Genomic DNA, 70,909 nt, shown 5'->3' with positions numbered 1-70,909 from the left:
TCGATTTTGTAATGGGAGAAGTAAGCATCGGTCTGAACAATGCAGCTCGGAAAGCTGTTTCCTAATACGCAGTCCCCATTTGTCTGCAGTGAGCTGTTTCCCCTCTGACACACGGTAATTCTCAGAGTGAGCGCCTGAGTCATTGACAGCCGCAGCAGAGAGATGCAAAATCCGAGGATTCTTCAACATTTGCTCTGGACCTGCAGATAAAAACAAGTCTTAGTGACTTCACTAGTACCAGACAAAGTCATTAGCCGGAGGGAAGAGTCTTGGCAAGAGAGCATGAGCTACCTTCTTCTAGTGACCCAGATTCAGTGAAAAAGTGCCGCGTTCCACCTTCCTCCCCTCTCCTCCCCCCCGAAAACTGCAGTTTCCAGACAAGGAGAAAACTTGCCGCATGTGCGGAGCAGAGCGAGTGTACCCTTTTTCGGGGGAGAGCCCTTGTGGAACTAATTCATCCGGGATCATTCCTGTGCAGATCAATGCGTATTGTATTGCTAATAGCAGAACAAAGATTACAGATAGGACGGACAGTTTCAGGACATCAGGACACGGGGAAGTCGCAAGCGGGAGGAATCCGATTTTAGCGCTAAAAGCCCCGTTGCCTCTGGCGACCCGCTAAAAGAGACTCGCGTTTTCAAGAAGTGCGTTGTTATCATTCTGATGGTAGCGGTGTCTCTTCATTTGTAAGACAATGACATCTAATAGGCACCGCGGAGTGGGGTGCCACAGGAGCCCCCGGGGTGCCCGATCCGCCGGGCGCGCCCCCGCCAGGCGCGCTCCCGGCGCCTCCTGGAGCTGCTGTCCCCCCGTTCCTCTCTGTGCCCCCCGTTCCTCTCTGTACCCCCCCAGCCACGGCATTTACAAACTCAGCCGCTCTGGGAGCCCGGTCCTAGAGCAGCCTGCGGGGACGGGCGCTGGCCCCACGGGGAACGGGGGGGAGCACCCCCGAGCTGGGGGCAGGCAGGAGCTCGGCACCCCCGGGGGGAGATTTAGCAAGCATCCCAGGACCGCTTTGTTTTGCGACTGTCATCCACAAAAGATCTATGCTAAAAATCAGAACAAAGCCAACGCCAAAGCGAGCTGAGCCCAGGTAACTCTCGCTGCAAATGCTGGCGGGCGTGAGAACGGGTGCGCTTTGGGGTAATCAAAATAATGTCTCAGTTTATCTCAGTTTATGCCAAATAGGTTTCTTTATCCAGCAGCTAAATCATTTCAAACGCTGCTTTTTTTTTTTTTTTTTTTAAAGACTCCATCTCTACCTGGTCTTCCGCCTCCCTCTCTCTCTTTCCATAATTTTCTTCTCTAAGGAGAGCTGTGTTCGCGTATAACTCAGGCACGTTGTTGCGAAGGAAAGGGAGAGACAGTGAGTGCCGTTACGTGAAAACTAGAACGCAAGGTAGCTCCAAATGTCTGAGGGAGAAGCATATGCCTACCCTCACGGAATATTTCTGCATTTCTGGTAGGTCGGGCTCTGCGCCTGCTTACCTCTGTGTAGTGCTCTGGAAGAAAACCCTGTAAAATCGCTTTACGCCTGCCGGTGTGTGTGGATACCCAGACAGATAGATAGATTGCACTCACGTAATCTGCCCGTGTCTATCTATCTGGGAGGATTAGTTATCTCTGTATCTTTTGAGAATTAACAAGGGCGAGAGATTATGTGTCAATGTACAGGCAAGGGCTATGAATATGAAACCCTCTGTACATCGGCGGGGCGCATTCAGGCAGCCGCTCAGCTGGAAGCTCATCCCCAGGGCTGCTGCGCCTCATCCCCGCCGAGCCTTTGGACGGTTTCCTCCGACTGCCTCCACCGGGGGACGAGGAGGGGACTGCTCGGCGATGCACACCCCTGCTTTTCGCATCCGAAGTCTCCAGAACATGACATATGTCACCGCCGTGCCTGCGCTGCGCTGCAAATTGGCAGCTCCCCCCCACACCCCGCCGCACACACCTTTTGTTCCAGGAAAAAGAAACGTTGAGGGGGAGCCGGGGAAGGAAAGGCAGGGTGCCGGGCCGGCAGGGGACACAGGGGGCCGGGGGTGCTCCAGGGCCACGGCGGGAAAGATGTGGCGAGGAAGGAGCAGGGTCCGTCGAGCCGTGCCGTGCCGGGCCCGCCAGGTGCAGGGAACGGACGGGGGCTCCCGGGGAGGCAGGGGATGTGGGAGCCGTGCGGGAAGGACAGCGGCTGGGGCAGGAGAAGAGGCTCCCAGCGAGGTCTCCCCAGCGGCGAAGGACCGCGTTTTGCGGCAGCAACTCTCCTGAGCGCAGACAATGGAGCGGGATGTTTACTGCGGGCGGGGAGACAATTAGCAATTCATCGGGAGAGATGTGTCACCCAAATGTCACGGGGAAGCTAACATGACATCTGTTTTAATGGCTCCGTGCTAATAAACTCCTCTCGGAGGGCGGCTTTGTGGGGACGTCAAAGATTATTTACAGAATGAGTCACTTTCCAAACGGGCTCAGGCGCCGTCGGTGGCGGCGGGAGCGGGGCCCGGCGGGGCCACGGCGCCCGGGCCAAGAGGGAAATGGGAAGGCCCGGCTCGGGAGGGGGCAGAGCCCCGGCACGGCTCGGCACGGCTTGGCTCGGCACGGCAGGGGGGCCCGGAGGCCCCCCACGCCTCCTGCCCGCCTCCAGGTGTCGCCCGGGGCGGCCCGGGCGCTGCTTCCCTCCGCTCACGGGCTCCCCGCCCGGCACGGCACGGCTTGGCTCGGCACGGCACGGCACGGGCCGCCCCGTCGAGGTGAAGGTCCCGGAGACCGGGAGGCCCCAGCGCCGGTGCCGGGCTTGCAGCGAGCGCCCCGGTTATGGAAGGAGAGCCGCTGCAGCAAAACCGGGAGGATCCCTTTGGAGCAGTTACCGCGGTCTGCCTCGCAAGCACACGGCGGGGGAAGACAGTTTAATTTCCCTCAAATCCACGCCGACATGTTATGTTCGGGTTGGTGGTTAGATGGCACGAAAGGGTTCTTGAAAAGAGAAGGAGAGGGAAAAGCCTCTCCAGCCCCCGGCCGCTGGTCTGTGTCCCTGCTCTGTGCGCTCTGTAATGCCACGCTGGGGGGAAAAGTGGAAAACAAGAACCCGCGTTTGCAAGTACGTGCGTGTGTATAAAGAGGAAATGCGTTTGTGTATTCCTGTGGATATATATACGTGCGTATATCCGCAGAAAGGAGAGATAATGCACCTTTTAAAGATAGGCAGAGCGAGCGAGCCAATCCAAAAAGTCTGTACGCGGGCAAAGCTGCCATTGAACGTAATAGCAGGTTATTGCAAACCTGTCTTCGGTACTTATTAATCGTCCGGATCAAATACATTAATGGATAGCGAGAATGAGAACAGGCTGAGAGCAGTCTGTCGTCCTTTCAAGGGCAACGAAAATCCGGCACTGACACCGGGGCTGAGCGCAACAGCGTGCTCCGTAACCTGGAGAGAGGGGGGAGGTGGGCTGGGAAGTGGGTGGGGAAGGAGAAAATTGCCATTGTCAGGGGAAACTAAATGTAATTTTAGGTGGCCCACGTCGGAGATGAGTAAATAAGCACTGGCTCTAGGGAGCCTCACAGTCTGCAGGGCTATTGTATTTGCGAAGCAATGGCGAGGGCAGCGGAGTGCCCGAGCCGCACGTGCAGCCTGACCCGGGGGACAGCGGCGGGGAGGCTCGGGAGGCCCGGCGGAGGCTGAGCCGCGGAGGCTGAACGAGGCCGGGCCGGGCGGCGCCACTTCCCGGCTCCTGGCGGGGCAGGGCAGGGGGCTCGAGGCCGGGAGCCCCTGGCCCGTAGGCCGGCTCCCTTCTTCCTTCCGACGGCGCAGCCCCACGCCTCGACGTGAGCACCCGCACACAGGGACCCGCCGTCACCGGGGGAGAATATGGGGGGGGGGGGGTTGTCCCACCAAATCCGCGCCCCTCGCCCGGCTTTGTGCGGCCGCCCCAGCGGACTGCCTGTCTGTGGCTTTTGCGGGGAGCGGGACAGGGGCAGCCCTCGCTGGGGAGCTCCCCCCCGCCTCTGTCCCCGAGGCCCTTTTGGTGGCAGCGGGCCCAGGCTGCCCGCCGCTGCCGGGGGGGAGGACGGCAGGGGGGAGATGCTGCTCCCGACTCCGGCTCTTTCCAGGGGCTGGGAGCCCGGTAAGCAAATCGCTGTCGCTCTCTCTTCTCCCAGATAAGGCAAGAAGTGGCTTTCTTTAATAATATGATTGAAATGTTAGGGGTATGATGCCTCCTCGTTAGTAATATTGGCTTTGCATGCAGAGCACAATCCCATCCCTCTAGACTGCTTAGCCAAAACAGAGCGTAAACTCTGTAATTAGTAACGTGTTCCATCATTAAAGAGCCCTGCTGAGAATTTCTATTTAATAATGGTCTTAAATTAGTTATGATGGTAAATACTCATCTGGAAATTCAACATCTAAAACCATCTACAATCTGGAAATGCTCCAGTGTTGCTGTAATCTCCTGTAACACAGAAATGACTATCACATTCAACCATCGCATTAGAAATCCGCTCTACCGTTTGGTCCACGCATATACAGTACGGATGTGTTAATTAGGTTAACCCATCCACTGTCTGCTTCACAAATATTTAGAAATAAACAATGAAAGCTCCTTTTTAATACGATACAGCCGGGGCGGGGGGGGCGGGGAGGAGGATCTGACTCGCAGTTGGGAAGTCTTTTGTTTTCAGATAAGATGGAACTACACCGGCTTCGGGCCTAAGAGTTGGCCAAAATGCACCCACGGACGGGCACCCACGGAGGTGCCCACGGACGTGCCCACGGAGGCGCCCACGACCCCCGTCCGCGCTCAGCACCCGCGGTTCCCCCTGCAGAGCATCGCTTTTACCGCTCGCCTTCCGGCTAGGGGAGGTCAATTCACAGGGCGCTCTTTTATCCCTTTAAGCTGCAAACAGCTCCTTCCCTTCTGCTGTGCCCGCAGCTCGGCACCGGGCTTGGCTCCGGCACCCCTCTGAAGGAGACGGCTTTAAAAGGAGTCAAACGAGGCGCAGGGGAGAGACAGAGGAAGGGTAAATAAGAAAATAAAGCTGGCTTCCCCCAGGCCGAAAGTGGAATAAAAGTTTCGCAGATGGACCGTGATTCGGGTATAAATAAGTCGTTCAGGTACACTTATCCCCACTGGGGATGTAAAGGAAAGTAATTTGTAATAACAATGGAAAATCGGTAACTGAGATACTTGGGGGTTACTGTAGGAGGGAAGCGACGGGAGGAAAGAATATTTCAGTATTTACCTAGACGTCTAAACGTTTATCCTCTCTTCCACTAACCTTTCATGTTTAATGAATGAATCTGCATTGCAGTTTTTTTGTTTTTTTTTGTTTTTGTTTTTTTTTCTCCTCCTCCATGTGCCGGCTAGTTTTAAATCTGCAAGCACCACAAAGAGGCCGTGATCCCATCTGCCTATGATTCCAAATTAAAGTTCAAACGGACAGCTTACACACTGCTGATCCTGTATCATAGCCTCTCGCGACCCTTCAATTACTATTTAATAGAATTACAGTGTAAAATCCCAATAGTCTTAAAGAATGTTTTATCACAGGCTGAAGAGAGAGAATATACGGGCACCTCCAATGTTATTGAACTACATTACTGACCTATTTAGATATTAAAGGGGAATATGCAGTGTTCTACAAGACATTACAAGAGCTACTTTAATCCGAAAACATGCACATGTCTATGTGTACGTGTGTCCCCATACATATGTGAGCGTGCATGTGTGTATGTTGTACACAAAGACTCCACCTCAGCAGCATGTGCACACAGCCACGCTGCGTGGACGTGGGAGCTCACACGTGTTCGTGCACAGCCACCCACCCACCCAAACACACGCACCCCTCTGGGCCCGTTCACAAACCAGCGTGCTGTGGTACACTGCAGCACTACTTTGTTGTTGCCAGGTATTGCTGGAGAGGTTATTCCAGTAGGAAAGCAATTTTTCCTCCACTCATTGAAAAATACTCTTTAATTGACCTTATTATTAAATGAACTTCCCCTAATGATGTTTCTATGGGGACAGAAAAGCAAATATTTGCTGTAGAGCTAAACCTCCCTCTAGTAGCTAGGAGTGGAATTAAAGTCACTCGCAGTCTGGCGTTAGATATTGTAAATCTTGACTTCCAGTGTAGTTTTCTTCTTTCTTTCGACCTGTTCAGCAAAGGACCTGCCTGCCATACGGGGAGCAGATCCTGACACTTCCTCTCGGTTACAGCAAGGCGACTCAAAGCACACTCTTCCAGATATTTACATCTAGCCTTTATTTATTCATTACTCTTATGCATCTTGCTTCTCTCACCGATCCCGAGGTGCCGAGGCGCTTTGAAGCATACTGCTCAGAAAACACCTCTTTTCCAAATAAAAAAGACCAGCGCCGAAAACAAGCCAGAACAGACTTGCTTCCCCAGACAGAAACCCTTTAGCATCATTTAATCGTAGCTCTGTCCCCACAGCCCGTGCCCTTTGTTATTGCCGTGCCAGAACAGAATACTTAGCCCGGCCATCGGTTGTATCCTCAGTGTTTTTTCTTCCCAACTCTTTCTCTCTCCCCTCCCTTTGCTTTCTCCATCTGCAATTGGATGGTTTGGTTCATTTCCCCCCTTGCTTTTTTATACTCCATCTACAAACTTGTGTGTGTCAGGGCTCTCTCTATAGGGTGGTGATGCAGCTACAGGCCACGGGGGCATTGTGGACTCGCGTGTGTGCACGCCCGTGTGAGTGTGTGTGTGTGTTCGTGTGCTCTAGGAAAAGGCCGTGTTTGTCTATCTTCTCCCTACACACGGAATCCAGGCCAGTGCGATGTGGAGCTCAATAAGAAACTGCATGAATAAACACGAATGGAAAGTTGTGCTCAGCTAACCGAAGAAATCAGAGCAATACCAGGGCACCAACGTCCACATTTTCTTTTCACTTCGGGCCGGGGCAGCAACCTCATCTGGGGATGCTAAAAATTAAGGGCAACGGGCAAGCAGATCGCAGCCCCTCTGCGAGGCAGCTGTAATGGATCGGGGGGAGCTGCCCGTGGGCTGGGGGCTGCCCTTGGGCAGCGAGAGCCGAGGGGGGGGTGCGGAGGCAGGAGCCGTCCAAGCACGTCGGGGGTCGCGGGTGGGAGCTCCAGCCCCAGGTCGCTGCCGTCGGGGGGGGGGGGGGGGGCGGCAGCAGGGCTGCGGCCATCTGCCGCCTGTCCCAGGGCCTTCGCCTCCGCATCGACCAGCCGCACTTGGGCTTCCGAGTAATTTCACCCTAATCACCGGCCGAGAATAAACTCGTGCTGTCGATAACGATCGGCCAGGCGAGGGGAAGAGGCAGGCCCTCCGGTTTCGCGGGGCTCGATAGGCCCTATCTTCCCAGGGCAGGCGGACTTAGTGGGCCAGGAGGCTTAAACGCAGCTTTTCAGAGATTTACACCTCAATCAGCCATTCAGGTTTTTAATGCAAATCCGAAAACAACATCATTTACCCGTTCCGGAGCCCAGCATATCATTAACCTCGCCCTCGGCACCCCCAGCCCGGGTGCGCCCCCCACGCGTGTCGTAGGCTCGGCGGGGAGGGGGGGCTCAAAGATCCCCCCCGTGGGCCTGCTACAACTGCCACGGCCAAACGAGTTTTGGGCTCAGAAGGTTTTTTCCTTTTTTTTTTTTTGGGGGGGGGGGGGGAGCGGTTATGGTAGGGAAGCAACTGCCCTGCTCGGGGGGAGCTGGAGCCCCGGGCCCGGAGGATCCGTAGGGAGGCTAAAGGCGACCTCTGGCCTCCCCCAGCTGCCGCGGCACGACGGGGCGATCTTTTGGGGGCCTGATCGGAGGGGAGAAAAAGCCAGCGGCAGCGGTGTAGGGCTCAGCTGGGGTGGGTTGCTGCTGCCGGCTCGACACCTTCTAGCTGCAGCCTCCAGACGCGAAAATGAAGGAAGGGAAAGCAAAAAAATAAAAAAAATCTCAAACTTTCACGCCTCTGAATCCTTTCAGGTATTACAGCCCGTCAAAAATAAAGCAGGATGAGAACGACACTCCTACCAGCGCGGAGCAGAAATATTGTGGCAAAAACCCCAGCGCAGCAGCATCGCGGATCGCCTTCCGACCGAGCCCCGGGGTGACTCTCAGGGCCGGGATCTCTTCGTCTCCAGGCCTTGGCTGCCGGAGGGAGAGAAAGAGCAGCCCGAGCTCACGCGTGCGTGGGTGCCGATCATTTGGGAGCCTTTCCACCCCTCCTGGGTGTTTTTCTCCCCTCTAAGTGCCGCGTGGGGGAGGGGAAGCCCTAAGCCCCCTTCTCCCACCCCAGCGGTACACTGGAGCGCTATTGTTCCCCCACATACAACCCCCCCGCCCCCAGCAATTCCCATCCTGGCACAACCGGGCGTTATTTTCCTCTAAACCACCTCGACCGGCCCCGCCGGTGCCGCCAGGCAGCGAACCCCGACGGGGCGGGCGGCGGCGGGTGCTGCCCCCGGGACGAGCCGGGGCACCGGGGCCCGGAGCAGGGCAGCTCAGGAGACCCCCCCCCTTACACACATACATACACAACACACACACACACACACACACACACACACACACACACACACACACACACACACACACACACACACACGAGGTTCGTGGGCTCCCCTACCGCTCCTCCCGGCCCCGGCCAGGGAGTCCCACGGGGGGCACGTCCCCGCCGTGCCCCGCTGCAAGGGCGTCGCGCACGCACGCGGCATTTCTTCGGGGGCAAAGGGGGGTGCGGGAACATATTTGCATTTCAGCTTATTCCTGAAAATTGTCCATTAGTGGCTTGCTAGAAGCTCTCACACCCTAGGGGCTTCCCCCGGCTCCCCAGGTAGCCTCTCGGGGCGGGGGGACGAGAGGGGAAGCCCAGGCGCTTCCTAAGTCTTTTCATAAACCTAGCTTGGACTTCCCAAAAAAGGAGAAGGAGGGAAGAGGGGGAGAGGACTCAGGCAACACAAAGGTAGATCGGAAGTCCGAATTAGTTTGGAAATGGTCAAGAAATTCCAGGCACGTTCCTCCCTAAATCCCTGGTAAGTTTCAAAATTGTATTTTCAAGTAAAAACAAGTTCAGAATTTACCTCTCTTTAATTCACGGCTGAATAATCTGCCCAGGGCAAAGCAAAACTTTAATGAAAAAAAAAAAAAAGGAAAAAAAAAAAAAGAAAAAGAGAAAAAGATGCTGAAATACTGTTAGTCATGCAAATAAAGGCTTCTTTCAGCACATTACAATATACTCCGGGTTCGAGGGGAGGAGCTGCAGCCCGCTTAGGGCGAGGAGTTTATGTTTTTGTTTTCATTTAAAGCTACAAAACAAATCCCGAAATGTCTTAAACGCTCTCTGGAGACACCCGGTCCCGCAGCCGGGCGGCCGGAGGAATCCTTTCAAGCTGGGAGTCCACAGCAAAAGAAAAATGAAAAAGTCCCGCGGGGAAAAACGCCGGAGCCCGCGGTGGCGGAGGGGACCCGAGGGGACACGGCGCAATTCCAGCCCCTGCGTGCCCCCAGAATCCGCTCGGGGGTCCCGGCGAGCCGGGCAGGGCAGGCTTTTCCGTGGCGGACAGAAACACCAACAGCGCTGGGTAGATAAGAAAATGGAATACTGTATTTGATTTAGAAAGTTTGTACATATAGATAAACACGCAGTTAAGGAAACAATAGTTTAAGCGTCCTACGTGGAGTTTAAGAAGAGACCCCCCAAAGCTGCTATGAAATACTCAAAATAGCTTTTGCATAAGATAACTACAGTTGCACCCTAAGCTTTTTTTTTTTCTTTTTTTTTTTTTTTTTCTATCGCTGAGGTCCCTTTTGAAAACCTAGCACGTCAGATCTTGACAGCTAAGTTTGTGCAAGGAACACCGAGTCAAGGAAAATAAAAAGGAGAGAGAGAGAAAGGGTGGGAGGGAGATAGACTGAGAGAGGGGGGAGAAAGAAAGTGTAGAGCAAATATCATATACAAGCATTTCTACACATATATTACAAACTGGGAAAATGACCGCATCATTAAGATATACATAATTCATATAAAATTTTGAAATAAAAATAAAAATCTGTTACAGTCATAACTATTCTTTTTCCACATTTATAACCAGTACCCACACAGGCAGTGACAGAAGTGTAGAAAAAAAGGTGCTTACGAATAAAATGATTGTCAGCTGAACAAAAAAACAGAAAATTGCATCTTGGCTGGACCATCACTTGGACTTAAAAAAACAAAACAAACAAACAAAAAAAAACAGAGAGAAAGGGAGAGGGAGAGAGAAAGAGAAAGAGGACCAACAAAAAGGCGATAAACATTAGTTATTTCCCTCTTCAAGGAGTTCCTTTTTAATTTTTTTTTATTTTTGCTTTTTGTACAAATTCGATAGGAGTTTGCATTTGTTTGTCTGTTTTCTGGTTTTTTTTCCTTTACTATAGAGAATATTTTTTCCCAGATACAAATTTAATCATCATCATCATGCAAGTGGGTGAAATGCGTCCATGGAAAAGCGCAAAGGAGAAATCGTGCTTGTCCTAAAAAGAATACAATTGTCACTTTTGCTTTGTTTTTTTTTTCCTTTTTTTTTCTTTTTATATATATAATAATTATTATTTCCCGCCGCCCCCCCACCCCCCTGCTGCAGCACCAGCGTTTGTGACTGTTGAAGTTTTAGCTCCATCTCTTGGTGGTGGTGTTGGCTGACGGTGGTGGTGGTGGATTCTCTGATCCCTGTCTGTTTGTTTGCTATTATGTTTGGGTCGGGTTTGGCCTTTTCTTCCCTCCTCGTTGTGTGTGTGCGTGCATGCGTGTGTGTGTCCTGATTCTAGGTTGCCTCGTTTTGTTTTGCTCGGGTCGGGGAGAGGGTGCTTGGTTGTTTGGATTTGGATTTTTTTTTTCTGATGTGTTTGTTTGTTTTCCGATATCATACATCACATTCCGAGTCGCTGGAGGTTACCGAGAGGATGGAGGTGCCCGTCTCGGCTCTTTCTGTCAAACTGGAGACGCTGGTGGTCGGGCTGGCCGCCGTGGACGGAGACTCGGCCGAGCTGTGTGTCGGGCAGCCGGGCTCTGCCAGCGACCGCATGCCGCTCTGTCCTATCGCCTGGTGCTGGAGCCTGCATCGCGCCGGGAGACAAAACAACAGCACAGCCCCTCTCAGACGCCAGCCGCGCCGAGGGGACGGCGCCCGACCCGCCACGATCCCGACCCGCCTAGGACAGCGGTGTCACGGCTCGGCGCGGCTCGGCTCGGCTCAGCTCTGCACTGCTCGGCACGGCCTGCCCCGCTGCTTCCCCGTGCTGCCTCGCCCGCGGAGCCCTCGGCGGCCACGGAGCCCGGGTGGGAGCCGAGCACCGGTCCCCGGCCCTCGGTGCCTTATCCCCGGTCCGGGCGCTAGAGATGCGCTGGTGCCCAGCTCCGTACGAGCAGCGAGGTTGGGGGTTTTAAGGGCCGGCGTGGGGCAGGGAGAGGCGATTTCACAGCCCCGCGGTCCGCAGAAGACGAGCCGCTGCCCCCGTGGCACCCACCCTGCTCCCGCCGGCGGCCCCGAGCCCTGCGGGCCTGGCAGGGACGGGGGCTGCGAGCGGGAGCCGCTGCCCCCAAAGGTGCAAAGGGCCGGGGGGTCCGCCCCGGGCCCGGCTCTGGGTGCTCGGCGAGCATCGGGCCGGGCCAGCAGTTCCCTGCGGGCAGGGGGGCCCCGGGAAGGTCCCGTCCCGGGGAGGCGACGCCACGACTGCAATGAAAAGAGGCGATTGTGGAGCGCAGCGCTTGTCTCCGCTCGAAATTTAAGTCCCTTTGCCATCTGAAAGCCGAAAGGAGCCTTAAAGCGCTGGTCCTTTCAGTCTCAACACTTCAGGGGCACCGCTGTTGAACGTTTATATATTCTTTTAAGAGGCGATAAATAATTTCCAGGTTCGTTATCGTGTTGCGAGCATTGCTCTGTGCCTGCTTATTCTGCTCGAAGCCAAAGAAGGCCGGATTCGGGGATAAGGGGAAGGGGCTAAAAGTCCAGGACTGAGCAGCCGGCCACAACCTATAATGACTAGCACTGCCAGTGTGAATCAAAATACACTTTTCACTCCACTGATTCTCGCAAGGGTATTTTCTATTTAACTGCCTGTAAAGAACAGAAACGCGTAGCCAGATTATTCTACATTTCCCAATATTTTAAGTTGTCTAATTTCAGCGTCTTTGATTTTTCTCCCATTTACAATTCCTGGTGCATTCATCTGCTGTCAACAGCGTTGAGTCAACAAAAGCATCCGTAGGCAACTTGTGTTTATTTACAGTCCTAAACTGATCTGTTTTCCATTTAATGGAAATTAAATGGCCAGGCACTTTTAGGTTGCATTTCTCCTACAGAATCTTGAATCAATAGCACCAGCGCTATAATTAGGAGGAATTTAAGAGACAGCATTTAAAAGAACAAGAAGTTTTGTTTACACGCTTCCAGTGGTAAGCAAACTTAAATTAAAATAAAAGCAGCGTGGCGAGCCGGATTAAGGGTCCAGTTTCATTTGCAAAATAACTTTTATAGGGGGAGGCAAGAAATTAAAAGCAGGGAGCCTGGCTTTTACCATGGCAAAGCAGCAGTGGTGATAATAATAATAAAAAGACACCGAGGGACGCGCAAACAAATGCCAGCGTAACCGCACGGGAAACACACGGCCAGAGAGCCAGGTCGCCAAGGGGAGCCAGCTGGGGGACGGGGATGGGAAAAGAGAGGCTTCCCGATCTCCGCAGGGCTTTTCTCCCTTTTTCTCCCTTTTTCTCTCTGCGACGAGAGGCTGCGGGGCGCGCGTGTGCGCGCAGGTCCCGCGGAGCGCGCAGAGGAATAGGAACAATTGGAGAGGAGCCGCCCGCTCTGCGGCAGCCCGCTCGCGATAGCACGGCTCGGCTCGGCCCTGCAGCGGGTGAGGGGGCCTCGCCAGACCCGTGCCGGCGGCAGGGAAGCCGAAAACCCGAGCAAAGCCTCGGCGGCTCCGGCTGCGCGCAGGGAGGCGGCCAGGGCCGGGCGCTGCCCCCGCCAGAGCCGCTCCGTCCGTTGCTCCCGCGCCCGGGGGGAGCTGCCCACGCCCGGGGGGGGGGGGGGGGCGCGCCCTGCCTGCGCCCCGGGAGCCCGTGGGGAGCCCGAGCAGGGAGCGGGGCGCGGCGGCAACTTTGGAGCCGCGCATCCCTGCGGCGGCCGGGGGAGCCCGGGCCGGCCGGTCGCGGGGGCCGGATTCTGCCGGCGGCGGTGAGGAAGAGGAGGGGAGGGAAGGGGAGGCGAAGGCGCGCTGCCCGCACCCCCCGCCCAGCCCCGGCCCGGCGCCGGGCCCGCAGCCCCACTGACCTGTTTTTAGCCGCCGCAGCTCTGTCTCTTTGCCTTCGGTTTTTGAACCAGTTGCCTACTTGCGTGGGGGTGAGCCCCGTGGCCTGAGCCAGTTCCCTTTTCTTGCTGGGGTTGGGGTAAGGGTCCTGCAGGTACCACTCCCTCAGGAGGCTGCGAGTCCTCTCCTTGAAGCAGTGCGTCTTCTGCTCGCCATCCCAAATGGTCCTGGGCAGCGGAAACTTCTTCCTCACCCTGTATTTATCAACCGGACCCAGCGGGCGACCCCTTAGCTTCTCGGCCTCCTGGTAGTGCGCTTCGAGCCACATGGCCTGCAACTTGCCGTGGGACTCCTTGGTGAATTTGTGGTTCTCCAGGATGTGGTAGAGGTCGCGGAAGTTGCCCGTGTGGAAGGCCACCACCGCCCGGGCGCGGAGGATGGACTCGTGCTTGTTGATGGCCTCGCATGCCCCCGGCGCCACCGGCAGCGACCAGAGGAACCTCCCCAGCCTCTCTATGTCTCCGGTCTCCTCCAGCGTCTCGCAGACGCTGGCCACTTGCTCCGGGGAGAAGTTGAGGGTGGGCAGCTGAAACATTGACAACTCTTCGTGGGGTGCCCGGGAGCTGCCGCCTCCGCCGCCGCCGGCCCCGGGGCTGCAGCCCGAGCCGCTGCCGCTGCCGCCGCCGCCGCCGCTGGCGAGAAGGAGGGAGCGGTGGTGCGGGTCGGCGGCGAAGTTTGGCAAGAAGAAATGGGTGGGATAAAGCTCTAGCGGGGACCTGAACACCATGGGATGACCGGGGAGAGGGGGAGATAAATCAAGGAGAAAAGAAAGAAAGGGAGGAAGAAGGGAGGAAAGGGCACACGCACCGCGCACGCATCCACACCCGCACACGCACACACAGCCACATAGAGGCACGGGGGCACACGCACACGCAGGGGCACACACACGCACACGCACACACACACGCACGCACACACACACACGCACTCACACACACCCGGCCCCGCGCCGCCGCCGAGTCAGGATTCAGTGATTCAACAGCAATCGCCCTAATGACAACAGCCTCATAATATCTCCCCTAAATCCACAGTGAGTGCAGCACTGAAACATTTTGTTTCGCTTTTCTATTGGTCTTCTGAGTGTCGTTGTGGCGTTGCCATGGCAGCCCCTGCCAATCACTGTCAGCCCTGCCAATCATTACTGAGTACGTAAGAAAGGTTTTTACCACTTCGCCCAAATGCACGGGGGGGAGGGAAGCAGGGTGGCTGGTGGAAAAGCGTGGTGTTTTTTTTTTTTTTTTTTAATCTTTGCAACTCCTAATCTCGGCACTTCCCCTTCTCCCTGGCTCTCCCCCCTCCCTCTCCACACCCCTCCTAAATAAGGGATCAAATAATGCGAAAAGCAGTGTGCACATATTTGTTGAATGGGATGAGCAATTAGAGGGTGGAATATTATTGTGATCTTAACGAGCCTCGTTAAAGCTAAAGGAGATATGGGGGGAAAGTAAATGGGCCAGGCTGGGATACACGTTCGGATAAAGGGCTCTAACTGAGACAATTTACACATGATTTGCACGTAGTTTCACTTCATTCTGCCTATCTGAGCACTAATAGTGCCGGGGAAGAAAAGAAAGATGAGATCATTAGACCCATCCTCATGCCGGTGACCCTCCCCGAAGCAGGCACATACAGTACGCTCTGGGCTTAGCCCAGCTTCCCCGACGAGCCTCCCTCTCCCTCCTCTCCTCCCTGCCCCTCTCCGCGGAAGGAGGCACCGCGGAGCCCAGCGGAGGCTCCGCCGACAGCCGCGCAGGGCGCGGCCCGCTCCCTGTTCCGGCTTCGCTCCGGCTTCGCTCCGGCTCTGCTCCGCTCCTCGCTCCCGCTCCGCCGGCGCCCCGCTCGCTGCCGCCCCCGTCCCACGGCTTCCCCCGCCCTCCCCGCTCTTCCTCGCCTTCCCTTTTCCTCTCCTTTCCCCTCCCCTCTCTCTCCACTTTGTTTTTCTTCCATTCCCCCTCTCCTCCTCCCACTCGCCTCACCTCGTTTCTCGCCCCTTCCTTCCTCCGGAGCCCGGCGACCCGGCGAGGCAGGTCCTCACCCCCAAACCAGCCGTGCTTTTACACCGCACCTCTCCTTTCCCCTGCAATTCCTGCCACACGAACTTCCAGGCATTCAGCGTGCAGGGGAAGCAGGCAAGGGAGGAGAGAGAAAGCGCTTTAGAACCCATATTTATTTTCTTTTTTTCTTTTTCTTTTTTTCTTTTTTTTTAATTGGAATTAAAAAAATAAATTCTCTGTGGTGGTTTGAGTCCATCCCTCAGTAAGAACTAGCTGGGTCGCCAGACCTTGCTACCATGCAACTATATTTATTATTAGGTATGTTGCTTTTAAGAAGATTTAATCAGCATCTTGAGCTGTAACTCTTTTGTTTAGTTTCTGTAGCTATGGAAGTGTGATTTACAGAGATTTGTACGGTCATGGACATCTTTCCAGACTTACTGTGTATATTAGACAGGACTTTGCTTGGTGTTAAAAAGTGTATATTTTGAATAGGTTCACACACAGTAGCAAACAATACCGACATTGTAAAGGCATGTACAACGAGTATTGAAACGCAGCATCCAGACTTCAACTAATCTGCCCTCAATAAAGCTGAAATAATTATCCTAAGCCGCCTTTCTAGAAGAAAAATCATTGAGGAATTCAAAACTTTTTTAAAGATCTTTTCTGCATTCCGATGGAGATCGAGGGGTGAGGCTTGGAGCCCAAACTACTTTCAGACATCAATGGAGGGAAGGAGGAGGGGGAAGAGAGATATTACATTAAAATGTGAAAACATAGCGTGACTTGCCCTATCCGAAGGATAATAATTAATACTGCTATGGGTGGTAGAAGTTCTTTAGCAGGGCTCCAAACTGGTTGTGATCCTTTCACAGCGCACTCCTCGTGAAATAATTCCAAGTGGCAGATGAATAGGTCCAGTTGGAAGAGCTGCTGGACTGGAAGAAGCTCGCTGTATTACACATTCATCTGATTTCCACTAAACTGTCATCGGTGCGCTACATGGCTTCATATTCGTAATGGGAATAGTTCCCCTCTTAATTTTTAGTGATCTGCTTAAACACTTCTGTTAACAGACTTGGGGAAAACTTTTTTTTTTTTTTTTCCTGCTTCCCTCCCTGGCTCATATTTCCAGTTACATTGCTAAAGAGGGAAAGAAACTGCTCAGCCCCAGTACAAATCGACTTGGAGGTATTAATTGGACAACAATATGTTTAGCCAAAGATTTTAATACGCACACACACACAAAATCTTTTTCTTGTAATCCTTTCCTTTTATGTAAAGGATTACAGAGAGGAGGGTGGGGGGAATTCCTGCGGGAGTTTCTTAATATTTGATTCCATTTTTCTACAAGCTGCAAATTAAAACTACCTTAAAATGCATTTCTAGACTCAAATCCAAATGGGCCTTTATTTTTTTAATCTTCCAGACGATCACAGAGTGATCGTTTTCCTGTAGGTTGCATCCCTCTATTGGGATTCCTGATGAACTTTGCAAGGCTTCAGTGTATTTAATTTCTTTTTCTTTCTTTCTTTCTTTCTTTCTTTCTTTCTTTCTTTCTTTCTTTCTTTCTTTCTTTCTTTCTTTGCTTTCTTTCTTTCTTTCTTTCTTTCTTTTCTTTCTTCTTTCTTTCTTTCTTTCTTTCTTTTCTTTCTTTCTTTCTTCTTTCTTTCTTTCTTTCTTTCTTTCTTTCTTTCTTTCTTTCTTTCTTTCTCTTTCTCTTCTTTCTTTCTTTCTTTCCTTTCTTACTTTCTTTTTTCTTTCTTTTCTTTCTTTCTTTCTTTCTTTCTTTCTTTCTTTCTTTCTTTCTTTCTTTCTTTTTCTTTCTTTCTCTCTCCTTTCTTCCTCCTTCCTCCCTTCCTCCCTTCCTCCCTTCCTTCCTTCCTCCTTCCCTCCTTCTCTCTTTCTTCCTTCTCTCTTTCTTCCTTCCTTCCTTCTTTATTTCTTCCTTCCTTCCTTCCTTCCTTCCTTCCTTCATTCCTTCCTTCCTTCCTTCCTTCCTTCCTTCCTTCCTTCCTTCCTTCTTCCTTCCTTCCTTCCTTCCTTCCTTCTTCCTTCCTTCCTTCCTTCCTTCCTTCCTTCCTTCCTTCCTTCCTTCCTTCCTTTCCTTCTCTCTCTTTCTTCCTTCCTTCTCTCTCTTTCTCTCTTTCTTTCTTCTCTCTTTCCTTCTTTCTTCCTCTCTCTCTCTCTTTCTCTCTTTCTTTCTCTCCCCAGACACACAAGGCACACAAAACCGGCATTTCGGGGGAAAAGGTTTTCTTCCAAAATACAGTTCTGGAGGGATATTCAATGCCTGTCTACTTTGTGTGCATGTGCCTGGGCGCTCGAAGCCAAGCACCCCCGAGCCCTGATGTGCCCACGGCTCGTACCGAGGTCCTAAGGAAGCCCCGCTCTCCCATAGCAGAGTCCTTCCAGCCCCAGGCTCTTGCAGGGACCAAGCCAGCATCCTAAACCGCTTGCGCTTGTACGGGCGGCTCCTCAGAGCGGGTCACCGAGGCACGGTGGACGGCGGACAGACCTCGAGAAGCGGCCCCGGCTCTTTCCCCCGCCAGGCCGGCGATTCAGCGCTCCCCTAAGCCTGTTAGGGACACACTCTCATGTCCCTGAAATGTGCAAGCAGATAATTGCCGGCGCTCTATCTTTGTGTGAGGAGGCCAGGGTGTAAATGGCTTTTAATGACTGCAGCTGCTGGCTGCAAAACTGTCAATGGGATCGCCTACTGCCGAGCCCGGACCCGGCGGGCGCCGCGCAGCACAGCCGGGCGGGCGCAGCCGCCGGCCCCCGCCGCCGAAGGCGCTCAGCGGGGCGCGCAGCGGGTGCGCGGGGCAGCGCGGAGCGGGAGCGCGCAGCGGGCGCGGCCGGCGGCAGCGGGATCACGCCGGAGAACGGGGCTCGGCGCAGGCTGCCCGCTCGGCTGGGAAAATCCTTTCCGGATCCTGTAAGTTTCCGACGGGCAGGCGGAGGTCCCGCGGGGGAGAGTCCCGGGGTGCGCTGCCCCGGGTCCCCGGCACTTCCCCAAGCCCGGGCTGGGGTCGGGGGGTCTGGGGGGGAGAAGCTGGGGTCCCCCCTCGCTACTGCTGGCAGGCTGCTCCGGGATGGGGAACCTGCCGTCCGTTTGCAGTCAGTCTTACTCTCTGTCCCGCTTGATTCATTGTTTTAGCTGCTAGAATGACATGTGGCTCTGCAGGGCAGCATCCCCCCGCCCCCCCCCCCCCCCCCCCCCCCCAAAAAAAAAATCACAACAACCCTTGCCGCTAAATAAACCAGGACGAGCCGGTGCTCTCTTCTTCTGAAGGGAGCCCTGCGAACTTGTGTGTGGTGTGTGTGGTGTGTGTATGCGTGTGGTGTGCGTGTGTGTGTGCCGGGCTGCCAACCTGGAGGACTTTTCCGGGGAGAGGAAGGGAAGCAGAGAGGGAAGCTCTTTTATTCACTGCTTGTTTTGATGGCAGCTCCCAGGAGGCTGCGATTTTCTGCTGCCTAGTTAGTGCCCCTTAATCCTGACTCGGGAGTGACTCAGTCGACGCTTGCAAGGGCTGATTATTTTTTTTATCGGGGAGGCAGGGGTTCAGCTGAGGCTGGGGCGTAGCGGTCGAGGCTCCGGCGAGCGGAAAAGGCAGCTCGGCGACCGCGGCGAGGGGGATGGCGAGGGGGTAGAGAGGGAGAGGCCGGGGCAGGTAATGGAGAACCCGCCGCGTTCGCCTTGCTTGATTTTATTATTTTTTTTTTATGACGATTTAATTGAATTGCTGTCATTCTCCCTGGCAAGGGCTGACGATTCAGTACAGCTGCCGTCTTTGCAGACATATCCCTCCGCCTTCCTTCCCTCTCTTTCTCTCTCTTCCTCTCCCTCTCTTTTTAGTCACGATTTCCCGAGATAAATGAATGCGCATTTGATGGGTGCGTTAAGATGTGGCCCATTCGGCTCTCGTAATTCAATCCTCTTGATGCAATGTGTGCCGAACCAGTTGTGCTAAGAAACATGCGGGCAAGTGCTTTTTTTAACGGTTTGGATTGGTTTAAGAAGCCGAGGGGGGTATTTTATTACTGGTCCAAAACAGTGTTCCAGCTCCCAAGCTAAACTTTAGCGACCCCTCCCCCCCCCCCCCACACACACACACACTTCATTTCGCTTGAGCACAGAGGCTGGAGGAGGAAAACGTGAGGTACCCTATTTTTTTTATTTTTGTATTTTTTCCTAAAAAGAGGGAGAAAAGGGGGCAGCTCGCCTCCTGGGCAAGGTGCCGGGCTGGGAAGCAGCAAACTTTCCCGAGGGGGCAACGGAGCCGCCGCCACCTCGGCTCCGCTGCTTCCCCGCATCCCCCGGCCGAGCTCACAGCTCCCCAAGCCCAAAGTTACCTGCTCTGCAGCTGCAGCAGCCGCAGCCGTGCTGCCGCCTGCTCCTGAATTAAACACAACTCTTAATGATGTAGCATTATCAGCAAGGGACACTTGATTGACTGATCTAGGTATGATATATGTGCCGGGCGTCTAAATTAAATATTAAGTGAAATACTTAGCTCTAATTAGAAATCGTAACCTAGCAATGAAAACTTGAAGAAACAAATTGCGGGGGGAGGAGGGGACAGCCTTTAAACGCGACAGCGAGGAAAGTAGCAGTGATGTGTACAGAAGCTGACATATTAGCAACAAGCAGCAACTTTGAAATGATTGACGTATCATTAAAGCCATCAGGTTGATTTTAATAATTCTTCTTCTACAAAAAAATAGCGCGGAGCCTCCTAGACAAGTTATTTATTTATCAGAGCAAGAAACCAGGGAGAAACATAATTAGACCGGGGGATAAAAAAAAAAAAAAAAAAAAAAAAAAGGGGGAAGGCGTGGGTAAATTTGCCGGCGGTTTTAACAAATAAAGGTCCAAAAAAGCAGCGACCATCAAGCCCAGGGCTTCTCTGGGAGATGGAGTTGTCAGGGCTAGATGCCTTCTCGCCCGAGTGTGCCTTCCCAAGGTAAACAACCACACAGTTGCCTCAACTTTCTCCTTTAGTACAAAGTTCCTGGTGCGACGGAAAATTTGAATATTTTATCAGTCTCTTGTAGTGACCCTCATTAGGTGGGCATCCTGCTAAGGCCCCGGCGTTGCAAGAAAGCTGCCCAATCAGAACATTTGCACGCCTTGTTAGCGATGGTTAATGAAGCTTCCCCGTGCACTCAAAGAAAGGCCCCCTCCATGTAGATTTACCTTATGTCAACTCGTTACTTCTAATGAATCGCATCAAAATTCTTCCCTGAATGGGGCCGAGGCGCCCGGACCGGGATCCCCTCCCCTCCCGGAGAAGCCCACCCCTGCCACCGCGGCTCAGCCGCCGTGCACGCTGGCGGAGCAGCCGGGACCGAGGTGACCGGGCGCAGGGTGGCGGCGGCGAGGGGGGCGCGGGGCCGCGGGAGGGGGCGCGGCCGGCGGCGGGGGCTCCCCGGGGGGGCGCAGCCCGGCCCCCGCTCCGCGGTTCCCGGCGAGGGCAGCGGCTGCGGAGGCTTCGCCGCTGGCAGGTAGACGTTTGCTCCTCGCCTGTAATTTCCACCCTCCCCGCCACCCCCACCTCCCTGTCCCTCCGGGCTAGCATTTTAAAATCAATTAGTATTTTCAATTCTTGAGGTGAATTATTCAAACAAATGTTTGGGAGACCCTGAGGGAGAATTTGGCCGTGACAAAAGGTTTGATTAGCTTTATTTCCCCCCAAAAGCAACAAAGGCGCAGGGCTGCGAGAACAATCCGCTACATCAGGGCATGTTCAATTAAATGAAAGTCATTAGCTTCGCCGTGAAAGCACTACCTTTAAAATCAGATGGGGCGGGCGGGGAGGGGGGGGGAGGACTCTGATAATTGTGGCAGGAGGATTTAACACCCCCCTCCCCCTAGACACACAAAGCCCTCCAAAAAGAAGAAGAAGAAGAAGGGGGGGGGGGGGGGGCGACCACGCAACACTTCACCCTTTGGAAATTTGTGCTCAGTCTAAACAATAGGAAGCCCATAATGCAGATTATAACACTCACTGACTCGAATCCATTATCTGCCCTCCACACTGTCTATATATTGATTTCCATATACTTTCTATTGCTCTCAATGACTGAGCAAAGCTCCAGTTAAGAGCCCGCGACACCCAGGAGCGCTGCTTGAACTCCATCTCACCATTACGAGCCGGAGCCGGTTGTAAACACGAAACGCTCCCACTTCCCCGCGGCAGCCGTGAACAAGCACACCACGCACAAACACCCAGCCAAGCGGCCGCTGCCCGGGCCCCCCCCAAAAATCCCCCCTCCCCGCCGCTGCCGGCCGCCGGCCGCCCCTCGGAGAGAGAAACCCTGCGGCCGGTGCCCGGCGTGCACCCGTCCCGAGCGCGCCCGAGCCTTGGAAGGGATGCGAAAGGATGGGAAGGGAGAGGAGGGGAAGGGAAAGGAGAGAATGGGAAGGGGTCTCCATCCCCCGGGGAGGGGGGGGGGCAGAGCCAGGGAGCTGGGCTCCCTGCCTGTGGCCCTCCGCCCGCAGCCCCTGTGCCCGGGTGGAGCCGGCAGCCCCGAGGTCTCGGTGAGGGCTGGAGGTCGTTGCTGCAGCTCTGAGAGCCCGCAGAGCTGAACTTTTTTTTCGAGGCAGCATCCTCTCCGGACGGTAAGTCGGATATTTGGCTTAAGATCGCGTCCTCCCCGTCTCTCTCGGTGCGCGTGTGTGTGCGTGAGGGAGAGGGCGAGAGCTCAGCTGAAAGGGATGGGAAAAGAAGAAGAAAGCAGCGCACCCAGAGCTCAAACTGAATTTGGGGAAAGGGCTGTGAGCACGGAGCAGGAGGCCGCGGCCCCCAGCCCCGGTGGCGCAGCCCAGGGCTCTGCCTCCCCGCTCCTCCTGCCCGGGCACTGCGCCGGGCTGGGGCCGCTGTCCGGGGGCTGAGCGCGGCCGGAGAAGGGCAGAAATTTGGGAGAAGCTGTGTTTGGGGGAGGCACAGCGGGAGCCCCGCTGCTCTACGGACCCTGCGTAACCCGCTCCGGTCCCGCCTAGATCGGGTAGATCCAGGAGAGCGTCTTGATGTTCACATCTCCCTCCCCCTTCATTTGCTTTAATGAAGGTTGATAATTTGTTTCGAGGCAGTGCACTGGACTGATAAGTCCTCCCCAGCTAATATGCTAAAGTTTAAATACCAGCAGGTGCAAATTCGCTCTGTTAAGGCTACAAAAATAATGCCTAAATTCAAGAGCACGAGAAGTTGGCCTTTGTATTGTGATTTAGAAAAGGCAAATTGCACTATACATGGCCAACTGTTTACAAAAAAAAAAAAAAAATCCCATCCCCCTCGAAGTACTAAATTCTTCTTAATGATGCCGAAGGTGAAGTTGTTTCATATTGGACAAAATGGGCATTATTCTTTGTCATGTAAATTACCGTTCACTTGACCTCAGGTTAGAGGATAATGCTCTTTCGTAGTTCACACTAAAACTTATTCAAATCAGAGAGCTGAAGAATCATTTCACGAAATCCGCCTAAGATAGTGAAGACGACTTAGAGATCTTCATTCAGAAAACATGAGTTAGGAACATGTACTTAAAAAAAAAAAAAAAGTATTTTCTGCGAAACCCCAAGATTAGGAGTTGTTGCTTTTTTTTTTTTTTCCTTCCTTAAAAAAGTTATGCTCCCTGGATTTCACGAGAAATGTGTATATAATTTCACATAACAAGATTAAAAGAAAGGAAAAGATATGAATCAAAAGAGCTATAGATACACAAAAGACCTTCAAGTAACAATTACTGTAATACATATTTTAAAATAGGAAAAGAAATGAAAAGATATTTAACAATTGCGTAAAACAGAAATGAAGGTTTGATAAAGAAGATGCAGCTTGCGGTGCTATTTCGTTCGATAAATATACTTTTGGCGTGGAGTGACAGGATATGTTATTTTGACACAAAATGAAAGTGTTACTGCAGATATAGAGACATAGATATACATGAAGACAGCTGTATACACTCATTTATAAATTAGTGGGTGCACGTGGAATGAAATCTGAGTGTCTGTACTTTCCCAAGCAAAGCTGAAAAATATCCCATAGGTGAGGCGCTGGGCTGAGGTAGGTTTAATATTTAAGTGCGAGAGATTATTGGAAATCAAATAAAAATTCGACACGCATTGACCCATTAGAGGATTTAGCGGTGAGGAGGGAGAGATTTTCCAGGGCTTTTGTCGCTAATGTTTCAATGCTGGGCGCTAACTTTAAGAAAAGTGTCAGTAGAATAACAAATTGAGGGCATGAAAGGCCACGGAGAGAAAGCAGGCAAGGATGCTCTTGACTTCTTAGCAGTTGCTTAGAAAGGATCTCGAGCTTAATATGGGGACTCAATCAACGCAGAGCACAAAGCTGGGGAGAGGGGGAGAAGAAAGTTGGGCTCAGCACGTGCAGTTTGGGCAAGTCGCTTGAGTGAGCACTGAAGGAGGGAGGCACTGCGCGGCGCGGAGCCCCGCCGGCTGCACCCTCTGCCTCCCGCTCCCGGCACGGGGACCGGTGGTCCCGGGGTGAGCTGGAGGGGACGGGGGGAGCGCGCTGCAGCCCCCTTGTCCCCCACCCGCCGCCGCCCCCCGGCCGCCCGCAGCGCCGGTCCCCGCCGGGGGTCCCCGCCCGAAATGGGGCCGGGGGAGCGGTGTTGGGGGGCGCGGGGGCCCCACCGAGAGGCTCAGGTCCTGTGCCCCCGGTGGGCTTCGCAGCAGGGCACGGAGCGGCCGCCCGGCCCGGGATGGGTGCCGGGAGCCTGCACAACGCGCCCCCTCGGCAGAGCGCCAGCAGCAGGGTTTTGTTGGAAGGCTCCGTTATCAAAGTCGGTCTTTTCCCGAGAAACAGCCGATTTTAAAGCCCGGCGGTAAAGATTTTTAACAGCTTAGCGAATATCACAGATAAGGAAAATCTGGAAGATGCTGCTAGGACGTCAGACCTTAATGGGCTTCTTCAGCGGCGAAGGGAACTCCATTCTGTTCCCTGCGCGCATTATACTGCAGACAGAATCCGATATATACTCTATTTAATCTTGCTCTGTGACAGAGCTGTTTAAGTGTATACCATGCCTACATGCTTTGTATCAAGACCAAAAGGATGCATTGTTGAAAGAAAACTATTCAAAATCTTTCATCTGATAGAAACGATCCAGCAACTGTGAGGCAGCTACAGCACAATGGTTCTGTCTACATAATAGGTATCTCATAAAAATACAGTGTGTCATTGCGACAAAAAAGTTAAAAGTCTTAAACGTATCCATCTTATATATTGCATGAAGTCAATAATATTCTAACCTTGCCTGCACCCCGCCATTAAATGGTACACGGCACTTTAAAATCGAGGGCATTGTGATTGAAATCCCAGGCTCTGGCAGAGAAAGAGGGGAGCAAGGTAAGTTAAGCGAGGACCATTACAGATGTAATGACCTCAGGGTAAATATTCATTAGGAAGAAGAGATTCCTCTCCTAATGCCCAGTCTATTTTCTTTGGAATGCAATATCACAGAGACTAATGTAGTATCAAGACCCAAGATTTAAAAGGAGATTATTTCCACGTGTGCTGGGTTGAGCTGGGGGGGGGGGAGGGGGGATTTTTTCCAGACACTTTCCTCAAGTGGGACGAAAACTCCAAGAATAGGTTTAAAAAAAAATAAGTCACCTTCCTCATTAAGTTCTGGCGGCTAGAGCAGCTTGTTCCTTGCTTTACCCCGAGAGGAGAAAGCAGAGAACATTTAAGCAGCACGGTTAGCAGCCCTGCCTCTCTTTCTTCCCTTGGTAGGTGCACTTAGCCGCTGGAAAGGGAGACTACCCACAACCCCGGGGACAGTTTTCCTCCCGAGCTCCGCTCCTCTTTCTGAAGAAAACTAGCTCCGACCTCCAGCCCAGCTGAGACTGGCGCTCTAAAGTAGCTGCGAACAGCGCTCCGGTTTCTTGGCGGGGTCACAGAGGAGATTTGAGCCTTTTAATTTCCAGACGCAAGGAATGACTCCCTCGGAGCCCTTGCGTTCCCCATCTCCTCCACCCCCCCCCCCCCCAATAAAATAAAATAAAATAAAATAAAATAAAATAAAATAAAATAAAATAAAATAAAATAAAATAAAATAAAATGGGAAGCTAGGTACGATTCCCTTATATACAGGGGGAGGATTTACAGGGGGTATGGGGTAGCGGGAGCGGGGCGCGTCTGGCTGGGGGGAGCATCCCCGCCGCCAGCCGCCCCTGTCCTCGTCGCGTTGTCCCCGCCGCTGCGGCCGCTGTCGCCAGCCCGGTCCCGATCCGGGCTCCGGCCCGCGGGCGGCGCAGCCTTCGCCGTGTGCGGCAGCAAACGGGCACGTCGCCCGGCGTGACCTTCAGGGAGCACATTTCAGCTGCCAAACATCGAGAAAAGTGCTCCTCTCGCTTGCAGGCGCCATGTTAACGCCGGGAGCTGCCGGGCTGGGGTGGGGGGAGGGCGGTTTCGCAGTTTGACACAGTTGGTGATTCAGACTGGACGTGCTCTCGACGGCTCCGCAAGAACAAAAGTGCTTTGGGATTCTGCCCCCCGCCGCGCTCCCCCGAGGGGACTCGCTCTGTAATATCGATGCCTGCTTGGGGACCCTACGGAGCATCCCCCCTCCCTGTGGCTGGGCGGGCTGCCCAGGGGTCCCGGCCCAAAGCCCCCAGTCCTGCCTTGCCCTGGGCCCCCGACATCCCCGGGGAAGCTCCTGCGACCGCCCGGCTGCCCGCGAAGAAAATAAATCTCCCCACCCCCAAAAAGTCCCTCCTTTTAAAATGATTTCCCAAGCAGTGGGTCAACGCTGAGCTGAATTCTCCACTTCCCCATCTCGCACCGAAACCTGCTGGTTAGTCACCGGCGCTGTTTTGCCTTTTCCTAGCGCTTTTTTTTTTTTTTTTTTTTTTCTTTGAACATGAAAAAATCCCCAAACTTTTGCAGATGGCCATAAGTCGACGAAGCCACACCGCGAGCCCGGCGGGGACAGAGAGAAGTCACAGACCCGCTCCTCCCCGGGTCTGCAGGTCCGGTGCCGTCCTAATGGTTCAAGTTCCCCTAAGGATTTCAAAACAAAGGCAGCCCAGCCCAGCTTCACCACGAACGGGTCTCCATTGTAATACTGGGCTTTTTCTCTCTCTTTTTTTTTTTTTTTCCCCTCTTTGCCCTGTTTTCCAGCCTGCAGTTACTGAAGGTCAGATGGAGAGGTCATGGCTTTGCATCCCCTATAAATAGATTTTGATATTTAGACAGCTATTGCTACTCAATATTAACTTACAGGATAATGGCGAGAGATACCGTATGCACTGAACCTGTTATTCACGAGTGAGCAGCATCTGTCGAATGCAATTCTCGTCTTTTTGCCCTGTTCGGCTATAGCGCAATCAATAGGGCGAAGGACGTCTTGAGGCTGGGGTGGGGATGGTGAGCGGGGTGACTGTGCGGGGGACTGACTGTTGCGAGTACAGTGCTGAAACCATAAAAGGACTTCAGAGAGCTGAAGTCAAGAGCCAGGTAGGTACAGACCAGCTATAAGTGAGTAGAGGACCAATTCAAGAGCGTCTGGCAGAAAGCTTGCAGAAGAACAGCTCTGATTTTTTTTCCCCCTTTTTTTTTTCCTTTTTTTTTTTTTTTCTTAGGGCTTCCATCACCTGTAAAACACGATAAATGTTGCCGAGTTGGAAGGGTCTCCCCTCCATACATTAACACCCCGACTTCCCCTAGTTCTGGCTTTAAAAATCGTGGATTCCGGGTAGATTAGAAACAGACTCGGGGTTCACCACGAACCTTCTTGTTGTTTACAGAACGTTCAAGGGAAGGAGAGGTATTGAGCTTTGGGTAGCATTTTGAGGGAGCAATAGGAATTTTTGTTTCCTTTTCAGAGCATCCCCTCTTCCGTCTGAACCCAAATCCTCTTCTGCCTTCCGCCACCTGAAAGGCAGGAGGCTTTTAGACTCCCTAGCGGTCCTGGGTGCCGGCACTTTTTGTTGTGTTTTGTTTTTTACGGTGTAATTAAAATGAAATTCACGCCCGGGACTCCCCTTGAGGTTTTAAAACAAACACACCGCACGCCGGCTGCCCGCCGGGATGTGCTGAGCCGAGCCGGTCAACCTTGTTTAAGCCGCGTTTGCCGTCGGGACCCCCGTGTGTGCCACCTCCGGGGCAGGACGGGGGGAGGATGGGGGGGCAAGAGAGGGGCGGTGGCGAAGCCCCCTTGGGTGGGGGAGAGGAGCCCGAGAGCCCCGCTTTTGGCTATCCCCCCCCGGGTGCCGCGCCTCCTGCAAAGCCAAAGCCCCGTGCCACTGGCGAGACCGCGGCTCTGGAAAGTAGTTGCAATCGGGATGGTTTGTGGAAGGAAGGGAAAAGCACACACTTTCGTCCTCCTGCCCCCATCCAGTTATCTGGGCATGGGGAGGGGCGTCGTGAAAGGGACAGATTTTTGCTTGCGTGTGAACTTTGTGGTTAAAAACGGTAGCCTGAGGAAGGGGAAGGAGGAGAGAGGCAGCGAATGGTTGAATGTAATCAATAAAGTGTCTGAAAGAGAGCTGGCGAGATTTCATTCTCCCCTTTGCTCGTTTAGCTTGCTCTTTAAGGTTTGTGTGTAACATCTGGCAGCTGTGCGTGTGCGCATCTGTTTTTGGGGGGTGTCCTTCTTTAAGAAAAGGGATTACTGCCAAGGAAGATACACAAAAGAAGCAGTTTTAAGACGTTCCGACTCCCTAAAGCCTTGCGATTTCAAACCCAGCCCGAGCGGCAATGAAAGAAACTTTCTGTCAAACTTCCCCGACGCGTCGCGGGGACAAGAGCCGGGGACCCGCGGGCTTTGTTCCGGGGGGGCACGAAGCCACACGGGGGTGTGTGGGGCTGGGTGGAGGGCTGGGGGGCACTGCGGGGAGGGGACAGCCGTCCGGCAGCCCTGGCCTGGCACTGCCCTGCTCTGGGTGCTCCCAGAGGCCACGGTGAACGCCCTTTGAGGAGCGGGAGCGCTGGTGCCAAGAGCCCGACAGAAGGGACAAACGCGGCTTGCCTGGGTGCTTTCTCGGCCGGCCGGGGGGGTGGAAGGTGCCGCGTCCCTCCCCGGCGCTTCTCCTGAGAGCTCCGGAGGGTGCCGGGGGCGCCCGGAGCAGCGCAAGCCCCCGGCTCGGCACTCCGCAGGGGCGGCGCGCGGGGCTCGGCGCAGGACCCCCCCCTGCGGCTGTCCGAGGGTTGCAGGGATAGGATTTTGTGCTCCCCCCCACGTTGGGGCTTTCTTTGACCTGATGTGGCTCGCCCTGCTTAGGGCGAGCTCTTACGGAAGTTGTCCTCGTGAGTGAAATCAGAGTTTTAGTGAGGTGCAGTCCCCATACATTTTTAACCACAGTGATTACTAAATTAATAGCAGGCCCTAAGACAGATGTCAAAACGTCTTGAAAATGTTTATCTGTGAATAAATGAGAAGGTGGTAAGACGCATTATCTGATTGTGTAATGAAATATGTATGAGGAACAGCTGTTTGCAACAGTCACCTCCCGTCGTTTCATTAGCCTAGAGCCTCCTCTTTAGCGAAGCGCTTCCCCGAAGTTGGCCATTCAGCACCGGCCAGGAGCCGCGGTGGGGAAGGGAGAGCCCGGCGATGTCCCGGCCCTACCCGGACCAGGCCAGGCCACGGGCTGTCTTCGTGGCATTTCTCACACCGGTGGTTCGCTCCCAGGAGGCGCGGATGGGGCCTGAAGATGTCTCACCGGTAACCCCAAGCTGAAGAGGATGCCCGGCGAGGAAGGATCCGAGATGCTCACCTCGGAAGCACAGCAAACAGCTATTTGTTAAGATTTCATGCCGAACAGCGACAGCCTCCTCGACTGCTTAGTGTTGACATAAACTTCCAGACGTCGAGCATATGTTGTTGTACAGCATTGTTTATGTGTGCTACCAGATGTTGCTTTGCATCCTATTGTCTGGAGTCAGTGTTTAGTTCAGGTTAAAATATCTTTACTTAAACTGCTCAGTTGGCCATTGTGTGAGCATTAGTGAAGTGTCATGGAGAGGTAATGGGAAGTCCGGGGAGGTTAGCTCTCCGAGCGTGGCCAGGAGGTCCCTGGTTCATGGTGGGGTTACAGCCACCACTGTCATCTTTTGTTTTCCCTCCTCAGAGAACCCTTGTCCTTCCTTTAAAAGGATGTGCCCAGCTCTCTTTCCCTTCGGAGCTTTCTCCGCCGGTTTCATGAAACGGCCCGATGTTTGTTTTTCTATTCCCCTAAATCGCCCGAAAGAGGAAAGGAAAACGCTTTTCTGCGTCACCGCCACCCCGGGCAGGGCGGAGCGGGGTGGCCCCACGCCCCTGTACGGGGGCTGCCGGCGCCGGGGGGAAGTCGGCCGCGACGAAAGAGTTCACACTTACAGCGGGGCAGCGGCCCTCTCCCGACAAAATGCCCGCCGTCCCTGCCCGCGGCCCGGCCGAGCCTCGCAGGCCGGGCGGGCGGAGGGGGCGGCCGGCCGCACCCCGGCGGGGCGAGTCGTCCGAGGCAGCCGCCGCCCGTGGGGGCGGCCTGCGTGGAGACTTTTCTTGCCCTTAACCCCTCAGCCCGGGCCAGCCGCGGCAGCTGACCTGCGGCCAGACTTTTGCTCCGGGAGAAGGGGGGGGGGGGGAAGCTATAGACCTTAATCGGATTTCTCCCCAAACACTTCTGGTATGTTGTTGTTATGCATCTATATGGAGATCATTATTTATAAATGAGCGAGTACGATCAGTCCCAAAGACTTTAAGAGCCCGGATTTGTGTTATTAAGTTGAAGGCGGGGTAGAGTGATTTAGCGGGAGGACGCAGGTGCTGGCCGGGGCTGGCCGCCCGCCTTGGCCAGAGGAAGGTCACCTGCCGCTCCGCTTTCCCTCTGCCCACCCTCTCGGACGATCCCCGGCCTCTGCTCAGGGCTGTGGTGCTGTGGGTCACGCAGCCGCTAACTCTTATCTTCTTTTACTGCAGTCCTGCCTCACACAATGGAGTCATATTTTCCTGTAAACTAGGTGCTCCACTAAGAGTGGAGACTATGTGAGAACATTTACAGCAGCAGAGGTTTTATAGGTCGAGATAAACCCTACCCCCTCTGCTCTGACATTTGTAAAACCACTTCAGGATACAGTTAACATCTCTCTAAATGCCCGAATTAAACAAAAAGCCGCATTGTGTATTTCAGCATCGAGAGCAGAGGTTTTGAGATGCGACGCACTGTATAATGTAGATGTATTTGTGTTATTTCTAGCATTTTTGCTTGTGCATAATCCCTTATGCCTTTTATTATAATCCTACACATTACAGTTAATCTGTAATGATACTGCTTCAGAGGGACCTGTTGCACACAGTGATGGTAATTTGTAACCTTGGTAACAGTTTTAAATAAAGATTATAACAATGATGTCAACTGTTTTTATTCGCCATACCGTAAATGGGGTCTCAATATTATTATGCCTGTAAAGGACAGAGTTTAAGAAACAGTTATGAGGTTCCATTTTACTTATTATAGTGTGAGCTATCACTTTTTAGCTTGTCCTTAGTAAACATGATCATGGTTCTAAATAGTATAAAGATTTTCAGACTGCTGAGGACTCTGTAAACTTTAATTTTCTGAATGAGGGGATATTATTATGAATTAGGGTTATCAGGATCCAAGTACCCTTACCAAGAACATTTTAGTCTTCCAGAGAAATATCTCAGAATAAGTACTACTTAGACACCCTAATGAATAATGCTAACACCGACTCTACCATTAGCCTTCTGCACAAGCTCTCCCCTCTATTAAAGCTTGCAGAAAATGTTCACAAGCTGAAAGCAAAATTAAATGTAATTGCTTTTATTTACCTATTGCTTTTATATCATTAAAATATTTTTAGTTACATTTATTAAATAGCAGCCACTTCGATTATTACCTTCCATATCTATTAATCCATTTTTGCTTATTAACTACACCAGCATTAGCTATTAAAATATGTATATATACATACATATATGTATATATTACATATACTGTATTTGCCAAGATATGTTTCAGTTCTCATTAACAAAAATATTCTTGTGGAAGATTCTCTGAAGCATATTTTTCATGCACAATTATTAATAATCACAGTTGTCAAGAATTAGATATGCACAGATTGCAAATGGAAAGGAAATATTAGATGCAAAATGAAATATACAGTAGAATTGAAGCATAACTATTTTTTCTCCTTAAATAAAAAAATTTACAGAGTGAAAAACTGAGCTATTAAGCTTACTTAAAAGATGGCTTTGTTGGTTTAATTATACTGTAGTTATTTTATAAATATGTTTCAAAGGAAGCTTGCCATATTGAATGTCAATGAAGCCTGTAAAGAAAAGACTTACAAAAGCTAATGCATACCAAATACCAAATTTTAGTCATTAGCATTCCTATTTATTACAAACTAAAGGAACCTATTAACAGACAAGAATTTCTATTTAGCTAGCATTACAGTGTTTAGCCATTAAAATAAAAAAGGACAAGAAGAAAAAAAAAAAGACCTCCCCACTTAGAACTATATGTTCTTTCTACTTGGAAAGACAAAAAAAAAAACACAAAACAAACAAACAAACAAACCAAATGACAACAACCCTCACAACAGAAAATATGATTCTTTGGTATTACTGTCTGTACACAACCAAATTTTGCACAGCTTTATTTAGGTAAAAGTTCCACTCATTCCAAAAGAAAAGATCTGTCTGAGTAAGAGTTTCAAATATTTTGTGCATACATTAACAGCTACATTTCATGGACTTTTGATTACAGTAAAATGTAGGTTGACTTTGGGCTGATACAGGTCTACAGGATCAAGCCTGGAGGCTGGAGGCCCCTATACAAAGCCTTTGGGTGCTTTCCTATTGCATTCAATAGTTTACATCAAGTCTGGGGTGTGGATAGCAGCTTTCATGCTTAGGATGAGGAAGGAAGGACTAAAGGACTACACCGTTCATTAGGTTAGGCAGACTTCTAACCAGAAGTTTCTTTTCTTTTCTAAATCAGCATATTTATTCACATGCTGCCTGTTTATTCAATAATATCCTCTCAGCATAGAATGCATACTTTCCAAATACCCTTTAATAAACTATACTTTTGAAGATGAAAGTGTATGTATGTAATACACCTTGGAGTTTCTTAAAAGCATTAACCATGTTATTGTGTAACTTATATTAAATTTCACATATAAAAGGTAAATAAGCTTTCTTGTATATTTGGCTGAACTGCACACTTTTATGTAAAAGGAGAAGCTTTTGGAGACTCTTATATTTATGACAAGGTAACAAACTGATATATCTTTTCCCCTTTGTTGCATCTGACACGGTCTATGTCTTCTCAGCTTGTGAGTATCACTCCTTGAGACTCTGTTGTGTCTATTCAAATTGACAGAGAAATTCAAAACAAGACCAGAGAAGCAGCACAACTGCTACAGAGCTTCGGTATGACAGATGCTGTCAAATGTCTGTTATGCCTCAAACATTACTTCAGTTTCAAAGAATTGGGGGGAGGGTGGCGGGAAGCAGTTTGAGAAAGTTCATGCAGTGCTGAGCGCAACCCAATGGTTTAATCTTTGTTTTCTGATTTTCATTGTTGATTTATAAAACAGGCTTTACATTTAATTTAATAAAAGGTTCAGCTTTACTAATAGGGATCACATTTGATTTTGATTTTGCAAGAATAGAGTGAAGACTCTTACAAAGACAATTCGCTGTATAAACATCCTGCCCAAGAAAGGAAAGTTCATCCTTACTCCATCTACAGGATCTGTAAGTACAAGAAATTTATTCTGTTCATAGAATTAAAGTCCTAGGCATTAGGATGTCACTGTAGGACTGGATGCTTACAGCTTTCACATGAACATTAAACTTCATGAAGTTTAATGGAAATTGTTCTACAATCATTATATCTTAATGTGTATGAAATATTTTGATTAAAGGAATCCCTGTGTGACCCCATTTACATGATCCATGTTGCAGCTTTTTACTAATGAAAACAAAACTGATCTGAAATTTGCATGAGTGTGGTCTCTGGGGATAACAGTCGCAATGAAATCAAAATGATGCAGGCTGTCTCTGTTTTTACTAAAATGAATTAGAATTTAGGAGGAAGTCTCATGGAAAATTAAATACAAAAATAGAGTTTCTGAAATTTTAAGAACTCTCACTTTTCCTTGGAGATATTTTCTGAGTCAAAGATCTTCACTTTACCTTATTATCAAGAAGAGCAGTGGTTTGAGAGGCTGCAAACAAACAAACAGATTAAAAATAAGCCTGAAGGAGTCTTTGTGTTGTCTCTCACACATTGAAGCATTCACAGGGAGAGTTTCTTCCATGTCAATATGTCTAAAACCAAAATGAAGCTGATCTATCCACAAATCAGATACTCCTGGAAAGACAGAAGACATCCCAAAGGTCTTTTGCTTACACCTAGGTAGCATGCTAGATAGATACCAATGGAAGTTTTCCAACAGATATGCTTTTGTTGTGAAAAATGTATCTGCCTAGCAAACAAACTGATCTAACTCAAAGTCCTCTTGCTAGAATGGCAAACACATTTAAAGGAGAAATGATAATAATGCAATAGACTGAATCTCAAATGAAGTTCAGACAAAAAATAAAAAATAAAAGCAGCCCTATGGAAGAAAAAGTGGTGTGATGAATCATTCCTTTGTTCAAACCGTCCCTTTAATACAAAGCAGAATACAATTGTTTGAACAAAAATGCTTAAATCGCAGTGTTCTCAGCAATGCTTTCTCTTTTTCTCTTTAAACCATCCGTAGTCTTTTGTAGCCATATACTGTATGAGACAGAGCAATTTTGAAAAGATTCATCTATCAAGTTTAACAACTTTCTGGTGTAACTTCAGAGAGGTTTATTGCTTATTCATGTGGAAGTGAGTACACCCAACTTGTTTTGCCTGGTTTTGCTACTTTTGCTGGGTTGCAAGGCTGTTCTGGTAGCTGCAAATGGCTTCTCAAGTGACATTTGCTGACATTCAGTGGTGTATATTTATCAGTATTCTTCACTTCACTTCTATACATGTAATCCATTTTATTTTGTTCTTCATAGCAGCCTCCTTTTCACTGTCCATGCCCTGAAAATGATAAATGGCAAAGTGGCGTATTTCCCTAGCTGCACTAAAATGTCACTGTGAAAAATCTTTAATGGACTAAGTGTAGCTTTCAGGTTATAACTTGTCAAGTTACGGAGAAATTCTAGAGTTTCTCCTTAATCCACAGTTCTTTGGAACCACAACACTGCAGGCAGAGACTAATTATAAGTTACACCAGTCAGAGCAGGACAAAAATAAATGAAGTAGAAACCATTTGATTAAGACTAATTTTATACTTTCTTTCTGTCTTTGTGCTTTGTTACCTGATTTCCTCTATTTAGGCTAATGTTATGTGTGCCTTATTATTTACATATTAATATGTGTATATGCTGAGTTCTATGCTATTTTAAAGACTTTGCTTATAACTGTAACACTGACTATATTTATAATATTCCTACGTCTAGGAGTGCCAAGAGAAACAGGAACCCCTTCGTGCTGGCCAAAGTAATGATATACATTAAGAAACAGTCTCTGATGGCACCTGTGATTAAAATGAACAGTAACTGAAAATTGATAGGTGAGAGGAAATACTATTAGTACCCTCTTTCAGATTAGATTCGAAAATGGGGAAAGAATGACTGACTCAGACTTTAAGGCAGACTCAGAAATACAATGTGCCTGCCCCAGACCTGGAGTCTGGCTCCAGAAGACTATCCTGCTTTCATGTTTCTATTTCTTTTTAAGTAGACCACAATCATCTTTTCCAACATAACTCTCAAAACCACAAAGTATATGTGCAAGAGAAAACAGTTTTTGAAAACAGTCACTCCAAATCTGACTGTAGATGCTCCTTTTGAGTCACTTTTCCTTATTTTCCCTTGACTTTACAATGAAGAAATAACTTAGTTCTTGGAACTAGACAGGTTTAAAAAGAAACCTACTTCCCCCTATTATCTTTAAGCATCACCCTCAGATTCTTGCCCATTTGAGAGCTAGAGAGTGCAAAAGGAATAAAATGCTAGAGCAACAAGAGCATACAGTTTGAAGTGAATGGTACATTTTATCTGAGAAAGCATTTTTTTTTTTTTTTAAGGCTGAGGAGCACAGCACCAGTTTAGTTTTTTCTATGGAGTAGGAAGTAGCTGAAATTATTTTTATTTGATTTCTCTGTTGCTTGTGTGTCAGTGTTGTTTTCTTTATCAGTGAGGAAAAAAGGTCATAAATCTTGGAGTACCATGCAGCATAAAATACTTACTTGACTTCTTACCAAGAGCCAGTGTGCAAGTGCTTAAGGTTAGAATTTGCTTTCCTCTTCTCCCATTCTCTATACCAACATCTACCCTATTAAAAATATACTGTTCCAAGGCCTATGCACTCTTATAACCATACCAGCTCCATAGGACCCATATTTCACCTTTAGGAGTTAAGTGATCAGATACTTTGCAATGAGACTTTAAATCACTATACCTACAAAATATACCCACTGAGGAAAAAAAATCTTTTTCAACTAACATTAAAATCATGTCAGTCTTAAGAAAAAGTGTGTTGCTTGTTCATCATCTGTCCCAATAAACACTATCAAGACTAAATTACTGGGTAAGCTTAGATCACCCAATATTTATCAATGGAGCAGAGTTCAGATCTCACTTCAGAGGCAAAGTTACAGGAAAAGAAACATCTTCCACTAGAATAGCTGATACCTATAACAGGAGGAAGGTTTTTGCATACAAAAGAGGACTTGTGTCTGCAAGACTTTTTCTTCCCCTGGTTAAAACAATTGGCCTAAAAGAAAATACTGCCTCTCCCTGAAATTCTTATCCTATCCTTAGACCATCAGAGCTACAACAGCAGTAGTATTATCATACTTTTTCCTGCAGGTGTGGGTAAAATAAGGCTTTCAAGATTAATTCTTGTCATCCCTTTGGGACTTGCACTGATATTTAACTGCAGTTGATGCTTTCCCAAAAGTCAGAGGAGGCTCTGTGCTTGGACCTACAGCTTTACAGGCTTTCCCATAACACTATCCCTAGAAGACAAACAAGAACCCTTCTTCAGTTCACTCTGCAGCCCTCAGAAGTTAGTTAATCCTGAGTTAAGTTTACTAAGTTTTCATAGTGAGAGCTAGATGAGCATGTTCTGCTACCACTTGAGCATCTGAGGAGCTCTAAAGATCGTTGAGACCCTCTCCTGCCTTCGAGACTCTTTCTCACCACTAACAGGAGTGTAAATTCAGCCACTGACTAGGGTCAGGACACAGCTCTGAGAGGTTATCTTCTACTGTCTTGGCCCTGCCTGCTCTGCATGTGTGAGGTCAGTCCAACCTCCATCTTACTTTTCAGAGACACTCTGAAAGGCCTCTGGGTCTGAGGAAGCAAATCAGCATCTAGCATTCATGAAGAAGTTGCCAGGGTTGCACCTTTTTTATAGCATGATGTTGCAAGGACTTCAGCTATTCTCAACCATTTATTTATTTTGATGGTTTATGGCCTTTCAAACCATCTTCTGGGTGCCCAAATGCCACAGGAGATGGTTCAGTTTTGCAAAAAGACAGGGAAAAGTGGGAATGAATTAGATTCTCAGAAGGCTTATTTATAAGAAACATTGCTGCTTATGGCTTATTTCCCATAGAGGACATGATTTATACTGGTGTTTGATACATATGAAGATACAAACCCTCTTCTTTCCTAGCATCAAAAAGGGAAGGTGTATTCCAAGATCTACAGTTTGAGTTGAATGCAGTTTGTCAGATGCTTTAGATTAAGCAATCTATCATTACTGGGACCAAACTGGATATCATACTATGCTTTTTATCATCCTTTTTATTCTTGTATGTATATACAACAGTTCACCTGAAAAAACAAAACATAGAAACAGAAACAGCACACATCTTCCTGCTGCTGTGGTCTACCTCATAATAAGATACAAGTGCTTCTTTCTAAACAATATTTCAGAAAGGGTCAGAGCTTCATCAGAAAATGAAAGATTCAGTCTGGCCTTTTCAAGAACACTCGGCTGGGGCCTAATTTTACTCTATTTCAATGACAACAAAGCTAAGACATCAACAGAGCATAGTCCAAAACGATTTCACAATTGAATGTGGGTAGTGTTCTGGGTGAACATTTAAGGGTGTTGCAGCCACTTTTCTGCCTCCTCCCTAGGTCACAGGCTAAACCATGGCCAGCCCTCTGCTCCACTCCCTACGCACATTATAGGTGCAACCACCTCTGTGTAAATCCCTTAGTGGATCTGGGCTTGAGTGTTTTTGAAAATCCCACCCACATAGGACACCCGTAGGTCAAATGAAAAATTGCATAAGCTATTAACTAAAGCTATAGCTTATAAAAGTTATCCACAAGAAAGGTACACAGGTTAGTGCTGCTCCAGGGCATCCTTAAATCACACTTCAGCAAGTTATAAAGTTATCTTTGGAGAGCAATCATACCAAGTTGTCAGCCCTATAAGATGGATTTGTGTGTCTTTGACACATCAGTTGTCATCTTTGCCACTTCATTGCAGTTATGATATTTCAGCAAGAGGTAACCACTTCTGTTCCACTGCCTGAAAATTCACATAACTTTCCTCTGTAAACATTTCTTCAGTGCTTATGCTGGGTATTTCCCCACCACAGGACAGCATCTCTGAATTCATCTATGTGTTTGCTTAACTCACAGGTCAGTGCTTGTTTGTCTCAATTTTTTCTTTTTAATCTCAATTTATGAAGCAGAAGGATTCACGGGCAAACCTTTTGTCCGCAACAGACTCCGTAGTTCATTCTTTTTACACTAGTCATACTATTTAAAAGAAACAGATTTGTTTGTTTCTTTCTTTCTTTCTGAAGAAGTAATACAGGTCATCATCCTGCACAGGAAGGTTTACTGTCTTCATAGAGAAGGAACCTAATTTAATGCTTTTGTTGGTGGTCTGTACTGTTTATATATTTTATTGAGATTTCTTCAAGGGTTTGACTCATTTCTCTGTATATTCTCCTAGAATGATGTTTTGGAGTTTTGAAAAATTATTTTCTCTGAGTGAACAGTTAGAGTGGAAACTCATGGAGTAAGCTTAAGCAAAGTTAGCTCCCCAAGAAAGACATCTTAATCTTACTGAAAGGTGAGCACAGTGGCAATGCTAATGACAGACATCAGCTTGTGCCTTGATTACACTACAGCTAACCCAGCGCAATTCCAGTGCCTGAACTCTAACCCCAGGTTCTCAGTCACGTGCATACTTTTGTTACCATTCCCTTTGGTTTACATGTCCCTTTGCCCACACCGACATACTGCAATCTCCTTCCTCACGTTTCATAGAATCACAGAATGGTCTGTGTTGAAGGGGATCTTAAAAATCATCTGATTCCAACCTCCCATGCCATGGAAGGGACACCTCCCACCAGACCAGGCTGCCCAAAGCCCCATCCAGCCTGGCCTTGAATGCTTCCAGGGATGGGGCATCCACAGCTTCTCTGGGCAGCCTGTGCCAGTGCCCCACCACCCTCATAGTAAAGAATTTCTTTCTAATACCTAATCTAAATCTACCCTCTTTTAGTTTAAAGCCATTCCCCCTCGTCTTATTGCTACACCCCCTGATGAAGAGTCCCTCCCCAGCTTTTCCATAGGCCCTCTTTAGGTATAATAAGTCCATATCCTTCTATTGCTGGGAGCCCCAGAGATGAATGCAGTACTCCAGGTGTCCCAGGTTTGGGACAGTTTGTTTTTAATAATCATCAGATCTCCAGTATTCCATCTTTAGTTCTCCTCAGGTATTTGGTCATGATTTACTCTGAACTTGTCTGTCTCCTTTAGACTATATATATTTCATGAAAGAAGATATGTCTGATCTCATAGTTAAAAGTTTGTGAGGTTCGGAGTAGAACCAAGTGAGATCAAGTAAACCCAGTCCATAAAACATCCCAACATTTCCTTGTTGCTCCAGTTCTTTCCTGTAGCAAACCCAGTGCTTTTAGAATGTTTCACAAAACAAACCAGCACCAAAAAGGAAAAAAAAAAGAGGGAGAGAGAGAGAGAGAGAGAGAGAACACACCATCTCACCTAGCATACAGGTTACTCATTTTCAAATTCCTGACCCGTTGTCTCTCCAGCTAGAGATGACTGTGTCAATTCACCCACAGACTGATAGTTATCCTAGGGCAAGCTGCACTCCGCAGCTCCTTCTACGGATGATCTACTTCCTATAAAAACATATTATTCAGAGTTGTTATTTGAATTTGCATCCCCTCGTATTGGGTAAGCATCCTCACTACTGCGCTACAGATCTACACTGAAACAAAGCTACATTTTCTAATGAAAATTCATTTTGTTGAAAAATTCCCAATCAGCTCTAATTTGAAAACTCCAGCTGAGCTCCTGCTGTGAGACACATATCGTAAGAGACAGATCTTGCTGTGAAGGGCTGGCGGGTTGGAGAGAGGAAGGCTGAGAAGAAAATCACAATAGAAAGGTGAAATGACTTCCTCAGAATCATGCAATGGGTCAGTGGCAGTTTTAGATCTTCCCAGTGCCAACCACAGCCCATGCTTACCCTTCACATCCCAAGCTTACAGAAAGGCTACGCTTTCCCCTGGCCATCTTTTCATTAACTAGATTATTCATGCATGTAGGGTAATGCATGGGTGCACAAGTTCAGCAATTTTGAACCTTACTGCTTATGAGGCATCACGTACATACACAGCACCATCAAAAACTTTGAGGTAGCAGATAACAAGGATGTAATGGCAAAATGCTAAAAAGGCAGTCTGTGGTGCACTGGAGCAATCAAGGGACAAGGCAAAATCAAGTATTGTTCAAACTAAAGTGTGTCAGATGCTCTGAGCAAGGTAAGAATTACCACTCATGTTTCACAGTCAGGAAAATCTCGTACGAACTGACATATCTGAGCCTATTATCTAATTTCTTATTTAAAATCTAGCTTTTTCCTTCAGAAGTTTCCCTATATCCCTAAGATTGTTGATTTTTATTCTAAGAGCAATATTTCTGTCTTCTAATCTTGCACTGATTAGTAAGAACAGATTAGAGACAACTTGTCATATTTTACTTCTAGTGTAACAGTGTATTTTGTATATTTTTCCCAAGAGCTTTCTGAAACTAAAATTTCTCTTTGAGGACAGTTGGTTCATGCCCCTGAGGAAAAAGATGCTTATGGCAAGGCTGAGGTTAATGATTTTAATTTACAGTTTTTGTGGGAATATCATTTTGCTTCTGCAGAAATCTCTCTCTCTATTGTTTTAAAAAGCAAAGATACTTAAATAAGACTTTACATTTTATTACCCCAAAACACATTTAATTTTGTTTGTCTAGATCATGTCAGTATGTTAATAAAATAATTGTTATTCGAAACATGCTTTGTGAACTTGAATAGCAAAGTGAAGTTTATATATTTAATCAAATCTATTCAGTAATTCCAGTGGAAGATGCAGAAGTGTTTTCCATCAATATTTCCTTTACTTTTGAAATGAATATACATTGCTCAAGTTCTTATTCTTGTGGGTCCATTTTATGCCAATATCCAAACATTTGATTTTTTTTTTGTCTGAATGTTTGTGAAGGTCAAAACAAACAAAAAAACAAACAAAAACCACAAGGTCACACAGGCATTTCTTCTTGCTAGAAGAGCTTTTGCAGATATCTGATCAAGGGGAGAAAAAGTTTTACAGCTTATCAAGACATGAGTTGTAAGATGCCTCATAAGACCAGTCATAATTTCCAGAACCATGTAGTGTTTTCTCAGGAATATTTGGATGTATTCAGAAATGGCAGCCGCTTCTGATCTTTACCCCTTATGCAACACTTGTTCCTTTCTTCTGCATTAGATTGTTTGGTTCCTTCAGAGAGTTTCATAAGGAAAAAAGGTATATGAAATATAAAATAAATTTAAAAAAAACGTAAAAAGTTTCTCCATAGTGCTATGTTTGAAAACCTGTCTGGTTTGAAAACCTGATAGGAAATTGTGATGTGAGAACTGACCCTGAACTGTGAATATGGAGGCATGGGAAGGCTGTGGGACACCGTGTTATGAACAAGAACAGCAGCCTTGGGGAGCAGTGGAGATAATGAGGGGACACTTGGAGAGACAGCACAGAGACAGGATGCGAAATGAAAGGAGCTGAGGAAGATCTGTGGGGAGGACACAGGAACAAACATGCAATTGCAAAGAGCCTGTAGGACAAAGCAGGAATTAAAAGAGCATGCAAGGCTCCTTGTTGTTTCTAACCCAGCTAATTCTCCAGATACCATTCTGGGAAGATGCTCAAGGGGAATATGTAGAGTGTAGTTCATATTCTTTCTGTATATTTGTCACTAAAATCTACACATTTTCTTTAAGTAACTTTCTCCAGTAGTTGCTGCTCAGGGATGTGGCCAGGATAGAACAATTGCAGATGGGCTTTTGGTAGGTAGTGTGGCTGCCAAAGAGAAGGTAAAGGCACTGCCCCAGATTTCAAGAGCGTTGTGTCTGTAAATTGTATCAGGAGTGACCCTGAACTCCACACCCCTTGGAAGATTTGCTGTCCCTGGGAATGTAGGTAAGAGTGGAGTCCAAAGGGGAGACTTGAAGGATGTCTCCAAGAAGAAAAGATCCAGATACGTATATTGTCATTTGTTGGCAGACATTTTTTACCAAGTTGTTGGTAAATGGAATAGTTTTATTACAGCTAATAGTAGAAAAATTGAAAAGAAAATGTAAAGTCACCCAAGAGACACAGTGTTTTGATACATTTGCTCAGATGATCTTACCTGGAAATCTCATTTGAAATAAGACATTCTCTTTTTCAGTAGTTTGGCTCCTGTTAGGTAATTATAAAAATAGGAATATGATAATTTTACTCTTAAGAAATCTGTCCTTGTAAAATGTAATCAAACAGCTGCACCATATTTTAAAAATGCTGTAGAATTGATGATGGAAGCATGATATTCCCACTATGACATATTGATCATAAAATACACACATTTAATACAGATATCACCATTCCCAGTATATTTATTTCCAACCTCTACAGTATGTTCACAGTATCTCATGTAGCTTCTCTGCTTTGAAAAGTCCATGGGCAAAGATACATGGATACATCTTTTTTTTCAGGGGAAAGTGACAACAGAACAAAGCCTGTTCTCCCTACCAAGCAGCAAAGCAGCAGTACACAGCCAGAACTGGTAGCCCTTGTGCTCTAAATCCACATCAATTCAACTAAGGCCAAACACTTATGAGTACTAAATTCACAGTAGTGTAACTGAGGGTAGGAATGGGCCTTTCTTTTTGAACACCCTGCAGTCTGAACTGAAAAAAATATAGCAGCAGGGTTTAACCTTTAAACTTTTCACTGACCTTTAAACAGTACTTTGGATTATATCTGCCCTTGTTAATCTAAAGCCACTTGCAAACATATCTGGCATTCCTTTTTTTTTTTTTTTTTTTTTTAAGTATACCTTACACACATTATAGAACAGGTTAACAATTTAAAAGTTTGGCTCATGTTCATCATGTCTTTACCACCTTTTCAGATGATGTTCATCTTTGCAAACAATATTTTATAATTAGCAGCAATACCAACATCTCTTTGTGTCAAAGTGCATTACTTAGGTGATTGCCATATGCAGATCTAAACTCTCTGAAGTACAAACCCAGACATTGATTGAAACTTCAAACTTTACACAAGTCCTGTGATAATGTAGAGCCCTATGAAAAAAGGTATTTTAGTAACAGTTTCCAGGTGAGTAGAAGGTCTTCCACCAACATCACTAGCTAATCAAACCATTATTTTTTCTTCTTCGACTTTTTTTTTTCCCCCCCACTATTCACATCACCGTTTTGCACACACTTTCTTTCACATACCTTCCACATACATATATTCAGTTTGATCTATTCTGTCTAAACTACAGGTGCAAATGACATAAAATGACCCAACAGTTTCTCTTGGACAACATTTCACTGCTCAGGTACTTGGAAGAGTTTAATTAACACTAGAAACACCTATTGTTTGGTATAAATAAAATAGTCTAAAATTGATGATTGGCATTTCCCCTTTTGGTTCACACAATAATTGCAAAGTGTCTTGCCATTCACATGGAAATTTGTCTTCTAAGCGCATCTATCCCTAATGGAAGTACGTATATTTTTAAGAACTATACCATATTTTATGTTCATCATTTGGATCAAGAATTTTCCTGCTGGAATGTTACAGCACCACAGAGACACTCATGCACCACCTCTCACATTCAAGCTACCCTCCTGGTACAAAAGTACTGGATTTAAGAATAATCACAAATTTCCAAAAAAAAATTTTACATCAAAATATCAAATTCTGGAAATTACTGACACAGCCAAACACAACAGAAGCAGTCAGGTTGAGTCAGTGTGAGAAAATTAAATGTCTGGGATTTGTTTCCCTGCATAGTTTTGGCAGGACCTGACAGTGTATAGATATTCTCATAGGCTTTTAAAGAAATAGAGGGTTCAAAAGCAGAGAACTGACATTGAAAGGTCTTGTGATGAAGCTGGTGAAAAACATCTGTATTTCAATTTGGATACTTATTTATTTAATAATTTGGAAAGTGCTATACTTTTTTATTTTTTTTAACATCTCCTCATCTCCTGCTGTTCCTTGTTGGAGAATGACTAAATCTCTCAAGTAGGGTCAGATTTGTAAAAATTGTCAGTTGTTTAAGATGATTTAAGATGATTTAAGTTGTTTAAGTTGTTTAAGATTCAGTGAATAAATGAATTACTGTACTGAAGTCCTTTGTTGCATATTCCTGTGGCACTGCTTTAGTCAAATATCAAGAGCATAAACATTTAACAATGTTACTTGAATTTCAAAATGCCTTGAAAGGATTGAGATTGAATTTGCAAATATAATCGAGAATAAAACATGTGCCTTGGATTACATGTCACTCTTTCGGATGTTTTGACATAACACATTTAGAAAATACTTTCCTGGGACTGAAATGATTAAAATAGATTTCATTTATCTATGGCTTAAAACAGTCAGTCCAGTTCTTGTTTAATTTCTTCTCTGCATCACAGTAAGCAGTAGCTGACATGCTCACTTTTATATGAGCGTGGAGGCCAGCTGCTTAAGGCTAAAGTGCTATTGTGTTACTTGTGTGAGTAATCCTATTAGCAGCATGGGAATATAGGCATAGATAAATTGTAGAATGGTCAGAAGTGAGAAAATAGCCTAACTTCCTTCTCATTTCTAAACACAATCCATGAAGCTATTTTAGGCAGACCTCTTGCATGATGGTACCAACATCTTCAAAGCCTCCATCCTCTTATGTCCTCTCACAGGTACCAAAATTACATCAGCTTTTCCAAATGTATTCAGACAAGCACACTCAAAAAATTATTGCATGCATACTAAAATCTATTTGAAAATCCTCCCTCTTTGTTTCCAAAATACTGGTGCTGAATAAACAAATATAAGGGTACACAAGAAGTTGCTTGTCTTTGTCTCCAGGACCCAAAAGTAGTTGTTAAAGAAATTCAATATAAATTAGGACCACAAAGCACTGTTCCCAAAAAGTAACCATGTTCATAATGGAAAACACACATTAAAAATTAGTATTAAATCAACATTATTAAACTTATATAAAATAATTATATTAAATTTATTACTAAATTTACTTCTTAGTATTAATTTTCAGTATTAAATGTAGTGTTAAATTTAAAAAAGGATTTGATCCAAGTAGCCAAATCCTACCACTGAGCTATATGCTCAGATTTGCTACTGATGTTTGTGAAAAGTGCAGATGTCCAAGAATGGCAGTGTTGGGTTTCCAGGCAAAATGCTGCAAGGCAAAAACACTAACTCACCCATTATCCACGAGGCAGGTAAGACTGCCTGTTAATAGCAGAAGTTTCGCTTTCTTAGAAAAGTATTGTTATTTTGCTGACCAAATAATCTGCCTGTTCATCTAGGCAAGGCAAACACCAGAAACAAGAAGATTATCACTTTCTGCAATGCACCTGTTCTTACTGCTTCATGGGAGGATTGCACAGACAGTGAGGGACAGTGACAGAACATTGATCAAGAACATGTTGTTTCATGCTCTGTGACAAACTTGATGTAATAGGGATGGGACTGAGAGAAGGAATTTGGTAGTTGCAGTTATGAAATTCGGAGCCTGCTTATATACCCTGATGATGACATTGCCGTGTTGCCACTTGGCAATGATTATGTTTTTACCCTGTTAATTAATGATTATGGATGGTTCGCTATTACACGAAGTTGCACTCTATCCACCCTATCTGAAATTAAAATGAGCACTGACATGTCAAGGAGTCAGCTAAAAGCTGTTTTGATTTCTCTCTCCTTAGTTCTGGATCTCACTGTTGATCTGTTACCATCTTAGCTTCATCAGATGAAAGAGTAAGATGGTCAAAAGCAGGAGCTCCTTCACACAGCAACCTGGGAATGGTACCAGCTGCAAAAGGTAACAGACAAGGAATTAGGTAAGGATAGAAATACATTAAGACAATATGAAAAGAAGAAAACTTAACCTTTGTTAGATTAAAACTTGGGAAAATAGATGCTATTCTCTAACTACACAGATATTCACAAATCCTAGAAATCTGTGAGGTGGGATGACATTCCCCTTTTTACCTTCTAGCTTAATTTAAATTAAAGATGTCCCTAAAACACCTATTATAGTCAAAAGAAGGCCTTCTAATGACTCCAGTGAAAGCAAGATTATACTTTCTTTAGCTAATAAGAGAACACATTTCATCACTTGGTGGAAAACTGGCTGTTAAGCTGTGCTGAAATAATTTCTGTACAAAAACATGATCACATTTTGCGTCTCAGAGTAGAGGTTCCTCACATCCTCTTGCTATCTTAACACTTTTGCAGAGCAAAGAGTAGTATTATGGACCAGATCCACCAAGAAATTCAGGTGCTCAAGTATTGATGCATTGTGCATTTGAAAGCTTTATGTGGGAAAAGAAATTAGAGCCTGAAAAACTCATAACCCAGGTAAAATCCAGTGACGCTGTTGCAGGTGAGTATGCTGGAGTGAAGAACACCATCACCAAATTTTGTCAGAAAGCAATACTTGCTAGAGTTTTTATGTTGACCCTGAACTGAGAAGCGTGGTCTGAGAACAGCATTTTGGTACCAGCTCCCCAGATAAGGCAGATTGACTGGTATCCTCTGTGTAGGTCATGGTTTGAGGGAGGCCTGAAGGAAGAGATGAAGGAAAAGAACTGCCCTGCCCTGCCCTGTCCTGGCAAGCAAGAGGTCTTCTCCACCAAGATGGGAATAGTCAAGTTGAAAACTGAGGACCTTTATCCTGCTTAAATCTCTGGTACATCTTCGTCTTTATGTCTGCTTCTACACAGATGAAGAACATAAGGTATGCTGTACAAAAGACAGATACCAATAATACTGAGGTTTGGTAACCAGTTTCTGTCTTCTCCTATGCTCTTCTGAAAAAGAATAAAGGAAAGGAAAATCAAGAATAAGACCCACAATTTAACAGTGATAGGAGACTTGGCTTCATCCACTTATAAATATTGAAAACCAGGTACATCCACTTGTAAACATTGAAATCCAAGTACATTCCAGGAAAAAGGCTTCCGGAGACACTATTCAATACATAAAAAGCTACACAAGTAAATTTCAAATGTGGAATCTTATAGCTTGGAATTTAAAACTGCAAAGTGCACAGCAATAAAGCCCTTATGGAGATACTAAAGTGTCTAATTCATTATTATTTCAGAAAAAAAAAAGATTAAAAAATAATTTCTTAACATTAAAGTGCCATCAAGCACTGAAGAAATTATTTAAACTTTCCATAGGGAAAAAAAAAAAAAAACAACAAAAAAAAACCCACCACACACTCTAAAATGCTGCAAGGGTATTGATGGCTATTAAATATTTACTTTTCTCTCTAGCTCACACTAGAAAGAGTAATTTGTATTTGGCAGAAACTGGCTGCAATTACATTAGTCAATCCAAAAGCCCAACTTGCTCATACAAAATGCAAACAAATTAGTTAAAATGGTCTAATTAGCAGACTGTAAAAATGCAAAGCAAGGCTGGCATAAAAATGTGTGCTAGACAAGTATACTTTTACAAAATAAACAGAAAGGTAAATATGAAATAGTCTAATAAATCTTAACCAAAGGACCAAAGAGCAAAATGACATTTAGGGATTGCATACTCTCAAGAAAAGTTTTTATGGATTGTTAAACATTTTCTTGCAACCCACATTCGGTCATGAAAACATGACTGCTACCATAGCTGAAGTTCTACTGGGATTTCTGTTCAGTGCTGTGGAGCTGTGTGAGGCCACGTTATATATGTATTCATTTCTTGTGGGTATGCACGTAAATATTACTCCTAGTGAAGTTAATTGGAGTGCAAAGTAGGCAAGGTAGTGCAAAGAAGACAAGGAATATAGAATGTGGCCTATGGAAGTACAAGCCATTTCTTAACATGTCGTGTATATAATTTTCTTTCCACAATTAAAATAAATATTTGGAAGTAAATGAAACATGGAAACAGTTAAGGTAAATGATAATACGCCTTTGTTTTAACATGAAGAATGAACTATGTGCATTGTTTATGAGGACTCATCTTACTGGTTAAAAAGAGTCACTACAACAACTGTACTGTTAACATCATTGATATATTAGACCAAAAAGGGCTTTAGTGTTTCTTGCTTCAAAACATTGTTGCAATTTCGTAATCTGTGGGTTTTTAACTCCCTATTTTATATACTATAGATATAATAGCCTATTATGATTTGCAGGCTATCATATAAAAGAAGCTATTGTGAGGTGTTTGTCTGAATTTGTCTCCATACTCTTCTCACCTCACCACATGTTCTTCTGTCCTTCAAAATGTCTAGCTGTCTGGAGTCATATTCTTTCTTCTTGCCACCTGACAGATGGCAGAAGGCGGGTGGCTTTGGCAAAATTAATTAGGGATGTTTTGAAGAAAAAATAACTATGAACACCCTCCAGCAAAAGTATGATGTTATTTGGCACAAAGAACCTTTGTGTGTAAGCATTGCAACAGCAGAAATATCCTGACTGTGTTGAAGAAGTCACCCAATAGGAAAAAATCATTGGCAAAAGGAGAGCAGCATGGCCACAAGGTGTGGTCATTACCACAGTTATGACTTGTAACACATAAGAGCTGACTCATTTAGTTATTTTCACTGAAATAGTTGATTGTGGCACCTTTGCTCCACCATGCTGTCCCCAGTTCTGCTGACTGCCTTACTGTGCTGAATATGTTCAGTCCACCCCTCTTACTTATGGAGAGTATTAATTTGATGGAGGAATATCTCACTCTGCAAAAAATCCCTGTTGATTTCAGTGCCATTGAAGGATATTTGTGAATGTAAGAACAAAGTCTATAGCAGATATCTGAAAAATATGGATGCTTCACTGTGAAGATTAAAGAATTAGGTCCTGTTATCTGTTGTTTGACTTGGTGCTTGACAAATTACTTTCAGAATGGTGAAAATAATAAACCACATGACAGAAATTATTATTTCTTCCACTTTCTGATCTATCACCACATATTCACACCTCAAAAAATATTGTCTTTGCTGGGAATTTTGAATGCCACACAGCTCCCTGATGATGATTGGATAAACCAAGTATTCTGCATACATGAGGAAGAAAAGGAATTACTAGTATCAAAAAAAGCTGGTTAAGAGAATCTAGGTTTAAGGTGTGATGAAAGAAGTCCCACCATGTGGGAAAGAAGTTCCACCATTGTGCCCCACCATGATTTGCTCCACAGAGGTCATTGGTTTCAGATGGGAGACAGGATGGCTGCTCCAATTCCTCTAAGATCATACCAACACACCTAAAGTACTGTGGTTGCTCTTCTTTGCAGGATTTACAGGACCAAAGAGAAAAATTCAACACAGATCTCCAAGCTGGTCATTTCAGCATTGTGTCCCATGTTTTGCTGTTGTTTCTTCTACAGGCAGCCTCAGCAAGCCTAGGTGAGTTAATCAACTTCCTTCCTGACACACAGGTTTGTTCATTCTTCTCTATAACTGTTTACAGCCCTTGTTATTCTTTTGTCTATCAGTAAACCAGCCTCATACACAAGACAAGCTGCTTTCACAGAAAACTTGATTCCAAATCTACTTGCTCCCATGGAGAGATTTCTATTGGTTTCAATGACTTTGACTCATACATCAATTGCATCTGGTTGGCTCTATTTTCAGTGAAAGAGGGATGGATAGGGTAAGGAGAAAAATAATACACATGCAGTTATTCTAGCTCCAAGTCAGCATAAAGACATGTGAGTAATGAGGAGAGAGTTGGGACAGTGCAGGAAAGATGAACAGGAGTGTTGGATGGGAAAGTTGATGGATGAAAAAGTGAACGAAACAACACAGGGAGGGAAAGTGATGGAGAGATAGAAAACAAACAAAAGCAAACAAACAAAAAGAACTACATCAAGAAAGAAAACGGTAAGGAAGACTAAATTCATATTTCATTGCCTAAACCAGTGCTTGTAGTTTCAATATGACAGTACATACCAGGTGTGATTTTATAGATAAATATGGAGTGTTCACATTTGAGAGAAGCACGAGAGAAACAAATAAGGAAGAAAGAATAAACGGTCAGTTTTCAACAGGAAAGGAGGTTACTGCTGGAGACCCACAGGAATCTGGGCTGAAATCTATATTAACACAGAATTACTCAGTGTAGAGAAACTAAAACTTACTGTGAAGAATTTTTTAAAAAAATCTTTGATACTGAGTATCTGGGTAATAAAATAGAAGTCAATAAATTCTAAGTCAATAATGTAAGTGCATGTAGGGAAAACAAGTACATCTAAATGGCGCTGAGCTCTAAATTAGCTATTTCTTCTTAGGAAACAGATCTTGGAGAGTCTCATAAAAATGTGAGCCCTGTGCTCAGCAGCAGCAAAAACAATTAAGAATTGTTAGGAAAATGCTAGTGAACAAATCAGAAACTATTCTGCTGACATGTAACCTGTGGTGTACAGTCACTTCACCTTGAAACCAATATAGATAAGACAAGAAAAATATGCTGGAAGACAGAAAGAACAGTCAGCTGCATTGAATAGCTTCCAAATGAGGACTTTTTAAATAGAATAAGAATTCTGTGTGGAAAAGAAATGACCAAGGGCTAACATGGGGGATTATTACTTCAGGAGACACAGAGAAGGTAAGTAGGAAAGATTATTAACTATTTCTCACAGCACAGGAACAAGTGGTACACAAGAAATTATCTGGGAACATGCCAACACAAACAAAAGAAAGTATTTTTTCACAGACTGAGTAGATGAACTGTGAAACTCATTTCCACAAAGTATTACAAAGGCTTAAAAATAAGTAAACTCAAAAGAGACTCAATAAATTCATGGAAGCCCTGCCATAGTTATTGAATGCAGTGTCCAGATGCAATATCTGGATGTACAATAGTACCAAGTGATGAACTATTGTATAGTTGCTCTATTTATTTTGGTCATCTTTGTAAACACCCACTACTGGCCACTGTCAGAAACTGAATATTGGGAACTTGTATTTTGTTTTGTTTTGTTTTGGTTTTTTTGGGGGGGGGAGGAGGAGAGGTGGAAGGTGTTGGTTGAGTTTGTATAGTCTTTTCAATAGCCTATTAGATACAAACAATAAAAGAAAGCACAGTGCTTGTATCTGTGCAGGAGATACAGAGTAGATTTAAGGGACCTGAATTAAGTAGGGTGCTGTTGGAGAAAAAGGTTGATTTTTTTTTTTCTTTTCTGAAGAGAAAGTGGCTGCTTCAGCTCTGATGTACCTCAGAGAACCTGTTGTACTAGGCCAGTCTCAAATCATTTCACATCCTACTAATCATAAGTCCTCTTTTCTTTGTTAGTTTCATTAGCTTTATGCTATTTAGAAAAAATCACTGATAAAATACACAGACTTATACAGGAAGGTTAAATAATCTTTCATTCCCTAACTCTAAAAAGATATTTTTGTTTTCTTTTGCTACTGTGTGGATCAAGCAACTCTAGAGCTTGTGAAGTGCATGTAATTTATTCCAGACTCATGCTGGAATAATTTATGTTCTTGAACCTTTGCAGTTGTATCGGCACTAGAAAGCTGTAAGCTTACAGTTTTTACACGTATTTCATCTAAAACAGTGCTCCAAATGCAACGTTTAAGATGTAGGGAATTTGTGTGGATTTGTAGCACTCCCTGGAGGACTCTACGTCTAAAAACCAATAAACATTTCACAGTTCTCAGTAAGTGAAGATTTTCATCATTTCTGATGCATGCAATATTGACTGGGCTTCTTATTTTAATTTCAGTAATGTTCCACAGGTAAGTAATTGGAAAATAACTTATTGCGAGTGAATGATGAAAGTGAAAATTAAGCTTTCTGTACTTATTTGCTGCTGTTTATTTATTATAAACCAATGCAGCAAAAGAGAATATTCATTTATAACAAAATAAATTTCATATTGGTTGAAAAATACAGCAAGATACAGATATTTAGTGATCAAAACATTTAAAAAGAAGGCAGGAAGAAATAATTTTCTATTTACTGCATAGATTTTTTTGGGTGAGTTTGTACACCTAGATGGAGCATCACAGGTTCAGCTGAAAATTGTTCATTCTTCATAAAATTAGTTGTCACAACCTGTAAACCTGCGTGGAGATTATAATTCCTAATTATTACCCTGAAGTCAGTTGATATGAAGGACTGACTGAATATGGGCTGAAGGTCTCAGATTTATTGCTTAATGAAGTGACTACAAAATGTTTTCTGAAACAGTTAGAATCCATCACTGCATATGTAGAACTGCAAACATACCAGCAGCATGTATTGCCAGTGTTTACAGAGGTCTATGAATAATAAATAATCTAGATAAATAACCATAGTTAGAGCTATACAAACAAGAGAGCAAATAAATCAAGGCTTCCTGCTCATGCATAGATACCAAACACAGCACTTCATTTTTTTTTAAATTTGTTTTGTTTGTTTAAATAGGAAGCAGTGGTCACAATTGAAATCAGTCAAAAATTTTGAAGTTAGTAAGAAATGTTTTGGAGGAAGATCACAAAGTGGATTAATCCCTCTATCAGAGACCTGGTACTCAGTCAGCAGGGGCAAGCAGGTTACATCTACATACCAGATGCATCTGCATGCCCAGCCATTTAGACTGCAACAGCTTACTTCTGCAACTGTCATAAAGTGTGGTCCAGACAGAAAAGACTGAAAAGACTTTTTTTTTTTTCTTATGGGAATTCAAACTTTTTTTAAATATAAAGTTAAATAAATAGGTAAAAGACATTATTTTAAATTGATACTGTTATGTTTGATATTTTAGGAAGGAAAAGAAGACAAGTATTCTCTTCATTGTTTGTGTAATTGTCTATGTATGCAAAATTCCATGTCAAAAGGATGTAAATGGATTACTTATCAAGTGCAGTGTCTGCTTCCTCAGGTTATCGTATCCAACAATAATACTGGTTCTAGCTGACAAACTGGTTGGAAAATGGTTAGTTACGTACCTGGTTAAGTGAAATACAGTTATTTCATAATTCTTTATTTTATTTCTGGGAATTTCTGTAATATAAATCACTGTAGTTGACTATCCAGTTGATATTTAAATACGAGTCTATCCTTTTGCATTTTGAGACTCTTGACATTTCCATGAATATCAGTATGTGTGTAGAGTGAATCAGATGCAGTTTAGCATGGAAGAAGTACCACCCTGTCCCTTGCTCTGCACAGGAGACTTTCCATGCAGTGTTTTACACCAAGGTGCAAAAAAGAAGATTTAAGGGATTCTTATGTGCAAACTAGGCACAGGAAAGCAAAACTTTAATGTGACACATGGCTTTCTATTTTTGTGCTATAGATTTAAACATGAGGCAACACACAAATAAATAATATGTAGGATTTATCAATGTGTGTTTTCACAACAGCTAATTGAGCACGTCAGGGCTATCTATGCATTTGTTGGTTATTTTTAATGAGAACATACAGCTGTGCGAATGGTCATAAGTTGTGGCTTCTGCATATTTGCAAACGTCCCATCATTTTTAGTGAACAAAGCTACCTACAGCAAGCTGTCCTCTCATTGGCCAGCAAAAGGTGTGTCCCTATCTGGCTATCATTTGATGGTTTTTATCATGAGGGGATGCGGAACGAATTCCCAATCTTCTGCTGGATGGCACCAAAGGAGAATGGAGATCTTGATGTAACGGAGGACAACATGACAGCATTGGACTCCTTGCAAACCCAGGATCCTCCTGGAGGTACGTGAGCCGTAGTCTGCAGACTATGATGTGGCAGGTTCCAGGGGGAAGGACTGCTGCTAGAATAAGAATCACGCCTCTTCTTCCCCTCCTTTTCCTACCCTTGAAGCTTTTGATTTACGTCAAGGGACCCAAAACTATACCCGCACAAAGCTCACCAACCAACCACCCATGCAGTATCTGCCCCTGTCCAAAGCTAGCTCTGATCAGTGCTAACAGCATTGGAAATGGGAAGAACCATTGGGAAATTTGAGTGAGTCCTGATGGAAACTATACAGTTTCTGTTGGGAAAGTATCATGTGGGATCCACCTGGTGCCTGGAGAGGATGCCTGAGGAAGATGCTCACCACAGGCTGCTTCCCATCACTTTTTTTCCCAGCTTGCCACTGGGGACAGCTTTCTTTTCCCTCCCTGCCTCCCATCCTTTTCTTTTTCTCTATCTTCTCTTCCCCACCCCCACTACCCTGCCCCTCCAATAATTTTCCCTGTCGTTGCTGATGTATGCCATCAGCTATGGATCCTGCTAATAAATTTTCACGCATGTGAATTTGTCTCAACATCCTTTTTGCAACACACGAATTCAAACACACCTACTCTGAGCTATTCAAATAATTAGATGAATTAAACACCACTTTTGGGCCAGAACTGGAAGGGAATGCTAAGATTCTGAGCCACTAGGTGACATTTAGCTGTGTACAGAGATATATTCATGAAACACAGTAAGCAGCAAGATATTATCTGGCTAGGAAAATGGGTCTGAACCAAGTGCTCACAGTGAACACTAATGTTAAAAATCCTCTGTCAATACTAATGTAAATGCATGTTGAGGTTCCAGCACCCCCGAAATCATTCTTTTGTCAACATCTATGCATTTCAACCTATCCCTACAAAACTTGCTGTTCATGTCACTACAAGCTCTGCTGCTATTACAGCTCTTCTCAAGACACACAGCACTAGTGGGGCCTTCAACAATGAAAGCAGTAAAAGTGCCAGTATTATGTTCTTTGATACACTTCTCATAATTAGGGAAAAAGTTATCCAATGACCTTCTAATAGATTAGCTCTGTTGCATGATTAAGAACTTGCCACAGGGAATATAGTACATTTTAAAAACTGAAAATGCATGTTCTGCCAAGCAGTTGCAGGTCTGGGATGCAGTACCACCAATAAGATCTGGAAAACTGGCATCTAAGCCACACCAATCATTGAGAGTTTTCCCACTTACTCCAAGTGGGACAAAATCCTGTTGATGACAAACTTTTTGTCCTATCTTAGAAGCATTGGAAAACTGATATGCAATTTGTTGTTTTCTATGCAGGCTTTAAAGTACACTAGTTACCAGTCTATTTCTTCTTAGATATAGGTACAGAATTTGCACAAAAACAACTCACAAGAAATGTTTTAAGATGTTTGAATATAAATTACATAGAAACATAGAACCATAGAATTATAGAATATCCTGAGTTGAAAGGGACCCACAAGGCTCATGAAGCCCAACTCCACACAGGACCACCCTAAAACTAGAACATATGTCTGGGAGCCTTGTCCAAATGTTTCTTGAACTCCAGCAGGCTCGGTGCCATGATCACTGCCCTGGGGAGCCTGTTACAGTGCCCAACAACCCTCTTGGTGAAGAACCTTCTCCCAACACCCAGCTTAACACAGCTCCATGCCATTCCCTCGGGTCCTGTCACTGTCCCCAGAGAGCAGAGCTCAGTGCCTGCCCCTCCGCTCCCCTCATGAGGAAGCTGCAGGCTGTCATGAGGCCTCCCCTCAGCCTGCTCTGCTCTAGGCTGAAAAAAAAACAAGGGACCTCAGCTGCTCCTCATACATCTTCCCCTACAGACCCTTCACCATCTTTGTGTCCTCCTTTGGACACTCTCTAATAGTTTTACGTTCTTTTTACCCTGTAGCACCCAAAATTGCACATAGTACACAAGGTGAGGCCGCAACAGTGCAGAGCAGAGCAGAACAATCCCTTCCCTCAACAGGCTAGCAATGCCAGGCTTGATGCACCAAAGGGTATGGTTGGCCCTCCTGGCCGCCAGGGCACACTGCTGGCTGGTGTTCAATTTGATGTCAACCAAAATCCCCAAGATCCCTTTCTGTGGGGCTGCTCTCCAGCCGCTTGCCCCCCAGTCTGTACATATAGCCAGGGTTGCCCCTTCCCAGGTGCAGAATCCATCACTTGCTCTTGTTAAACTTCATGGGATTTTTCACCTGTGTTTTTTCATCTTCTTCCTTTCCTTTGAAAGTGAGTATAGCAGTTCAGCAGCTGAGAATGAAAGGTAGAAACAGAAGCTCTGATACCTAACAAACATTATTCCAAATTGCTGCTAAAGATAGTAGATGCTCAGAAATCCCTTCTGAAGTCAAATATAATTTTGTGAGCATCTGTCACGGGAGGATGAGACTCTCTCCTCCAGCTCTTCTCTTCTGTCCCTGTGGAGGCTCTGCCTGGCAAGGCTGAGGGTAGGAAGCATGTGGTTGCAAATTACTGTCAATGAGTAAAAAGAAAAGTATCACTCCACACATATTCAGTATTCAGGTTAACTCACCAGTTTGGAAGGTGGTGATACAACCTGAAATGTAAAATGAAGGTGTGATGCACAAAAAAAAAGTGTTGGTATCTGTTTATTAGTTTGCCCTACTTCCCTCACTGGATTCAGTGTTACAGAAGGTTAGTTCTTCTGGCATCATGCCTTTGCAGACCACTTTTTGTATTAATAGCATATTTCACACTTGGCTACTTTATCTTCATTGGCAGAATTCCTGCTTGTCCATAGCAAGCCATCTCAGGCTTATCAACAACAAGACCTAAGCCTACATTTAACAGTGAAAGAGTATTTTTGCAACTTTGTTCTCATGTAGGAAGTCTACATAGTACTTTGCACAGTAGTTCTTTATTACAGTTTCCAGCTGATTTCCACTCCCAAGTATATTTCAGGAGCCACTTGCAAACAGAGGCAACTGCCAGCATTTATTGTGCAATCTAAATTTTCTCATGTATTTTAGAAACAGATGCTAGTGAGCTTTTCTTCTGCATAAAGACCTCATTTTAGGTTCTCTACTGATCTCAGCTTTATCTATGGTTAATGTATCTGTATGACAATAAGGGTTTTTAATTCTCCAGAACTCTTGTTAATCATTCCAGTACCTCTTGGTACTGCTTTTAAATTAAGACAGATAAGGCAATTTTGGCATGACTCCGCACAGTGACATCTTTATACAAGATTTTCTCTGAGTCCCAACTCCATATTATGAATATAGGTTCATAATACACCTACACACAAACTCAGAATCAAAGCTTTATATTTGAGCTACAAACAGGGATCAAAGTTATGATGGGGTTATACATCAAAAAATACCTGTGTGGTTACTGCCAGGGACCTGTGATTAATCTTTTCCAGCACCTTACTCTTGTGTCTCATTTTAAGTGAAAGATTGTGTTTTGGAATTGGAGCTGGAAGTCAATACCAGAAGTCTTATGCTTTGGTGCCTTGTAACTCATATTTCATCCAGTGTTCTCCCAAAACTAGACTTGCATAAGGAATAATTTTGGTCTATTATGGCTAAAGTAGCTCTGAGAAATTTAAGATCCTCTTGTTTGATGGTCTTGATACTGGTACCATCAGCTCCAACCGGCTACACCCTTTGCCAAGATCAAACCTCTACCCCGTCCTTCCTCTGCTCCTCTCTTGTGAAATGCTGACCATTGTAAAGTCTAGTGAATAGTTTTATCAAATATTTTTACCCCAAATTGGCAGATCATCAACAGTTACTGCCTAAAAAATCTTGGAAGCTAGGAGTCATAATGCCATGGAACCTTTCCCTGTTGAGCTATGTAAAAAGAAAACTTTGAATATAGTTATAAAGCAGGGAGTTAAGGGAAGCAAATTGTGTGCTGTCTATGCCAAGGTAGACCTCTGAAGCTCTTGCTTCATCGTTCCAGCTTATAATTTATTTCAGAGAAGGGTCCATTCTCATTTATTCTAGTATCTTGAGATGAATCTGTGGAAGGACATTTGAGGCATACTCAGAGCTTTTATTTTAATCTGAAACAGAACTGTGGCCTCATTCCAAGGGAATTACTTTAATTAAACACTGAAACTTAAGTGTAGGGCCCTGGTTGGATTCAGAGAAGTTACCTCAACTGAAGCAGAAACAACACAAGAGGGAATCAGGCCCCCAGCTGCATGAAGGTTTACTAATCAGCCCATCTGTTGCTTTTCTCTTTCTCTTTCTCTTTCTCTTTCTCTTTCTCGTTCTCTTTCTCTTTCTTCTCTTTCTCTTTCTCTTTCTCTTTCTCTTCTCTTTCTCTTTCTCTTTCTCTTTCTCTTTCTCTTTCTCTTCTCTTTCTCTTTCTCTTTCTCTCTCTTCTCTTTCTCTTTCTCTTTCTCTTTTCTCTTCTCTTCTCTTTCTCTTTCTCTTTCTCTTTCTCTTTCCTCTTTCTCTTTCTCTTTCTCTTCTCTTTCTCTTCTCTTTCTCTTTCTCTTTTCTTTCTCTTTCTCTTTCTTTCTCTTTCTCTTTCTCTTTCTCTTTCTCTTTCTCTTTCTCTTTCTCTTTCTCTTTCTCTTTCTCTTTCTCTTTCTCTTTCTCTTTCTCTTTCTCTTTCTCTTTCTCTTCTCTTTCTCTTCTCTTCTTCTCTTCTCTCTCTCTCTCTTCTCTCTCTTTCTCTTTCTCTTTCTCTTTCTCTCTCTCTCTCTCTCTCTCTTTCTCTTTCTCTTTCTCTTTTTCTTTTTCTTTTTCTTTTTCTTTTTCTTTTTCTTTTTCTTTTTCTTTTTCTTTTTCTTTTTCTTTTTCTTTTTCTTTTTCTTTTTCTTTTTCTTTTTCTTTTTCTTTTTCTTTTTCTTTTTCTTTTCTTTTTCTTTTTCTTTTTCCAACACTGTGAAATTTAACAATGAAGTAACAATGAAATAAGAATAGAAAAAGCTCTTCTCTTTGCAAATTATATGACACAATTTTCAGTGGTAAGAAGAAAATAGAGTGAAACATGGAGTAGTTAGTAGTCCCAGTTCTCTGCTCATTCAATACATCCTCTATTTGAGAATGTGGAGGTGCAGGCCAGCTGCTAAATGATAATATGCAGGAACAGCCAGCTTGGACTTCATTTGGACTTCATACCGCTGGGATATTTTGTACACTGTTGTGTTAGCTGTGATGCAAATTTTTATTATGCTATTTGTTCCACCAAGATCTTAGTTTTTGCTCTGTGCATAGTGGTCAATAAGAAAGAAAGAAACAAATGTACAAAAAATAGCCCCCCCTCCTTTTTCCCAATGTCTTTGTCATCCATATAACTAATTTTTTAGTAAAAGCTTCTTTTATCACCTCAGTTAGCTTGTTTACATATAATAGGCACTGCTGAGTAGTACATTTGGTTAATGATTATCTTTTACATATTGATATTAGTACCTGAAGTGGGAACATCTCATTTCCTGAATATGATTACCATTTTGAAATCTTATGCACAGGGGAAAAAAACCAATTCTATAAATTAAACAAGAAGTTCTGAGAACTTATATCCCCCAGTTCACATCCAGATACTAATGCATCTCATTTACTTTGTTGCTATTCCCTTGAGTTATCTGTGTCATGCAGACCAGTCTTGCATGTCATGTTAACTATCCACTGAAAAAAAGCTAGAAGTGTACTTGTAACAGTGCCCTAAGCTAGCATACAAGGTAGGTAGAACATAAAAAATTCATCACTGTTACATTTCAAGTTGCTGGGATATTTTAATTCCAATAGGACCGAGCCCATGTCAGCTAAAAATGGAGTTATAATTAAACTGATACAGCATTCACAATTGCCTCAAAACCTGCAGTAGTTGTCATATGTTTCTTTTCCCATCTTTAAACTATATGGAAATCAATTATCTCAACAAACCAGCTGTAAGGACTGTATGCCAACCACTTACACTTGAAGTGAATAAATTATTTGAAATTCATTATTGATGTGAACAACTCTCCAAGATTTAAAGCACCAGTCCATTTTCTGTGCTGAGATTCATATGGAATTTTAACAAGTTCAGCATTATCCTCCGTCATAAATTCATATAGCAAACTGTTATGCAAATAGCTAGAGTTCAGGGATTGGTGAGCTGTGCACATAAAATTATGCTTCAGACGACAAAGTGCCCATGAGTTAATGGTTCTTTACATTTAGTGACAAATTTGTTCCTGATTTACCCCAGAGTGACAGACACAGGGTAAAAGGGGGACATCAGAGACTGAAAATACCATTTGTGTGTCAAGGATGTTAGCAACCTGGAGTGGTGATAGGCACTGGTGTCTACAGGATATGAAATTGAGTTGATGTGATGTCATTTTGGCTCTACTGTAACCTGGTTATCTCTTGCCAAGACTTCATGTATGATTAGTCAGCTCGGAGAGGACAGCAAGCCTTATCAGGCACACTTCCTGACATTCCTGTCAACTTAAGAAATGTGGTTAAGGAATTTAAGATGAGGTGTCACATCTTCATATCAAATCCCATTGAGTCAAAACCTACAAGTTTGAAGACTCCTTCTAAAAGTATTAATGAAAACTAAAAATGAAGTTTAGGCTGGATTTGACCTTGTAATGCATTTTACATGTTATATCCCTCTATGTTAGTGTCTTTAATTTGCATGCATTTTCTCTGTATACATAGAAATAATTGTTATTCAGGCTGTGAAAAAGTAATATTCATTAATACTAATGCAAAAGCATGTTCTGAGTTAACTGACTTCTAGTCTGTAGAATAAGGCAACCTTTTATGTGCCTGAGTAATTTTAAAAGAAACTCCTGTGTAAAAAGCTTGCAATCCCATATATTTAACGAGAACTATATTTGGAATGGTTAATAGACAGATGAAAATACTAAGCATAACAATATTTTTTCATCTCTTTAAAGGAAAAGCTTGTACAATGTAATATTCACACTGTATACAGACTCTTTCAAGTTTCTTTTCAAAAGCAAGTTAGCAGCATGCTATTTTTATGCCATTACATTTGTCCAACTGCACAATTTGTATTAATAAAGGCAGTTGCATTTGCTTCCTTACAGTGGGGCTAGAAGTTAAAATTCATTGCTAAGCCAAAAAGATTCCTTATATGCTTCAGACCAAAACACTGCATAAACAAGACACAGTAAAGAATCTGTCTATAGACTGATATCTGGAAGATTGAACGTACATAAATACCCAGTTTTTCAGCCATTACTATGTTATTCTTCCAGGTATTTAAGAGCCTGGTGGGCTCCAGGGTCTTCTCAGGCAGCATACAACTGCCTCACAAACCTTGAAGAGAAGCTTGCACAGTTCCAAGTTCTGACACACTTTAATATCATTTTTCCCAGTTAATAAATGTATATCTGTACTGAGTAAGCAGACATTGGAGAAATAATTCTACATAGCACAAACATTCATGGCCTCTTCATACAGGGATGATACTGGTGTTTGTGATGCAGGTCCAGAAGACACATGGACTTTGTAAGCATGTCTGGGAGCAGCTACAGAAGACGGTAACCATCTGCAAGAGCCTTACTGAAAGGCACATAATGCTTTTATTATATGATAACCTTAGCTCTTACGTCACTAGCAGAGCACCAATAAACATTTTTCTACAACTTGTCTAATTTATTTTGTTGATTTCGCCTTTCACAAACTATTTGGTTGAATAGTTCTACAAGTGATTTTTGCTTTACCAAAGTCAGTTTGTGATGCTTGAGGATATGTCCCCTGAAATCTTGGTCCCAAATTCAAATGCATTACTTGTCTAATCCTAACAAGATACAAACAGGAAGAACCTGTGGGAACACTTTACACAGAGCTAGTTTACAGCCCTAAATCTGAAACTATGTAAACCTTAATCTATCCGACTACACAAATTATGAGTCTTTTCTGAAAGAAAGTCTCTCCTCCTGTAGAACAAAAATTTAGCTTTGTAAATCTGTCAGTCTATAAGCAAGTATGAGAAGAGAGGAGTGAATTTGTATTTTAGACAAGAACAACATTTCCAGATTCTTCAAGATAAATGGGTCAAAGACTATTACCAGATCTTGCATACTTGGAACTGAGAGCTGGGTTGATTTCAGCTGATATACCCTGATTTTTCTGGGAATACATATTTACCTTTATAGATGATGAGGTCTAGTATTTATATGCCAATATTATCCTTGAAATTGCTACTCAGCTGCAACCTACCTCTACAGTTCCTTATCATGTACAACACCAATAGTTTTGTGAAAGAGAGGGGTGTGCACAAAACTCTTAACTGCTAGTGCCTCGTAGTCCCACAGGCTCTTGAACAAGGTTGCAAAATAAGTTTCCTCACTTGTTTTACCAGTGAGACTCTAAGCATGCTTAAGCCATCTACATTTATCAAGGAATAACCATAGCCATTATTCCATACACATATCAGAAATGCCCCCCACTCTGAAAGAGTCTTCTGGTAAGGATACTCATAACCCTACTATAAACCTGCTTTATGGACATAACTCCCAAGTTTTCATGCCTAAGGAAGCAATTAAACAAACAGATAGTCGGCTAGTAAATGATGGAAAACCTTCTTGCTGGAATTGTCCTACTATGTGTAGATGATTAATAGCAATGGAGAAAGGAGTGAAGCATGTGCATGTGGGAGAGAGAGGATTGGACAGGGAGAGAGAAAGCAAGAGTGGGAAAAGGTAAGAGTGGGGGAAGAGAGAGAGTAGCTTCATGAGACAACAAAAATGATAGGACAGTGATTAAGATGTGGAAGGTTGTAAATATGGGAGATGGAGGATCATGGTAGTGAACTTCAGTTCAGGGTAAGATGCATTTCATTTGAATGTGAGTGCCTAAATTTGACTTCTAGCCTGTGCATTGCCTAGGCTTCCTTTGCAGTCGAGCAAGTGAGATAGGCATCCCCAAAGGGCAAAGTAACTCACATGAAACTTACCCAATACAGGAGGAAGAGAGTCTGTCCCTGGGATAAGTATTTCTTTTCTTTGACAATGGAACATGTTGAAAGGTGCCAGGACAAGCTATTACCTTCTGATATTTTCCTGTAAGCTTTAGGGGGCAATTTTTATATCTGAACATCTTGTTTGGGTTTATCTCCAGCTCTTAAATCAAATGACTCATTAGAAATGATATTTCTTAATGTTTACATTTTAAAAGTACATTTATAGGATAAAGGAGTAGCTGATAATCAGTGCATAATGCAAGGCACTTTGCTTGCTGGAGACAGTATTAAGAACTTATATAGAATTTATCTAACCCTTATGGAAGTCAATGAAAGTTTTACTGATGACTTAGTGAAAGAAAGCTCAGTACACTGCCTGTTGAGTCTTTGTCATTGTCTCAAGGGAAGAGACAATTGCCTTGCAGCATGTGTGATGTTTCTCTCAATTTTAAAGCTTTTTGCCTTTATCATTAGAGATTTTACTAAGTCACCCTTCAAAATATTCTGAAAAATCTCCCTCCTATATTTAGTCCAGGTTTATTTATGCACTTTATTATGTCTTCAAATGGCATTAAAGTCTCAGTTTTCAAATCTGTCTAAGAAAAAAATAGATAAGACATACCAAGCTTGATCTGTAACTGAAGCAATTCAACAGACCTTAATTGCAGTCACTAAGGGATATGGAAAAAAAAAAAAAAAAAAAAAAAAGAGTCCCTGCTCTAAATGGTCTTTTGTTGACAGTTAGGGACAAAGAAAAGTCTTTAATCTTCACTTCCAGCATTCCAGCACACTCATTCTTCATAGTAGTGAGTCAAAAATGAATGTTCATATTATCTTTCACTGAGGTGTGACTAGAAGAAGGTGGTGCTAGGAGAGGGGACCTTCTAAATAGGACAGGTGAAAACCAAAGAAGCTGGAGGAAGAATGGGTACAAATGAAAAGATAATAGAGATATGGAGGGAGCAATTGAAATGGATTTCTGAAATATGTACAGAACATTTATATGCACCAAGGATATGTGCTTACAGGCCTGTCAGTCTCACATCAGTGCCTGGTAAAATTATGGAGAGGATGATCCTTGAAGTTATTGAAGCGCACCTGAGGGACTATGCAGTCATTGGTCCCAGCCGACATGGGTTCATGAGGGGTAGGTCCTGCCTAACAAATTTGATTTCTTTTTATGATAAGATCACCCATCTAGTCGATCAAGGGAAACCAGCTGATGTGATCTTTTTGGACTTCAGCAAAGCTTTTGACATGGTTTCCCATAGGATCCTACTGGACAAAATGTCCAGCATACAGCTAAACAAAAACATCATACGATGGGTGAGCAATTGGCTAACGGGCAGGGCTCAAAGGGTTGTGGTAAATGGGGCCACATCTGGCTGGCAGATGGTCACTAGTGGGGTCCCTCAAGGCTCTGTTTTAGGGCTTGTCCTCTTCAATGTTTTTATAAATGATTTGGATGTAGGACTAGAAGGTGTTTTGAGCAAATTTGCCAACGACACCAAACTTGGAGGAGTTGTGGACTCGGATGAGGGTGGAAAGGCCTTGCAGAGAGATCTGGACAGATTGGAGAGCTGGGCGATCACCAACCACATGAAGTTTAACAAAAGCAAGTGCCAGGTCCTGCACCTGGGACGGGGCAACCCTGGCTGTACGTACAGACTGGGCGACGAGAGGCTGGAGAGCAGCCCCGCAGAGAGGGATCTGGGGGTTGTGGTTGACAGCAAGTTGAATATGAGCCAGCAGTGTGCCCTGGCAGCCAGGAGGGCCAACCGTATCCTGGGATGCATCAAGCACGGCATTGCTAGTTGGTCGAGGGAAGTGATTGTCCCGCTCTACTCTGCGCTGGTGCGGCCTCACCTCGAGTACTGTGTGCAGTTCTGGGCACCACAGTACAAAAAGGACATTAAACTGTTGGAGAGTGTCCAGAGGATGGCAATGAAGACAGTGAAGGGCCTAGAGGGGAAGACATATGAGGAGCGGCTGAGGTCACTTGGCCTGTTCGGCCTGGAGAAGAGGAGGCTGAGGGGGGACCTCATCGCAGTCTGCAACTTCCTCACGAGGGGAAGTGGAGAGGCAGGTGACCTATTCTCTGTTATCACCAGTAATAGGACCTGCGGGAACAGTGTTAAGCTGAGGCAGGGGAAGTTTAGTCTAGACATCAGGAAGAGGTTCTTAACCGAGAGGGTGGTTGCACACTGGAACAGGCTCCCGAGTGAAGCAGTCACTGCACCAAGCCTGTCTGAATTTAAGAAGAGATTGGACTGTGCACTTAGTCACATGGTCTAAACTTTTGGGTAGACCTGTGCGGTGCCAGGAGTTGGACTTGATGATCCTTATGGGTCCCTTCCAACTCGGGATATTCTATGATTTTTCTATGATTTTGGTGCTGGAATATGCCTTTCTAAATATGTAGATTTCTATTTATCTGAATTATTTTAATAATTAATTATCACTTTTGAAAATGGGTGGGAGCGATACACATTTTCACCTAAGAAGAAAAATAAGTTATTACACATTTAAGAATCATACGCCCCCCTGCAAATCCCTGTGATTGTAGAGAGGGCTTTGCAAACTTCAAAGGTTTTGTCATTCTAGCTCCTGCTCTTTTTTTCTGTCAAAGGTTAGCCAGAGCTCTGGCAAAAGGACTTTTGTTTTTTACAAATGGGAAAAGAAAGAACCTCAGGGTTCCTGGCCAGATCTTATTATGTTGTTATCTATTCCTGACTCCTGATTTTCTTGAACAAGGTCTTTCAAGGGTGTTTGCACCAAACCTACCCCCTCTGGGAATGTTGTCACCATGTCTGTGTCCTGTAAGCCACACTACTTTTTCCTAAATAGTCTAGTTCTGCAATTTTTGCTGGTCCCTTGACAATATGTCATCTTTAAAATGTCATTGCATTAACCTTTCGCTATGTTTGGGGTACCAGTGTCAACTGAAGGCGCCTCCAGAAGGATGTGCATTTGATTGGCAAAGACAGGATGATTGACACTGGGCTAGTATACTGTCAAAACTGAAGCATATCATAGTGTGGCAAAGCTATTCTGCTCAATGCCACCCATTCCCAGTCTATATGCCATATTGGTGCATTTCAACCCACTGTCAAAGAAAGCTAACAACTGGTATCTGTGATGTACGATAAAAAAGCAAACCTACCGCTAACCGGTGATGGAAATGGCTATACCTCAGACAGTAAAAAAAGCATTCTAAGTTTCTGTTTCTAGATGTTTGAATGTTTAGACATACATGTGTGCTCTCAACTGTCTGATTCTTTAGTACAGAGCTGTAAGCTTTGAATAATTAATAAGAAAAACCTGATTCTTCAGTCTTTATATCTCTATCTGGGGAGTTAATGTGAGTGTTTCTAGATATCAGTCCTGCAGATTGTCTAACTATCAGCAACCCTGATTTGGATACCTGCAAAGTGTTAAAATTTTCTGGCTTTTCATTCTCACACTTTCTGCTTTGAAACTAAAGTTATGCCTCAGAATAATTAAGAAAATTAAAGAGTAGGTTAATTAATTTGTCTTTTAAAATTAGCAATATTTTCTTACCTATTTGCCTAAAAATGTGTGAAATTTTTGTACTATCCAAAGATAGTAGTATTCCACCACCTTCTTAAGTGAGAGGATTCATCTGCATTTACTAATCATCTTGTTACATTTTGCCTGTAGTCCTTCTTGCAATGTCACTTGGATATATTATTCTTCCCCACTTATTCTCTTAATCTCTTGGGTGGCAGGAAGCAGCATTGCAAATTTGGTGCTTCTCAGTTGCATTTGACAGCCAGTGAAATAGTGTTCCCTTTTTGAATATATGAATTGAAGACAAAAAAAAATCTGAGGATTCCAGATTTTGTGCTTTGTGGCTCAATGTATCTTTAGATGATGTGAGGTTTTGGAAGCATCCTAGCTTTTGCATTTAACATGTATGTCCATTTTCAATGAGAAGGTTTCTTCAGACACTGACTTTTGTTGTTGTTGTTTGTTTGTTTGTTTTTCCTTTCTTTTAGAGAATGCTGATTAATAAAACTTTTTATGGGAGCCCATTTATTCTGTAGAAAAAGCTGTCAGGAGATGTTACTTGAGGTAACAGTGAAGGCAACAGTGAAATATATCCACGTATGTAAGAAATGCTGTTATCTTCTGAATCAGGAAAGTTCTACTGATTCTGAAAGGACGCTGGTTCTTCTCTACCCAGGAATTTATACTGACTGAAATTTTCACTCTGATACTGAACAAAACCAAATGCTAAAATCTTGCCTAATTGCTCACATTGAAACTCCTGTTTTAACTTTTCTACATCAGGCTTTCTTCAGCTTATGTTTTCTCTTGCCACATTCATGCTTGCTTCCTCCTTTCCCCCAGCTTTCTGTTCATTTCTTTCCATTGCATGTTTCCTGTTCACAGACCTACTTCTTAAGTATAGTCTCCAACTATAAGTTCATGTTCCCGTTAATGGATAAAGTATTATCAAACAGCAGTAAGCTACTGGATCAACTTCTGCTTTCAGGCATCCCCTGTGATCCAATGTTCAGTTGTTTACGGTCTGTTTAATCTCACATAACTGTTTTGAATAAGTTCTGTGATGAGCTTTTCTCAACCCTGACCTCCATGGATCATTACAAAACTTCAGACTCTCTGCACAAAAGTCATGTCTCCCTTTTCTTTTATAGCATTGTCACTCAGTTCTCCTCTGTACCTCTTTAGTATGACCTCTTTTCTTCATCTACCAGTGTAATAAACCCCATCTCAGTGACAATGGTTCAGAAATTTACCTCTGCCATATGCCACCTTGTCTCATCTCCATCCACAGAATCCTGTTTCTTAGTCTTTCTCCAGCCAAAACCAAGATCCAATCTTTGCTTAAACATTTCTGACCTCTCCCACATTAGCTGTGCCATAGTTTTCACTGGCATTGAGACTTATAATCTGAGGATCTTTGACTTTCTTTCCTATTGCACATCCAAGTTGTGTTACAACTCTGCCATATCTGTCTCCAGACCTTTTCTAAAATCTCTTCTTTTCTGACCAAACCTCACATTAAAAAATCTGAACCATCATCTGTTTTGCCACTAGAGCAGCCCACTCTTCTTCAGTTCCCCTGACATTCACACCACTATTTCTGTATCACCAATTGCATTTTAATCGTCTCTCTTAATTTCTTCACGTTGCCCACATTGTACCCTATTGACTGTCCACTGCCATTGCCTCTCCTCTTTTTAGCATTACCTCTGCACATACAGTGGGTGCCTGAAATCCTGTTTGGAGTCATTACCTATTTCTACTTTGAGTAGAAAAGTAAATAAATGTTTGTGGCACAGCTACTTGATACATAGGGACACTTTATTTACATACTGATAGGTTGCTAATTGCTTTCACATTTACCGGCAATGGTTCTGTTTTGCCTTATCATCTCTTCCCAGTTCACTTGCTCAGAATATACCTTTCCCATGACAAGGCTGCTGTAGACCCTTTAGAGACTATTTTGTAAATTTGAAGGAACTTTGTAATACCATATTAATAGGTAATAAAAGCATATGTATGACTCGTAGTTTGTCATTACATTAATACCTCCATGCATTTGTCTTCTTCCAGAAGATCTTCCAAAATATTTTGACTTAAGTAACTACCTGTTTCTTTAAAATAAAGATTTTAGAATGAATTAAAAATGTGCATGTTTATACTTATTAAAGATTTCTAGCCTTATTATCATAGGAATTGCAGTTGCTGCTCTCATTTGTATATGCTACTTAATAACATTATTTATAGCATAAATACAGAATTTTTCAAAATTTTCCTTTGCAGAGAACAGAGTTCATTTAAAAAACATATAGAAAAGCTTTTGTAACTAAAATTTTGGCATAAAATTTAACAAACACCGGAAAGAAACTCCACATAATTGTTCAAAGAAATCAAATTACATTTAATTCATGTTTAATGGTGTTTAGAGTTCCCCATTGAGCATGGTAATATTGTATAATAAGAGCCTCTCTGAAGGCAATTTTAGTTTAATGTGTCAAGCCTGCAGTTTTGACACCATGCAAATTCTGTTGTTACCCCATCTATTCAGGTAGTCTGGAAGTAGGTAGTATGAGTAGTGGACTGGATAGTGGAAAGAATAATATCTAGATCTAACAGCTTATCACTGCTACATATTTTTTTCAGGATTCAACAGTCTATCGTGTCCCAACTAAGAAATAACTTGGGTTAACAGTGCCATTCATGAAGAGTGTACTGTTGTGCTTGTGGCAAAATACACTCACAGACAATTAAGAACTGATACCTATGTATAGAGGAAGATACCATCTGATGAGGGACTAATAATGATGAGCTCTGTGATAATCTGTCAGACTCAAGATATCTGCGAAGGTTTCCTGGAAATGAAAAGCGGTTCAGAAGCAGCTGGGAAAAAAAAAAAAAAAAAAAAAAAAAAAAGCTCTAAAAAGGAAAGATCTCAGATATCCTGTGATTCAAGAGGGAAAGATCTCTGTCTCTTAGGCAGGGCTGTGGAGGGAGCAACAGCAGAAAAAAGGGAATTTTTGTAAGTGGTTTGGTGAGTTCTTTCTGCTAGCTGCACTACTAATCATGTTTTAGGGAGCCCAGAGCACTTTTAAGTGTTCTTCTCATGATTTAAACAAAACAAGCAAACAAGCAAACAAACAAACAAGTTCTCCTTTTCCCTTTCCCTATCCCTTATGTATCCCACTGAGGGACAGCATAATATATTCATCCTAAAATGGATTTCTGCAAAATCCTTGAAAATTAGAGCTGACTAAATGTACTTTTTTTTTTTCTTTTTTTTTTTTTGTCATAGAATATGCTAAAAGGGCTTAAAAATGCATCTGCCCAATGATATGATTTTTTTTTTTTCCCCAGTGGTTTCAGTTTCTCACAATCTACTAATGTTATTAGCCCTCTTTCCTTTAGCTGTTCACCCCTCCTTGGCTAACTCTTAACATCCAGCTCCAGGAATGACAGTAGCAGATCGTGCTTCAGAAGCAAGAAGACTAAGTGGAGTATTACAACCTGAATTTAGGTCTTGCTTTTCTTTTTGTCCCTTGATTGCTTTCTCTAGTATGGACATCTCCATTCATAATTATTTGATTCTATCACACTTCAAAGTAAATCACATTTACTTTTCACAGTTCATTCCCCATGGGCTCACTCCCTGACTATCGCCCACATCATGGCACACCTTAATACAATGACAGTCCTTGAAAAAGTTACAACACTGTCATTGTTAAAAGAAAGAAATGTTAAAGATGTTGTGGCAATGTTAAAAACTCTTGATCTAATCTTCTTTTCTCAGCCCCCTTTGTGTTCTGCTCCCACCTTCTTTCTTCTAAACAACATATATGGACACGCTCTCCTTGGCATATATTGCCACTCCCCACACCATCGCAGCCTCAGGACCGCTGTTGTTGACTTCCCTAGTTCCTGCCTGCCTGTTTCTCAGCCCTCTTACAGAGGCTCCACAAATAGTCCATCCATCCCATGCCAATATCCCACTCCTCTGCTATGGTACAGAAAGCAGTGGGTGTCCTTAGCTGCAGTCAGCATTCTCACCACTGAGCCTTCTACCTATTCCCTTTGCCCCGTTCAGCTCCCACATCCTTCTATGGCTCCTTGGCATTTGGCGTTCAGCTGCAGCACAGGTTGCTTCCTATTTCTCATCAGGGAATTAAGCTCTTCAGTGGCAATTGCAATAGCACATGCAAAATATTTTTCACGCTAATAGATTGTTCACTCTATATTTTTGATCCTCATCAGATAAGACTATAAATACCTGAAAAACTGGACAAACTCTTGCAACCATTTTTGGGTTACATAGTATGCAGGATTAGACTTGTAAGATTTCCAAAACTTCCTGGCTGACAGAGTGGAAATATTTTAAAAATAACATCTTAGAGTATTTCAGTGTTTCTGCTTCCTCTATTAGCCGAAAACAGGAAATGCAGAAGCATGTGAATCACAGGTTTTGCTAAACTTCAGAAAAAAGGTTCAGAGAGAGCATGAAAAAAAAAAAAAAAAAAAGACCAGATTAGAAGTTAATTTCTATTTTCACCCAAACCAGTTAATCCATCTACTTTATCCATCCTTCAAAACAACACTGCCTGGACTATTTTGCATATTTGTAGTGTCTGGTTGAGATAATATGCAGAGAGCAGACAGGTTCCAAAATAGGCTCATGCTCCTTGTGTAACCCAGCAAGTGAACATCCTGACATGCAATTATTTGTTTTTCTCTCTTTACCAGTGCAAAACATTTGGATAGTGAGGTTTTAATTTATTTCCATTTACAATGTTACCTAAGGACATATCTTATCTGAGAAAAGCATTACCATTCAAAAGAATATTTTCCCTCTTTTA

General features: G+C 44.6%; 2 protein-coding genes and 1 long non-coding RNA gene across 11 annotated transcripts; 2 read left to right on the top strand and 1 right to left on the bottom strand.

Moving 5' to 3' along the window:
* Positions 1 to 9,557: 9,557 nt before the first annotated feature.
* Positions 9,558 to 14,370, bottom strand: SIX3 (SIX homeobox 3). 2 transcript variants are annotated; one of them, XM_080585087.1, is made up of 3 exons: positions 13,286 to 14,370; positions 10,910 to 11,069; positions 9,558 to 10,487 (listed from the first exon to the last, which is right to left on the bottom strand). In XM_080585087.1, exons 1-3 carry the CDS (start codon positions 14,047 to 14,049, stop codon positions 10,386 to 10,388), a joined length of 1,026 nt encoding a protein of 341 aa, XP_080441213.1. In that variant the 5' UTR covers positions 14,050 to 14,370; the 3' UTR covers positions 9,558 to 10,385. The 2 variants fall into 2 exon arrangements, with proteins under 2 accessions (XP_080441213.1, XP_080441212.1); XM_080585086.1 differs by having other exon boundaries at positions 9,558 to 11,069.
* Positions 14,371 to 17,435: 3,065 nt separating this feature from the next.
* On the top strand, positions 17,436 to 57,845 carry LOC308192700 (uncharacterized protein). 8 transcript variants are annotated; one of them, XR_013949026.1, is made up of 6 exons: positions 17,436 to 18,257; positions 32,977 to 33,061; positions 34,085 to 34,187; positions 34,811 to 34,923; positions 45,672 to 46,705; positions 49,207 to 57,845. XR_013949026.1 is itself a non-coding variant. In XM_080586587.1 (5 exons), exons 1-4 carry the CDS (start codon positions 17,985 to 17,987, stop codon positions 34,911 to 34,913), a joined length of 579 nt encoding a protein of 192 aa, XP_080442713.1. In that variant the 5' UTR covers positions 17,436 to 17,984; the 3' UTR covers positions 34,914 to 34,923; positions 45,672 to 49,200. The 8 variants fall into 8 exon arrangements, 1 of the variants encoding a protein (XP_080442713.1); XR_013949028.1 differs by lacking the exon at positions 17,436 to 18,257 and adding an exon at positions 19,494 to 20,675; XR_013949030.1 differs by lacking the exon at positions 17,436 to 18,257 and adding an exon at positions 20,836 to 21,944.
* On the top strand, positions 21,937 to 29,555 carry LOC308192701. The gene is made up of 2 exons (XR_013949031.1): positions 21,937 to 26,808; positions 28,818 to 29,555. It is a non-coding gene; the product is annotated as an uncharacterized lncRNA (long non-coding RNA).
* Positions 57,846 to 70,909: the final 13,064 nt, after the last annotated feature.

The sequence above is a fragment of the Anser brachyrhynchus genome, assembly GCF_964034855.1.
Source record: "Anser brachyrhynchus genome assembly, chromosome: 3".
Classification (NCBI taxonomy): Eukaryota; Metazoa; Chordata; class Aves; order Anseriformes; family Anatidae; genus Anser; species Anser brachyrhynchus.
This window is presented reverse-complemented; position numbering and strand designations above follow the sequence as displayed.

Bases quoted from the DNA above. Each gene is read 5' to 3' on its own strand.
- SIX3 (XM_080585087.1), bottom strand. From the start codon at position 14,049: ATGGTGTTCAGGTCCCCGCTAGAGCTTTATCCCACCCATTTCTTCTTG. The intron at 11,070-13,285 runs GTCAGTGGGGCT...GGCGCGATGCAG, and splicing joins GCTGCGGCGGCTAAAAACAG to GCTCCAGCACCAGGCGATAG. The intron at 10,488-10,909 runs GTAACCTCCAGC...TATTCTTTTTAG, and splicing joins CGGGCACCTCCATCCTCTCG to GACAAGCACGATTTCTCCTT.
- LOC308192700 (XM_080586587.1), top strand. From the start codon at position 17,985: ATGGCTTTTAATGACTGCAGCTGCTGGCTGCAAAACTGTCAATGGGAT. The intron at 18,258-32,971 runs GTAAGTTTCCGA...TGATTTTGCAAG, and splicing joins GAAAATCCTTTCCGGATCCT to AATAGAGTGAAGACTCTTAC. The intron at 34,188-34,810 runs GTGAGTACACCC...TCCTACGTCTAG, and splicing joins TATTGCTTATTCATGTGGAA to GAGTGCCAAGAGAAACAGGA.